Source organism: Molothrus ater, chromosome 20, assembly GCF_012460135.2.
Source record: "Molothrus ater isolate BHLD 08-10-18 breed brown headed cowbird chromosome 20, BPBGC_Mater_1.1, whole genome shotgun sequence".
Lineage (NCBI taxonomy): Eukaryota > Metazoa > Chordata > Aves > Passeriformes > Icteridae > Molothrus > Molothrus ater.
In genome coordinates, this window is record NC_050497.2 from 4,324,679 (window position 1) to 4,396,767 (window position 72,089).

Sequence of the window (72,089 nt, forward strand, 5' to 3'; positions counted from 1 at the left end):
GCACAGCCGGGGGGTCGGGCTCTGCTCCAGGGAACAGGGACAGGAGCAGAGGGAACGGCCTCAGGCTGGGCCAGGGCAGCTCAGGGTGGACATCAGGAAGAATTTCTCCACTTGCAAGGATTGTCAGGCATTGGAGGAGGCTGTTCAAGGAGGAGGTGGATCCCCATCCCTGGAGGTGTCCAAAGAATGCCAGTGGCACTCAGTGCTGGGTGACAAGGTAGAGATTGGGCATAGGTTGGACTCAGTGATGTTGGAAGTCTTTTCCAGCCTAAATGATCCTGTGATTCTGTGAAAATGCACTGCAGAGTGTCACCCCGATTTTTTAAGATTTTCTAAGCCTTCTGATGTTTACATTCTTGTAACAAACTTTCTCACTTTCTGTAAATAACTCACTGGTTTGCATTCTTTTATGGAGGAGGAGAAATCTGATGGACTGTTGGTTTGTCCAGTGTCATTGGAGAGGTGGCACTGTCACCCTCCAACCCACTGTCACTTTTGGAAATCTGTAAATGTTGGGGTCAGAAAATAAACTTCCCTTTTTTGCCTTGAGCACAGCAGTGTGTGTGTGTGTTGTGTTATTTTGTGTCCTATAGTGACAGCAGAGCTCTTGAGAGCATCTCCTAAGGATGCTGGGCTATTTACCTCTGTACCTCCAGGAGAGGTTCCTTCCAGCCATGGATCTCCTTGATCTCTGTTACCTTCACTCTGAGGATGTTTTCAGTGCCTCTTGCTGTCTCTGAAGACCAGACAACCCCCCCTTCTCCCTGTCCCCACCAGGAGAATCCCTGCCAGCTGAAACAGAGGTGCTGGGAAAAGCCCAAGCAGCTGCCTCTGTCTGTGCTTTCCTCCTTCTCCCTGCTTGGGGGAATACAGAGAGAAAAAGCCATTGTGGCTGGCACCAAGGCAGATGGCAGCACTAAAACGAAGAGCATTAATTACTACTATTATTTTTAGTAGAAACATATTGGAAGCAGTGTGATTCAGATCTGTCCAAGCCCCTGCAAGAGGCTGAGCACTCCAAGCAGAGCAGGAGGCAGCTGGCAAGAGCAGGGAGAAGGGGTTGGATGCTCCTCCAAAACTTTGAGACACCCAGCATTTATTTAAGGTGCATCCTCAAACGATTTCAAGAAGCAGGTGTGCACTGGATCTGAATTCAGAATTTAATTCCCAGAGTTAGGAATTCAAGCTGGGTGGGATGCCAGTGTTGCTTTCACTGGCACGGTTCTGCGGGCATCAGTGACGCACAGCTTTGGTGCTGGAAGTGGGAGACAAATCAGCCCATGGATTTAAATTTCTAGCATTTTATTTGCCTCATAAAACATGGAATGAGGTGCTGTGTGAACAAGAAGTGAGCAACAGTCCTGGCTTAAAGAATTTACAAGCAGAAAGACCAAACAATGGTTGGAAAGAAAGGGAATACTTTTAGAACTTGTGAGCTGGGGATGGCTCAGAGACACTTGTGCTGCCCCTGATCCCAGGAAACTTGGAAATAATTTGCAATTTTTGCTCCTAATATACATAGAAATATCATAAAGAGGCAACAGCAGAACTGTTAACTGCAAGAAAACCATCACTGCAATGGTTTAAGCACAAGGTTCACCTTACTGCTAAAGTGGTCCAGCAAGGTGTCTCAGGTAAGATCTAAAGGTGGGCTTAAAGAAAACACTTGTTCAGGTGTCTTTCTAAATAAAAAATTAGTGTGAATTTATTGTCAAAGTTCAGTGTGTTCTTCATGAGTCTGTTAAACTGAGACCCACCCTTGTTGTTGGAGTCAAATAAAGGACTGAAAGCAAATACTTGTCAAATATATTATTATGAGAATTCTGTGCTCCCTCATTAAATAATTCATTAATGACTCCTGGAGAAAAAAAAAAAAATATATCACCAGATGAGTTATTTAACAGAACCCTACAAATTCAGCATGTAACACATTCATCAGAATCTATTCAAGCAGCTTCAATGCTTGGATAAACCACTGTTTTTTAATCTAATTTCCCAGGCAGGAAGACTGCCAAAAAGTGCAAATGATGCTGTAAGAATGAAGGGAAGCTTTTTGTGGCCAAATACCTCAATGATGTTTACACAGACACCCAGAATCTCAGTCCCTAAAAGTCACATTTCTATGTGTCCTTTGGACACAGGATTATATTTTTAAATGCTTATTTCAGAGTAGGGGGGAGTTAAGGGTGTATTTGTCCACAGGACTGAACGTATCACAGTGGATTCATTACAGAGGGATGGATTGGAGGCAGCAATTCCTCTGTGCTGAGCTATTGAAAGTGAAATGGGATAATTGCCACAGTTACAACGAGACTGATCAAGCTGAGAGAAACAAGTTTCAAATTGTACCAATCAGCCCTAATCCGAAGGAGTTATTAACAGAGCTCTACCCTGGTGAGCCTGCATCTGCTAACTCGAGATAATGATTTGTATAACCCTTTATGAAAGTTCCAATTTATTCTAATTCAATAAGGGAAAGGCAGCGAGCACGGAGGGAGCTGGGGACAAGGATTCAGTGGGAGCCCCTTGGCCACTCTGCTCCTCCCAGGCAGGGCCAGCAGCTCCTGGTGCCATCCTCTGGAGGACAAAAACAGAAAAAAAAATCCAGCTTGGAGGATTTTTTTTGTTTAATATGTGACATAGAACTGCAAGGTGCTTACAAGGATCAGAGTGATGATTTAGCCTTCAAATCTCTTGAATAAGACCAGCAGTGAGAATATGGTACAGGAAGGACAAGGGGAAATGGCTTCAGGCTGAAAGGGGATGCATTTAAAATAAAAAATATAAATAAAAATAAAAATATAAAATAAAAATTAAAATTAAAAAATAAAATATCAATACAAATAAAAATCCAGCTTGAAGTTTTGGGTTTTTTTGGTTTTAATATGTGACATAGAGCTGCAAGGTGCTTACAAAGATCAGAGTGATGGTTTAGCCTTCAAACCCCTTGAATAAGACCAGCAGTGAGAACATGGTACAGGAAAGACAAGGGGAAATGGCTTCAGGCTGAAAGGGGATATATTTAAAATATAAATATAAAAAACAAAAATAAAAATAAAAATAAAAATAAAAATAAAAATAAAAATAAAAATCCAGCTTGGAGTTTTTGGTTTTTTTTTTTTTTAATATGTGACATAGAACTGCAAGGTGCTTACAAAGATCAGAGTGATGGCTTAGCCTTCAAACTTCTTGAATAAGACCAGCAGTGAGAATATGGTACAGGAAGGACAAGGGGCAATGGCTTTGGGCTGAAAGGGAATACATTTAGATGGGATATTAGGCAGAAATTCTTCTCTGTAAGGTGGTGAGGTGCTGGCCACAGAAGCTGTTTGTTATCATCCCTTTTTTTTCTATTCTTAGCCAGCCTTCTGATGAAATCCTTTCTTCTATTATTTTAGTATAGTTTTAATATAATATATATGATAAAATAATAAATCAGCCTTCTGAAACATGGAGTCAGATCCTCATCTCTTCCCTCATCCTCAGACCCTGTGAACACCATCACACACAGTCTCAGAGTTGAATTTGCCTATGAAATGTGTAAACCATGTTCCTCTTTCTCAGGACACCCTGAGTTTTGTACTGATCACAATGAATCAGTGCAGGGAAAACTGAAGAACTCCCACAATATTTTAAGCATTCATCTGCTGGGGAAAGATGGATGATTTCTTACCAGCTACTAGGAGGAAATGTCCAGCTCACTTAATTGCCAGCAATCCTTTAAAAGCACAGCTTGCATTTGCTCTGCTATAACCACCTGGCTGGCTGAGAGGATTCTGAGGTCAACAATATCACCACAAGTCTCATTTAATCTCCCCAAGACTTGCTGCAGCCTGGAACTGGTCCAGAGGAACCCACCAGGGCAGAAATCCATCTCCAGCCCTGTGATAAACCCACCGAGCCAAATACTCCCTGCTCCTCTAGAGGATGAAAGCCCACAGTGACCCAAAGCCAGCAATCCTGACCATGGTGCATCTGATTTACCTCTGTGCAGATGGTTTTTAATGAATTCACTCACACAGGGACGAAGGTACCCAGAGCCCTGAGGGTGATTTGCTGGAGCTCATGTGAAGCCTCCCTGAGTCAAAGCAGATGGGTCTTTGCTGGAAGCAGCTGCTCCTCTGCAACTATGGGGATTTTTGAAGGAGTTTTGAATGAGTTAGAGATGGGACCTCTAAGTTTTTTAGATTATGGGATTTATTTTTCTTATCTTCTACATAGGCAGGAAGGGCGAGCTCAGCTCACATCTTTGCCCCGTGGCTCAGAAGGTCTCAAGACCCTTAGTTACAAAACCTTTTAAGGTTTCATTGACCAATAAAACACTGCCAACAAGGATATCTATGCATTTGACCCAATCCTTTAATATTTCATGTTATGAACTCATCCTACATTGTAATCTTTCTTAGCCAATCATGTTATGGCACACAAATGCAGTACTGCATTCTAAACTCCTTATCTCTGTAACTACTTTTATTTTTCTATATCTTAAACTCTAAAACTCTAAACTTTCCTTTACTTAGCTTAACATGTCTCTGCTTTAAATTACAAATCCACATTCTCACTTCTAGCACCTCAGTTTGGAAGCCTTTTCCAAGGTCTCAGATCAAATCCTGGGTTTAATTTTAAGCTTTGGCTTCCAGGCCCAAAGTTGTGAGAATTCCCTGCATTTCAGATTCCAACCAGCAACCACCAGCCAGGCTCTGCAGGGGGATGGAGGGGGCTGAGCTGGTGGCATCAGGCTCCAAGGGACTGTCCCCAAACCATGTCCTGCTCCAGGTGAGGTTGTGTGTGCTCCCTTCCCCATGTCAGACATTCAATCTGTGGCAATAAAGGAGACATGAAACCAGTAACTATTAAATATTTATCAAGATTATCGGCTCGACCTTTAGTTTTACTGCTACCTGCACACCAGAGAGGAGCTGTGGGGGCTGGCTGCAAAGAGGGGCTGTGGAAGCAGCTGTGCCATGGCCCAGCTCTTGCTTTTACCTCTCATCTTCCTCCTCCTCCTCTCACCTTCCCTCCTTCCTCTGGCTGTGCTGGGAATGAGCCCAAGGGTCTGACAAAAGCCTGGAGTGGCTGCTGTGGTTGGCAGCAGCAAAACTGAGGGAGATTTCATCTTTACTGTCAAATTTAGCCAAAGCACATCACAAGCCATCCAACAAGGCACCACTTCCCAAGCTCATTGCATCTTAAGGAGGCAGCACAAGAGCTGAGCAGGACAGAGGAAACATCCACCCCATCCTGTGTGACCGTGTTCTCAGGGGTTCTTGGATGAGGGAAGAGACGAGGATCTGACTCCATGTTTCAGAAGGTTTAATTTATTATTTTATGAGATATATTACATTAAAACTATACTAAAAGAATAGAAGAAAGGATTTCATCAGAAGGCTGGCTAAGAATAGAATAGCAAAGAATGATAACAAAGGCTTGTGGCTTGGGCTCTCTGTCTGAGCCAGCTGGGCTGTGATTGGCCATTAATTAGAAACAATCACATGAGACCAATCCCAGATGCACCTGTTGCATTCCACAGCAGCAGATAACCATGGGTTACATTTTGTTCCTGAGGCCTCTCAGCTTCTCAGGAGGAAAGATCCTAAGGAAAGGATTTTTCATGAAAGATGTCTGTGACAGTCCTGCTGTGTATTCCCCTCCTTTTCTCCTGCTTTCCTCACTGTAGTAAGAGTCTCCTGCGTAAGCACCCTCCTTCTCCCATCCTCACCCCACAAAAGCTTCCAAAATGGGGATGGACTTCTTCACCTCCATATTCAAGATGAAAATAGAGAGGAGATGGTCAGGAGGAGGAAAAAAAGAGATTTCAATTGACCCTCGGTTTCTGTTTGACCGTCACAGCTAATTGAATTGCCTTCAGTCAGTGCCAGCATTTGATGGCTGCCGTAAGAATAGGGCTGGCAGAGTAGCAGGGGATGACAGCTGCTTTCTGCAGCTGGTTCCAAACCAAGGAGCAGGTCAATGAGCATGGATGAACTGGGGCTTGAAAGGAAAGAAGTACATGCGCACTCTCCTCCCCGCACAGGCTGAGCGATGGGAGGAGTTGCCATTTCTCTCCTTTTTCCCAATTCAGCACAAAATATCTGGACAAATGTCACTGCGTTGTGGAAGCTGTTGAATTTTTGAGCATTTTTTTTTTACCCCTCTTTCCTGTCTATAATTTTCCTAAACCCATTTTTTCTGCCCAGTGACTAGGATGGAATCAGTAATCGAAAAGCAGCACTGCTGAAATCAATTGAAAAAGTCATTAAGCAGCTGTGGTGTAAAAAAAAACCTCCCCTGCCCTGAACTCTGGAGCTGGTCCCATTCAACCAGTTCTCCTCCTCAGCCTGGTCCAGATGCCCAGCTGGGACAGCATGTCCTGCAGATCCACCAGCTGCAGCCAGGAACAGGGGAAGCAGTGGCCTGGTAAATTTAGATTTCTTGAATCTGCCACCAGGCTGACACATTGATAAACAGCCCTGGTTTTAGCAGAGGTTTGGAGCCCTCACTGCCTGCTGTTAATTGCTCTGTGGTGCTGAACCACGAATCATGCTGTGACTCAACCTGAGCCACCTCCCTGTGATGAGGTGTCACTATAAGACACAAAATAACACGACATGGACATGCTGCTGCTCTCAAGGTAAAAAGGGAAGTTTATTTTCTGACTCCAACATTTATAGCTTTCCAAAAGTGACAGTGGGTTGGAGGGTGACAGTGCCACCTTTCCAATGACACTGGACAAACCAACAGTCCATCAAATTTCTCCTCCTCCATAAAGGAATGCAAAACAATGAGTTATTTACAGAAAATGTGTGAGAAAGTTCATTACAAGAATGTAAAGTAAACACCAGAAGGCTTAGAAAATCTTAAAAAATCAGGGTGGTGAGCAGCCCTGGGGACATCAAAGTCCCTCCACCCCTCTTCAGCCACCTGATGGTTCCCAGCACAAATCCCACCTGGATTAATGGCTGGCCCAGCTGCTGTGTCAGTAGAAACAGCAGCTGAGGCCATCAGGCTGCCACCAACAGCCAGACCTCCCTCCAGAGGCCACCAGGCTGTGGAGGATTCAGTGCCACAGGGCAGAGGTGCCCTGAGGGTGGGGTGGGTGTGCTCAGGTGATGGAAAAGGAGAGCAGGGCGCTGTGGGTGTGCTCTGTATGCCGAGAACTCCTCGCTCAGGCATCTCAAAGTGCGCCTGTGCTGTGAGCTCAGGGAGGGAGTGAAGGAAATAAAGTAGACTTAGTGGTTGGATTTCTGAAAAGGAATAATAAAAATCTTGTCCTTGTCCAGCTCTGAACTCTGGCCCTGAATGCTGAAAAAGTTGGGCTATTTTTTAAATCTGGCCACAGATATTTTGATATGTTATGTGAGGACTATAAAACATCTCGCTATGACAGGCTGTTCCTCTCTAAGCTGATGCTCAAATACTTTATGGAAAACAAAGGCATAAAACACAGGGAACTGATATCTAAAGAAAGAGAATGACCTAACTTGTCAGTGAAAGTTATCATGGCTTTTTTCAACAATGAGTATTTTTTCTAGCTTTCATTAAAAATGGAACAAGAGCAAACCCACTCTTAAAGGAGACAGCTTCCTTTTTTGCCTTTTTTCTTTTTTTAAAATGGGGTATACCACACATTATTTCTGATGGAGCCAATCTAATTCTCAAATGGAAAAAATTAGCATGACAACAACTGACTTCTCTATAAATAGAGCAATTATCAGGAGAAAAATAAGGTCAAAATGTATTTACTACTAATTCAAAATCTTAGTGAGCCACTGAACAAGTGATTTGCTATAACATGGAAATGTCCTGGGGGGATGAGTTGAGAAGCAGAGCTGTACATGCGACTGCCTGCAATTTTATGAAGTGAAAGTATTTGAAAATGCTGTTTTTCAAGGCTGTGGGCACAGGGCCAGCTGTCTTTCTGCCATGTAAATCATATCTATCACTTTAAACTTTACAACCCAACGGTACCCCTTTCATCAGGGGTAATTAATTAATGAGAGGACAGAGATTGGGCAACAGAAGATACTGATATAAACTGAAGAATGTCTCAGCCTCCCATTTAAGCACTCATTACTTTTATTGTCACAAGAAGTGTAACAGGCTGCCTGGATTTTTGGACAGCACTAACACATCTCTCACTAACAAATTTCCATCTGGTCCAATGGGGTAAAGGACAAATCCAAGGAACCACATTTCACTCACACTCATCATGACCTGCTCTTGCATTTGTGGGTTCAAGCACTGTGGTTACTCATTCTGTTGGGATTTGTATGATTATTTGTATAACAATTTGGATGATGGAGATTGATCCCAATACAGGGCAGATTTCTATCATGACACTGGGGAGTGTTAAGCTGTACCTGGGTTTGTGCACACACCAGTTAAAGGTTAAGGAGATGAGCAAGAATAGTCTAAAGTCAGCCAGAACACTTGTTCTGCTTCTCTCTGAGAGTGAAAAGTGGTTTTCCAGACACTGAGTTTTTGGAGGTCCCCTGAAATTTTCTAGAGCGTATTTAGCAACAAATGATACCTGGGAAAGATTTAGGATGTGGATGGGATGGTGGGAATAGAATGTTCCTTCTGCTGAATAAGAGCAAGAATTGTCCTTTTAATCCCTGCTGCTAACAGTGGCTTCCTTGTGGTGAGAGAAAACCAACCCTGAGCATCTGGTGGGGCTCAGCAAAGGCACTCCCTTGTCCATAGTGTGTGTACCCATGGCTCCTGTGAATCCCTGGCACCACAGAGGGTCCCCAGACCTTCAGCATCCCTGCTGGGCTGTGAGCAGGGCCTGTCTCTGTGCTCAGGATGATCAGGGGGATGCAGTTCCACCACAGTGTTCACTTGGGGGAGGGCACTTTTCCCTCTCTCTGTCCTCCCTGTCACCGTGCCAGGTCACAGACTGTGCATAGCCCCAGTAATTAAGGCAGATAAATAAAATCACATTGCTCATAATTACTGTGGACAATTTTGTATAATTAGATGTTAAGTGTGGTAGCCACTCTCCTTTATGGCCCTAGATAAGTACCTGCACCTTGACTTAGAAGAAGCCTGGTAGGAAATATAACTGCTTTGTTGCTCTCTGTGTAATTAACTACCATTAAAGCCACTAATTAGATCATAAGTTTTAAATAAGATGCCCTAATAATCTTTGGTACACAGTGAACTGATTTGCCAGGGCAAAGCTTCCAAAAGTAAAAAAGAAAAATAAATCTTTTGGCAGCTCTTAGGGTTATTTTTCTATATCTCTGAACCTGCATGTTCCAGGTGCAGAAGGCAATTTTGGTGGCTCTTATGGTACTGGAAAACCCAGACTTGGGGAAGAAGGGCAAAGCAGTGAGTGGAAGCCCCAAAACACGCGGCAGGTGATCTACAAATGGGTGCAAGTGTGTGCACGTGCAGGGGACATTCTTCCTTCCAGAAAGGAATGAATTTTGTAGTGATGATCATGTTCTTCATGTGTCTGTTTTGTTTTTCCTGGTGACACTGCACTATGGAGGATGACAGTGAAGTAAAATGTCTCTTAATTCTGATGTGTTTTAGGCATTCTCTGAATTGCTCAGCCAGCAAACTTTCTGATCTGCCTGCCCTAGGAACAGAGACCAGTGTGCACAGCAAAGAGAGTATAATCCAGCAAACACCTGCATCTGAACCCTGATTATATAAAAGTTTTGCCTGGTTGAAGAACAAATATTCCATGTGGCTTAGAATTCAAAGCTCTCTGACTTTGCATTTCATGAGTTTCTGCTGTTTGAGCAAAGGTGAGGCAAAGCCAAGGCAATTCGTGGGGTGAGCACCTGCACAGAGATTTCCTGGTGTAAATTCCAGCCATACAGACCCACTAAATATTCCCCCTAAGCTTTTCATCCATTCTAATTGGGAGAGAAATATATGCCAGCCTGGCACTCCACTGTTAGCTCAAGGTTTAAGTTCAATCCCATCTTGGATTTTGAAGAATGACAACTGTGAAAGCCAGAGGAAGCTAAAGCAGGAGGCTGAGGAGGCAAGGGAGGGCAGAACAGAGCAGCAGGAATGAGGGAAGGCTCAAAAAGAGCAGCCATATCAAGCCTGCAGCCCATTTGCTGTTTCTCAGGGTCAGGTGAAGCTGGAAAATCCTCAGGGTGGGACTGAGCCAGGGCAGGGTCGGACTGCTCTGAAAAATGAAAACCCTGCGTGCAGTAGAGTTGGAGAGAAACTGAGATACAGGGACAACTCTAAATTGTTTCATAATTTTGTGCTTGTAGGACCAACCCTCTGCCTGGCCAGGGTGAGAAGAAAAGCTGTGCTTGACACCAGCAGTTTCCCCATGGCAGACACAGAGAGCTGCTCTGCCTTTGTCCCAGCCGCTCACAAGTTGGGCTTTTTCCAAAATCCTTAAATGAGCCAAAATATTGCAGACCTCAGACTATTGACCCTTTCCCCAGGCAAGTGCCCTCTCCTACCCCCCCTCAGTGAGTGTCAAATGAGAGGAGCTCCTCTGCTCTCAGAAAATCATGGAAATCACTTTCCCCTGCCATCACATCCAAGCAGAGCTCAAGTCCATTCTTCACAGGAGATTTCACTCCTGCCACAACCCAAAGTTTCTCTGAATAAGGGAAATATGAGGAAAATTTTTTGATCCTTTTGCAGATATAACTCTGCCAATGCATGAACCTTCAGGTTTTGAAAGAAGAAAACAACTGAAGATAAATCAATCTTCCTTTTCCTCCCAGGTTTGCCCATGGTGCTGGGCTGGCTTGGACCTAATCTGTTTATACTGAATTAAAAGAAGAATTTCAGCTTTCAGGAAGGTCTGAAGATCCAGGGCCATTTCTGAGAATCCTGAGTATTATTTGCCTTTGCTTCCTGCAGCTGCCAGACCCTTTTAGGGGTCTGAGCCATGGCTGTAATTTAAAGTTTCTTTCCTTTGGCTCCCAGGAACACTTTGAAAGGTCAAAGGAAATTTTAAGCACTGACTTAAAATTTTGACTCTGTTGCTACACCCAAAATTCAAAATATGTATAGAAATACAAAAATAGTCCCTAAACAACAATAGTTGGTCCCATGCCTCTGAGGACCCAACAGATTATGGCATTTCCATTATGGCATTTCCTCTGGGGTGGGGAAGCTGTGCCTTCCCTTGTCCCCTTGATTAGCTGTGTACAAATGTCTGAGATGATGCTGTTCTTTTACTCTTAAGGCAGCTCCTATAAAAGTCAAATAAAAATGAATCTTACCTACTCCAGAGTGGAACAATCTTCCTCACCACTTCTAATTTTGCTTAGAAATCTTTGCGTGTTGGAAAAAAAAAGAAAAAATGGACCCAAACTCATCTGGCTGTTCTGTTTTTCTTCTTGCTTGCCCTGCTCCTTTTCTCTCCTACCCTTCCTCCTACAATTTTATCTTGCCAAGATCTCTCCTTTACCTGCTGCCTGAGCACAGGGAGAGCAGAACCAAGCAGAAAGTTGTGTACATAGGTAGCAGAAGAAAAAAAAAAACAAACAAAAAAACCAACCCACACCCTAAATCAACCAACCAAACAAAAAAATCACAAAAAAATAAATCACACACAAAAAAAAAAAAATCAATCACTTTTGGTGCAACCCAAAGTCTCACAAATTATTTGCTACACCTTTAATTCCCTAAATGAATCAAGAGAATAAATAATCTTGTGTTTTTATCCTCTGGTGCTGCCCAGCCACTCAAGCCCAGCAGCTTCACGTCTCATTGAAAGCTGAAATAATGCAAGGGGTGATGTTGTGTTTGTGAATAACCAACAGGTGCCTGTGCCAAGCACACGGAGCAGCAGCAGCAGCAACTCCAGCCCCTCCTGCAGGACCCTGAATTGCTGCTAGGAAAGCTTTTGACACCCTCTCTCCAGGCTGTTGCCTCCTAGAATTTCAATATAAGATTAAATTTGAAAAGTGCAATTAGTTGGCTTTAAAAAAAAATCCCATTCTCTACAATTAACACCAATCAGTTGGGCCTTTTCTGAGCTGCTGCAGCTCCTCTTTATTTGGGGATAGGTTTTAGGACCTTTTGAATAGATACCTTTCCAATATCCCCATGTGCTAATAATAGGCATCACATTATTAGCAGAGTGTATGGATGGGATATTCAGTGAAAGGAGATTTTACAGGGATAGAAGTCAGGAAGAAGCCTCGGAAATAATATTAACTTTTGGAAAACTACCTAATAAAGCATTTTCTTAGAATAGATAGAGCAGAGCTTTTCTGGAAACTTGACTTGTGACACAGAAGCTGAAACTCTGTGTCTCTTTTGAATAAAGCTTGATATTTAACAAAAATGTGCCACTTTGCAGAATTCCTGTATGAAACCCACCATTTAAATTTGGTACTGAATGAGATGAAAATCAGAATTTAAAAAGTCGAGGTGTTGGGGTTTTTGTTTGGTGGAGTTTTTTGTCTGGTGCTTTTGTTTTGTTTTTTGGGGTTTTTTTTTTTTTGGTTTGGGGGTTTTGTTTGGTTTTGGTTTTGAAGGCTTTTTTGGGGGGGTATTGTTTTGGTTTGGGGCTTTTGGTTGGTTTTTTTTAGGTATTTGGTTTTCATTTTGACGTTCTGGGGGGATTGTTCTGTTTTGTGGGGGGTTTTGGTGGCTTTTTGATTTTGTTTTGTTTGGGTTAATTTTGTTTGCTTTTGTTTTGCGGATGTTTTGTTTGTTTGTTTTTGGTTTGTTATTTTAGGTATTTCTTTTGTTTGTTTGTTTTCTAGAAACCACAAACTGAATTGGAAGCAGATTCATCCCTGGCCTCAGAGCAGTTCTCCCTCTACCTGTCATCCTCAGCAGCCCAACCAGACCATGACTTTTTGTCCCTGACCTACTCACATCAGAGCTGGTTGCACCTTTTGGGGATTAAAACGATCCCTTTAAAATTTCCTTAAAAGACCCCCTCAGAGCTCAAATATGTGGCAGCAGCTCTCTGGCCACAGAGAGAAACAATTTTCCCAGGCATTGTCCTGGGGAAAAGTCTGTGAGATGGTCAGAGAAAAGAATAAGAAACAATTCTTATCTTAACCTGCTGCACCTGGTATTGTGAACACCTGGAATGTGTTATGCAGCTTTGTTTATCAAAGGGTGGTTTCTTAATTAAACAATGGTGATGGTGTTTGGATTGGAGGACTAATTAGGTCCAGGTATATCATAACTGTCTATAAAAGCAACAGGTTTCTTAATAATAATAGATATAATAATAAAGAAATTAATCAACCTTCTGTAAGTCATAAAATCAATACTAATAATTATTGATTAATAATTATTAATATCAATCATTATTAATCCAGGGGCCCAGAGTGACGACACAAATAGGTGTGGGACCAAGCTCCATTGCCTCCTGCTGTCACCAAGGCAATCACTCAGCGGGAATGAAGAGAGGTGATCCCTGCACCTCTGGTTTATAACTCTTGCAGGAGCAGGCAGAGCAATTACCCACAGCTCATCCCACTGAAAGGCTGGGCACTGAACCCTCTGCAAAGCACTGGAGTCTGAATATCCCCCAACAATTCCTCCTGTGCTGTTAAACATCCACTCTGCCCAGTGCCTGAGCAAGAGAAGGATGTGGATTGCATGGGCAAGATGGGGATGTGGATTTGTCAGAACCCAGGAAATTCCTCTGCCTGCCCTGCAGGACTGGAGCCCCTGCCCAGGGGGGCTCAGAGACCCTGGCACAGAGCCCAAGACCCCTGTGCCTTTGATTTAGCCCTTGGAAAAAACAATTACCAACCTTAGATGAAGAATTACAAGCCATGAAAGTTTAAGTAGAATGATAGTGAATTTATCACAGGGTGAAAAATAGATTTTTGGGGTTTTTTAGCATAGGAGTTCAGGGGGCAAGATGGAGGAATGTGGGCATGTCCAGCCTTTCTCCTTCTTCTTCTTGGCCTCCATCTTCTGCTGTGATGGTGGCACTTTGGGATTGGTTTAGAGTAGAAGCTCACTGTCCAACACAAGTGATAGGTATTGGAAAGTTATGGTAAACATTGTACACGTGGTTTTTAGTATAAAAAGATAACACTGCCCTGGGGGCAGGCAGAGTGCCTGGACTGTCTTGCTGAGCAGACCTCAGCTGGACAGGAGAAAGAATTTTATAGATAAGAAACAATGAACAACCTTGAGACCGAGAAATGAAGAGCCCTGACTCCTTCTTTGACTGCTGGGCTGGGAAAAGAGACTTTCTAACATATCTTGGGGTCACTGTGGGCAGCTAAAGCCCCGAGATGGATTGCACAGGCAGGATCAGGTTTAGGATTGCACGGGCAAAATCAGGATGGGGATTGCACAGGCAGGACGAGGATGGGGATTGCACAGGCAGGACGAGGATGGGGATTGCACGGGCAGGACAAGGATGAAGATTGCACGGGCAGGATGAGGATGTGGATTGCACGGGCAGGATCAGGATGAGGATTGCACGGGCAGGATCAGGATGGGGATTGCACGGGCAGGATGAGGATGGGGATTGCACAGGCAGGACAAGGATGGGGATTGTACAGGTAGGACAAAGATGGGGATTGCACGGGCAGGACAAGGATGAAGATTGCACGGGCAGGATGAGGATGTGGATTGCACGGTCAGGACAAGGATGGGGATTGCACGGGCAGGATGAGGATGTGGATTGCACGGGCAGGATCAGGATGGGGATTGCACGGGCAGGATCAGGATGGGGATTGCACGGGCAGGACAAGGATGAAGATTGCACGGGCAGGATGAGGATGTGGATTGCACGGTCAGGACAAGGATGAAGATTGCACGGGCAGCCTGCCCTGCTGCTAGCTGGGCTGTCAGCTCCACAGCGCTCTGCTCTGCTCGCTGGAGCAGCCCCTGTAATTACAGAGGAAGGGTAATTGAAATAAGGGGAAAGTAACACTTGAAAAGGAAGCAAATGATTCAGAACATGCAGAGCCATCCACCCACATCAGCAGGGTCGGGAGGTCTGTCAAGCTTGGAAGCAGAAATGCTTTTGTCTGGAAGGAAAGAAAAAGAAACCCTAATAGGATGCATTTATAATCTGGAACTTTTTTTTTTCCTTAAAGCAACCCCTCTCACTTTGTAAAATGAGAAGCAAGGGATGTATTTGAAAGAGAAAAAGCCTCAACCAGCAGTTACAGACAATGCTGGACAACAAGGAAGGGACCAGGAGAGGGGTCTGGTCAGAGCCCCTCCAAAGGATTTGTTTCTGCCCAGTCCTCCTGCCCTTCAAACAGACACTTAATCCCACTCTTTCTTCCTCCAACCAAATAAAACTCAAGAAAATCTTTCCTTCTGCCTCCACCATAACAAGCCAGAGCTTCCTCTGAAACCTATTCCTTCAGGATTTGCAGTCCAGGTGTTGCAGCTGCTGTGCCCCAGGTCTGCAGACTAAGCAGGAGCCTTAGAAGCTGTAAATTGACATTGCTCCACTGATCTCAACACAGCCAAACCCATTTGCACTTGCAGATGATCTGGACCACTGTTTTATAGACCCATTTTCCCCTCTACTGCTTTATAATCACACCCATGCCAGAAGTGTTGTAGACTCCTTGTCTCTCTTGGAAAGATTTCAGAGCACCAAGACCCCTCCGTTGATGTGATACTAAAAACAGGGAGAGGAACTGGAAAGGTCCAGGTTAACCAGATGAATTTGGCAAAGCTGGAGAGCAGCACAGACCTCCCAGGCCATAGCATGGCACGTGCTTTGAAAACACCGGAATATTCTCAAATTTATCTGAAATAATTCGAACATTATATTTACATTTGTTGGACCTTCAAATACTGCTCTGTTATCAGCTACAGATTGAAGCAGAAGAATCACCTATCAGTCTGATTTGCTGCATTTTGGCATTTTGAGTCCAGTCTTCCCATCCATCCCATCAGAGCACAGAGGGAAGCCTCAGAGAGTTCAAATGTTAAAACCTCTGAAATCAAAAACTCTAATGAGACAAATCCACAACACATAAACTGTGAATTGGAAATCTGCTTCTCCATGACTTTGACCAGCTTAGTTCAGACATTTCCTCCTGAACATGGGTTTCCCAGGCAAGCTGGGCTGGATGAGATCAGGGTCCATGCTTGGACAGGATTACCTCCCTCTCCATGAGACTCCACATTCGAGTTTCCTACCACAGAGAAATGCAGAACTTGGGAGAAAATTTCCTTCTTAGGTAACACTTGTAAAAAAGCACTGATGTAAGTTTGGGTCAACCAGCTCATTTAGTGCCTTGTGAAGTATTTTATGTACACCAGAAAACTTCTGGCTTTCCAATCACACCCTTTTCATAGTCTGATAGTTTTTGTTTTTAGAAAGAACAGATATTCTGGTAACATTTTTTTCTTTTTCTCACTTCAGCAATTTTAAATACATCTTGTCACAGGCCAAATATTTTTCCCATCATTCCACTTTAATAATTTGACAGATCTGTGGGGAATGTTGCCCTCAAGTTAGATTATTTGTCCCAGGAGTTAGAAATAAAACTAGAAAGTACCTTCAAATTGTTGATTTTTTCTGCCCAATTGTTTTCCCAGCTGGTGCCACTTCTGCTCATCAGCCCTTTAAATGCAGGAGGGGTGGGCAGCAGTACCTCTAGAGAAGCAGAGAGTAGTAGGGTTTTTTTCACCTGGTCTTTTTGCTTTAGTGGTTTTTAGCATTTATTTTCTTTAGGGTTCTATTTTCTATAAGCAATGAATTTTAAGACTTTTTTTGAAGTTCTTCCTGTATCTTTTAAGGAGAGTTAGATTGCCTATTATTCCGTTTATTTCTCTAATATGAAAATTTATTTTTTCTATCAGGTTTTAGCCTGGAACTAGGAAGTGTTTTATGTAGGCTTTGTTTTGTTGAGACCTGACAAATGCAGGATTTGCTGGAAGAGGGTGCTAGGGAGCAGGGAGCTGAGAAAAGCAGGTCATGGTTGCTCATATTTGGTTCATTTTAGGGGATGTATCAAGATGAGCAGTGAAGTTTATTAGTGCCTGAACAGATCACTCCTATTCATTGCAGACCAGGCACTTCCAGTCCCCATTCTGAGCCCATCATTAGCCAGGCTGCTGCTTTCCTGATATTTAGGACACTTTCAGTAGCTGTTCCAAATTCTGGGGGTATTAAATTGTGGTCTACAAGCCTTCCCCAAAGAGCAGCTCCTCCTCCTCAGGAGGGATCCCTTACTCTGTTTCCTGAGTGGAGAGGAGGTGAAGGGTCCAGGAATGTGCCTCAGGTCTGGGTTTATTTCCCTTCTGGGGCCCTTCAAGGGAGGTCAGGGAAGCTCTGAGATGGGTGGTGGCACCAAGAGCTGATGTCTAAGAAAACTCTCTCCAAGCTGCAAATGAAGAGAGGAGGTGGCTGTGGCACAATCCAGCCAAATTATATTGATAATATGTAGTAATTATGTAGCACTTCACACGAGCAGAGCACTTTACAAACATTAACTAATTTACAGCATTTACAGAAAACAGATGTGCCTTTTTTTTCTGGGAAAACAGAGGGAAACACTGGCTGTGCTGGCAGAGGGGAGCAGTGGCCAGGCTGAAGGCTCTGGTTTGTGGAGGAGATGGGTGGTGGTGCAGGGATCATGGGGCACCTTTGTGCCTGCCTGGACCTCCTGCTGGACCAGGAAAGGGAAAATATCTTCCTTTTCTGTAGTTACTGGGAATGAAGGGTGGTTTCATTCTGCTAGGTGATCTTTTAATGAGCAAGAAGAACACGGGCTGCAGCTGAAGGCAAGGGAACTGCTCAGCTGTGGTGACCCTCAGCCTGTGATAACCATGGAGCAAGGCAGCTGAAGGAGCACACCCTGTCCCCTGGGGAGCTGCACACAGGTAGGATTGCTTTGCTGAGCCCGAGGCTGTATTCTGACCTTTGAGTCTTGATTTTGATCCTCATTCTTGGTTTTGTTTAACACCCTGCGTGTACCTGCCCAGCTTTCTGTGCTTGGAGCACCAGCAGCTCCTCTGACATGGAGCCTTTTATTAAACCACTGTTAATGCAGCTATAAATGACACAGTGCCAGGTGTCCTGGAGGGACACAATAAGGATGTGACTTTGTGCCTTCACCTTGTGTAGCTTTTGGTCACCAAGATGAGAGGCATCTATAGGGAATCATCTTAGAAGGTGCTGGAGGAAAAGCCCTGCCAGCCATGGGTATGAGTGCACAAATAGCTGAAGTTCCTGTGACAATTTCCTTTTCCTGTTCTTGTGATCAGCCACTGTTTGCTTTGCCTCCTACTTTCTTTGCAGAGTAATTAAAAGAAAGATGTTTACATGGATAAGTGTTTTGCTATCAATGCCATCCATATTAACCTTATAAATTAGCCTTTTATGTGGTACTGTATCAAAGGGCTCTTGAAGTCTGATTGAATTATGCTTTATTTCCTTGCCCAGTCCCTTGTCATTGTCACCTCCTCAAAGAAATTAATCAAGTTTGTTAGGCATGACCTCCTGTTAGTAAATCCAGGACAACTCTCCAAAGTCTGTACTTGCCAAGGGTGCTCTGATGTCCCTGAGCAGGGAATGTGGACTTGTGCACAAATACAGAGACTTTTAAAGCTGTGTTTAAGGGGTGGAGAGAGGGGTAAATCTCGTGGGACTGGAGGGCAGGATCTGGCTAAAGGATGAGGGGTGTCTTGAGGCAGGAGGGGAATCCTTGTAGCACCATGGGTGTGGCTTAAACAGCATCAAAGATGGTCACAAAAAACTGTGGGATGCTCCAGCCTGGTGTTGAGCAGGGAGAGCAGAAGGAAAATGGGAGTTGTGATGCTCCAGGGCTGGGCTGTGCCATGGAGCACAGGAGGGACATGGCAGAGTCAGGGGATTTGGCAGTGCTGTGGTGGAAAAGCTGAACCCTGGAGCTGAGGGGAGGGAGCTGGAGGGGATGGGTGGTGGAGCAGGGTGGGACAGAGCTGGGTTTGGCAGTGCTGCAGTGGAGCAGGGCAGGCTGGAAGGCTCCAGGACAGAACAGAGCAGGGAGTGCTGGGTTCTGGTAGTGCTGCAGGGCAGGCTGGAAGGCTCCAGGGTGACACAGAGCGGGATGTGCTGGGTTTGGCAGTGGAGCAGGGCAGGCTGGAAGGCACCAGGGTAGGAGAGAGCAAGGAAAATGGCTTGGAGTGCTGGATATGGCAGTGCTGCAGTGGAGCAGGGAAGGCTGGATGGCTCCATAGTAGCACAAAGCTGGATGTGCTGGGTTCTGGCAGTGGAGCAGGGCAGGCTGGAAGGCTCCAGGGTAGGAGAGAGCAAGGAAAATGGCTTGGAGTGCTGGGTTCTGGCAGTGCTGCAGTGGAGCAGGGCAGGCTGGAAGGCTCCAGGGTGACACAGAGCTGGATGTGCTGGGTTCTGGCAGTGGAGCAGGGCAGGCTGGAAGCCTTCAGGGCAGCACAGAGCAGGGATAAGGGCTGGGAGTGCTGGGTTTGGCAGTGCTGCAGTGCAGAGGAGCTGTGCAGAGCCAGGGGAGGGAGCCTTGTGGAATGATGCAGTTGCAGAGCAAGGAAGAGGGAAAGCTGTGCTGCAGATCCTAGGGCTCAGGTAGGATTTGGGGAAAGAGCAAGGAGTGGATGGATGCTGAAAGGCTGGAGCACAACAGCTCTGGGCATTCTCTTGCCTCTACCAAGCACAGCAGCAGGGACACAATGTTTTTTTTAGGGAGCCTCAAAAATAATTTATTTCCTAAACTAGTCTTTGTATTTTATTTTTAAAAAATAATTGGGGTTTTTCCAAGCCTTTTTTTTCCTTCCCTGTGAAGGTGAAATTTGATTTGACATGTGACTCTTGTGTCATCAAATGACTCCAGGATCTGGGGATTTAGGAGCAAGATGAATGATGGGATCTGCAGGTGTGATCTTAGGAGGCACAGCCACAGTGACAGCAGGAGCAGAGCTGTGTTCCTTTGATTCTTGAATGACTGCTTCCTTTAATTTCAGTTTTCAATTTCATTTTGTGTTTTGCTCAAGAAACTACTCTTTTTTTTTTTTTTTTTGTTAAAACTGCTTTCACCCAGTCTTGCATAGGATTCTTCCATCTTGGTGTGGTGTGATACTGGCTTTACTGGACAAGGAAATGTTTCAGTGGTGCTACAGAAATACAGGAGTCCTCCTCAAGCAGATTTTTTTTCCAGTTACATATGTATTTATTTTGCTTGTTGTGTGTTCTGTTGGTGTTGATGCTTGGGTGGAATTTCAGCCGAACTTGAAGTCAACCTACTTGAAGTCATGAGAATGTGATTATTCTTTTGTTTACTTGATTTCTGTTTCCCTTCAAATATCTACAGGGTTTTTCTGCTTTATAGACTACGGGGTTACAAATTCCAGTTCAGGAGACAGGCTCTACTTAAGGGACAGGAACAGATTTTGAAGCACAAGTGTGTTGCTTCCTCCCATAGCACTTGTCACAAATTAAGACATTCACTGAACAAAAAATGCTGAGCCTTGGAAGTTACTTAGATTTTAAACTTAGAAGAGAGATGTGTTTCAAAAATATCACATGAGATCTGTGTGAGGATATCTGGTGGTGTGGTGGGCAGGAACTCTGCTGAGGGTGCAGAAAGACAAGAGCTGCTGATGGGGCTGGGACTGTGGGCATCAGTGCCAGGGTGGCACCTAAACACTGAAAGGGCTCTTACCTTTCCCATGTGCCCCAGTCAATGCCAACCCATCCCAGAAATCTCATCTTGCACCTGAAATGCTCCTCTCAATTTTGCCTGGAAGTTCCTAGACTCCCTCACTATGTTTCTGGATAGGAAATGGCATTTCTCCTAATTAATTCCAATGTTTTAAAGTTCTAGTTGCTGCTGGCTGAGACAGTTTCAGGAATCAACACAGGAAATCAGCACTATTCAAGCAACACCCTTAGAATCAAACCGAGTGCTGCCTGAGAGCAGGTCTGCACAACCAGCTGGGAAAAGTGCTGTTATCTGCTGTCACCTCCCAGAAATTACAGCTGGAGCTGTGATTACTGCCTGGCCCAACATCCCTGGTTGTCAGAGGGACCCCTCCCCTGGAGCCCCAGGGCTGTTCTGCAAGGAATTATCCTGGACTCTTCCAACAGGTTGGATTGGGAATGGCTGTCATCTCAGTCACCCCCTCCTGAAAGGGGAGCAGGGAATGCTCAGCTCTTTATCTGAAAAAAACAAAACAGGGAGGTTGATCCCTGTCACAGACATCTTTTATGGAAAATCCTTTCCTTAGGATTTTTCCTTCTGAGAAGCTGAGAGGCCTCAGGAACAAAATGTAACCAATGGTTATCTGCTGCTGGGGAATGCAACAGGTGCATCTGGGATTGGGCTCATGTGGTTGTTTCTAATTAATGGCCAATCACAGCCCAGCTGGCTCGGTCTCTCGGTCTGAGCCACAAGCCTTTGTTATCATTCCATTCTTTTTCTATTCTAGCCAGCCTTCTGATGAAATCCTTTCTTCTATTCTTTTAGTATAGTTTTGATGTAATATATATAATAAAATAATAAATCAACCTTCTGAAACATGGAGTCAGATCCTCATTTCTTCCCTCAACCAAAGACCCCTGTGAACACGGTCACAGATCCCTCAGTTGATTATTCACCAGTTTAACCATCACCCAGGTCTTTCCTGTATTCTGCTGCCTGCTTTCCTTATTCTCTCCTCACCAGGAGTAGCAGATGAGAAGATGGAGTGCTCAGTGAAAACTGAGAGGTTTTGTTGGTAGATCTGTTCATCTATCAAAGTCCAGGCTGCAGCCTTTTTTAAATTGACTCCACTACTTTTCTTCTTTCATAAATTACTCTAAAAAAATAGAGACAAAAGGCTGCCAACTGTGTTAGTTCCCGGAAAAATCCTTCTTCTGTTTAATATACAACTCTTGAGAGACATTTAAAAGTGAGATGCAGCCATGTGTGAATGCCTGCATATATAGAGCCATATCACACCAAAGAATTTCAGCTGCTCACATGCTGACTTTGCTGCAGATTCCTGTTTTTTTTTTTTTGTTTTTGTTTTTTTCCCCAAAGATGCTTGTTTCAGTTTGGGCAGGTCTTTGTGGTCAGCCCTTCAGAGACAAGGCTCTTCACTCACCCACACTGACTGCATCATCCAGGGGGATATTAGTACCCAAATCTACAACCTCTTCCCAGTTATTTCAGCTTGTTTGGGCACAGGAGGTTTGCAGACACGTTGTTGCCACATCTGCAGCCTTGTGGTTTGGGGACTTTGCTATCATGACCAAAATTCTGAATTTCTTTTTATATTTATCTATTGCCATTTCCTAGGAGCTTTTCCTAGGTCTTGGGAGCCCTGCAGAAGAAGGGGGGGTGTTTCTGCTGGTTCTACCCACGTGCACAGCTCTGCAAAGCCCCGTTGCAGTGGAAATTTCATTAAACACCCTTGGTCATGGCACTGGGAGTGGGATTGTTGCTGTGATTCGGGTCCTTTTCCAAGAGTGGTGGCAGGAATTCAGCTGGTAGCTCATAGGGAAAACCCAGAGGCAGCTGTTGGTCAGAGCAAGAGCAGTCTGGAGGTTCATTGATATAAAAATCTTACACCTTCTGAATGTTTAGGAACCACTCTGACCTCCAAAATATCGCCCAAACTGGTAATGCCATGCCACAGAATTGTGTTTTCTTGCTGTTTCCTCTTTGTCCTTCCCCACTATTAAGTCACTGCTGCTGTCAAACATCCACAGGGAGATGGGAGCACTGAATAGCTCATCTCTGCTGGAACAGGTGGTGATTCACATGTTCTTTAAAACTTGAAGTCACTATTTCTGTTTTGCCTTTCTCTGTCAGGGGACTTTTTATACCTGGCATGTTCCTATTAAGAATCTTCATTTGCTGTCATGGCATCACCTCTTAATCTTTTGCTTTAGCACGTTAAGTGTCTTTAACTGCTCTGAAAACAGATCTTAGTGAGTACTTTGACCTCTCTGTGCCTTCATTTGGCCTCTAACATGATGCAGAATGTCAGTGGCAGAGCACCAGGAACCCATGATGTGAGGCTGAGAACCCTAACGAGGTGAACAGGGAAAAAAGGCAAAGCCAAAGTACTTTAAATTCTTGATTTCTAATGTCTCACAGAGTATATAGGAAACTGATAATGGGAGGGAAGCAGAAACAAGAATTTCTGGTGCAAAAAAGACCTTAAAGTATTTGCAGTGACTGGCAGGACTGGTCCTAGGACATGGTTTGGTTGACACAGAGCTGTGCATGAGAGCAGTGCCTTCAGCTGAGATATATAAACTTAGAAATTGCTGAAAAGCAGAGGGATGGGAGCAGAGCCTGAACTTAAACTTTCCAGCTGGAGCAGTTGTTGCTAATGGTCACCAGCTTTGTCCCAGCACTTCAATCCTCCTTTCCCATGCAGCAGTGAGAGGATGTTGCCAAGTTTGCTTTTTTGCTTTTTTTTGTTTTGTCACCCTGGGGAGGCACAGCCCTGCTCAGCTCCCCCATGGCAGTGGAAAGGAGCAATGTTTGAGCTCACACTTAATTCTGTTCTGAGAGTACAGAGCAAATGGAATAAAATGGGCAAAAGGACATCAAATATCTAAGATGTCCAAAGGAGTGGGGAGTGGTCATTACAGAGCAAGAGATGAGAGAAAATTCATTCATCTTTTACCTTTAAGGACTAAATGAGAGAGTTGAGTGTTTGTTGCCTCAAATTTGCTTCCATTAAACCCTGCTGTTTGAGGGATCAAGACAGATTTAACCTGCAGCAGACACACTGGGGCTGGCTGGCATCTGACCTGACTGAAGAGTTGGTGCCTGGCTCTGAACTCTTGTGGACTCTCCTTGTGAGCTCTCCATAAACAGGCTGAGATTTTCCTCTTCCCAGAGGAGCTTTATCCTTCAGAGCTGCTCTGTGCCCCGGGGGCAGCAGCCCAGGCTCCTGGCTGCCACCCTTCTCTCTGTGCCCACCTCACAAGATTGGTCCCCTCCATCACACGGCACCACCTCACCCCTGCCCCACCACCCTGGGGAGTGATGCCTGCATGCCATGCATTTTGTCACAAATCTTGATTGTATTTTATGCTCCAGTGCATTCAGTTTACAAGGGCAAAACCCCTTTCTCTTGGCACTTTGCAGCAGGCAGCCTTCCCTTACCAAAATGGATTTTCCAACAGGAACAAACAGATGCAAAGCCTAAATTGTTCTCTGTTACCTGCAGTGCAAGAAGATTTTTTTTATTTTTCTTGCTTATTGCCCAGTCCAAGGTGACAGAACAACAGAACAGAAAATATTTATCAGGCAGTTTTTCAGAATATTTCCTTTCACTAAACACTGAAAAAATTGTAAAGGTGAGCATCAGAGTGGGGAACTCATCTGTGTTACCAATGAGGAAGACTCATCCTTTTTAGCTGTCAGGAAGTTTCCAAAGTTGCTTATGTCGGCTTTGGTTTCATTGTCAGACGACTTAGTTCCAGCTGAGCTCTTCCATTTAAGCTGTTAAACAAATGAAAAGTAAAATTGTCACTTTTAAATAGAGTCCGCACATAATCACATTTTGAAACGGTCCTCCGTGGTAGGAGCAGGAGTTGTGTGCATTATGATATTGAATTTTAAATAATATATTACACAAAATAGCTTCCAATTTGATTTGGGAGGGATATATTTTCATGAATTATTGAGTATTTGATTATTGTAGAAAGCCTTTGCTGTTATGCACTGAAACTGTCACTCTCCCAGGCCTATGATAGATGAGTTTGGTTATCAATATTTAAAGTTCCGGTCAGCCCGTGTGCCTGGCTGCTGATACTGGTGACACAGACTAATCAGTAGTAATGTATATGTGCCTCCTGTCTCTTGTTTGCCAGGCAGAGCTGGAGCAAATTGAGTGCAGAAGATTCCCAAGTGATTTGTGGATGGGTTTGTCATTCTGAGCAGAAGCCCCTCTGACACCAGTGCATGGAAATGAGGTGCAGAGAAGTTTGCTGGGCTCTCAGAGTGGAGGTGAGCAGAGCCCAGCAGGCAGCAGATTAGGAGCCTTTCTTTTCTGGGGTGATAAGAGCTGAGCAGCATTTACAGATAGGAGTATTTAATGTGAAAAAGAGAAACTGGCAAGTATCAAGGGAGTAGAATTTTACTGTCATCTACCAAAATATTCTGAGTTGCTGAATATGAGCCCAAACTTCCTGGAGGGTTGTTAACCCCAGGGACACCTTAGAGACTTATGCAAGTAGGACTGGGACTTTTTAAGGTCTTTGAAAAGCCCATGTCTTTCTGTGGAGAAGCAGCCTGCATGCACAGGACTTTTATTTTTATCGGTGTGTCCACTCAGAGTGTTTTATCAGGGGGATTGCTGGCACAAATTCTCCTGCTGCACCTTTAAAGCATTGTGCAAGCCAAATATTCCACAGGAATTAAGAGGTTCATCATCTGCTGCTTGAAAAGCAAAGCCTGGTACTGAGTGACCTCTGTCCCTTGCTCTAGATGGTGTGGAGATGACAGTGACTCCAAACAGGTTAATTAAATCCAAATTGCCTGGCTCCAGTGGGAATGCTGCAGGAGAAATCTGCAGGCAGAGGTTTGCAGTGTCGGGCTGTGGTTGCAGGCAGGAGAGAACCAAAATAAAAGAAGCACTGTTGCAGTTAATGTGCTGACTTGTACTTGTCTAATTAAGGCTGGATGTGCCAGTGGGTAACAACAAAGGAGATGACAAATATTGTGGTAACTGTCACTCTGTGCAGTCCCCGTAAGAATTGAAGAGCACTGTGGTTTGGCTACCTGCTTTGCAAAAGGGGTATTTAGCTTTAATTCAGTGATTCAGCTGAGTTCAGAGGCCAGAGGAAAACACAACAGTTTAATTTCTGTAGCTCTTATGTAAGAAAGGCTGACAGTTCTGCTTTCAAAAGGAAAGAAAGGAGAAGTTGCTGCTACACAAGTGTTTAAAAAGGTGAAAAGAACAATACAAGTTTGTTTCTTAGAGCAGGATGCAAGGCTCACATTATGAGCCAGAGGAAGCCAAAAGAGACCCCTGGCTTGTCCTTGTGTTACTCCTGTATTTAGTAGGTGTTATTAATCACAATGAGCAGCAAACTGCAGCACACAAACCCACCCATCACGAGCCCTTGGGGTTAAATACAGCTGATCAGGCTGGCCATCAGTGCCCCTTGGCAGCCACTGAAAGGCAGCAAAGATGTCACAAACCGCATCGAAATCACCAAGGCCACTTCAGTTCCCAGGAGCCTTTTTGAGTGACCTCTTTCATTCTCCAGTTCCATGCAGGGGCAGGAGGCAGGGAAGGTTTCAGAGCAGGCTGTGCTCTTTCATTTGTGGGTGAGCAGAGAGCTGGGGCAGCAAGGCAGAAGCAGGATGGTCGAGAGGAGAGGAATGGCTCAGGAGAGTAAAGATTCATTTTGTTATGACCCCATTTCCCCCCTCTTTCTTCTCATTTCCCTTTCAAGAGTGTCATCTTCTCTCCTGGAGAAGGGAATATCTTTGGGTAGAGCTGTAAAACCTTTATCATTTCTGCTGGCTCTCTCCAGAGATGTTTTCCCTCTCGCCACTGATTGCAGTGACATTCACAAAAGTTAAACATGTTTCAGGTTAGGAGATTTAATGAATCAGAAAAGCTTGGTGTGGTCAGAGAGAGGATTCTCAGGGCATGCTGTACCACAGGTGTTCCTCTATAACTGCACACCTCCCTAGTCCAGATCCTCCCCTGACCTCCCCCTCCTTCCTTGCTTCTGTTAGATGGATTTATTCTGTGTCTGGGCTCAGTTCTGGCTGCATTTGGTCCATTTGCATAAGGCTGCAGTAAGGGAAGGAGCTGACAGGGAGGTGTTCCTTTCGTTGCTCTTGGTCTCATAATTTAGCTCAGAGCTGTGCTTGGCCTTTGGGGATGGCAGGTTTCCAGCTGATGTGCTGTAATAACATGCACACAGGTTTCATATTTAAAAATTCACAGAGGCTGAATAATTACGGTGTCCTGCCCAGCAGTGGGGTTGGTGACATGTCCTGAAGAGCCTCGCTGACCTGAGATGTTTTAGAGACCAGGGAAGGGCAAAGATGCCGTGAGCTTTTGTTTCCTATTAACTTTGTGCACTCAGCAGAGGCCAGGTTGTGCCCCCAGGTGACTTGCAGGGGCACAATAAAATCTAGAATTTCTCAGTTTCCTTGCTCATATCCCTTATCTACAGGAAGGTTTTAAATAAGACCACCTGCATTTATAACCTGCTGTGGTTCCTGCCTGCCTTCATCAATAATGTATTTCTTACCATTCTCCTGACTTTAGGGAAATGTGAGATTTGCCTCTTGAATACTTGAGATTGGACTCATCTCTGGTTCCTGGACAAGTTCTGGAACAGTTTTTATCTTTACTTCATTACAAGGGTTGTCATTCATGCCTGAGAAATGACAAAGCCATCCCTTTCCCTTCAGCAATGCCTGGCCTCTGCTGTCAGAGTTTGCCCCTGAGCAAATCAGCAGCTTCTGGGAGGGGATACTTTTCTCCTATGTTGCTCTAAATATTTTTAAGAAAATTTTTCCTCCCCTGCTGCACTTCCCTGGATGTACTGGGACTACTGGGTTGAAACTTTCAAGTAAGGTTTCAAGAACATCTGAGGAGAATCTTAGTTCTGAAGTCACGTGCAAGGACAAGTTACAGCTCCCAGAGCAACTGGGGACACTCTTAGCCCTCCTGATTATCAACAGCCAGGTTAAAAGGGCATCCCTTGATGTACTTTGGGAAAAGAATTCCTCAAGTCCTGTCAGGAACATAAATCCAGTAAGAATTTGAATCCTTACAACTACTGTCCTGCAAAATGCTGATGCTGCTTTGTCTTGGAGTGTGGGAGGACTTGGGCAGTAACTGTGCAAATAATGTCGTCCAGCATCGTTCTAATCGCTCATGTGCACTCAGCTTAGTGCTGTAGCTATAAATATTTCAGCCCTGTTCCTCTCACCTGGGTTCATTAAGCACTTAAAGGCTCATAAGTGAGGAAGCAGGGAGGGAAGCAGACCCCAATCATGCTCTGCAGAGCGCCAGAACTTCTGTGCTGCACCAGAGCCTTCATCAAACCCTGCCAGGCAGTGGAGATGGCAGGGGCTGAGCAGGGTTTAGGACACCTTAACTCCACTTCTGTGCTTTAATAGATCTTGCTTTAGTGAACAATTTCTCGCTGCATTAGGAGGAGTTTCTGCTGTTCCTTTTGTCTTGACTCACCTGACATGTGCACAGCCTTCACCACAGTTTAAACCAGGGCTTTTGGGCTGCCTGGCTGGGTACCCAGCTCTGTGCCCACATGATAACTCCAGAGACCGAAACACAGAAATACCAGCTGTGTTTTAATGCTCAAGGGCCATTTTCTAGCAATTAAGGGAGAGAACTGAAGGCATGAGGCTTTTCCTAGAGGATATTAACCCCAGCTGCCCTTTACTGTTTGGGAAGCAGGCTGCTTCCCACACACAGCTGCAAAGGACACGTGTGGCAAAACAGTTAGAAGAAATATCTCCTAAAACATGGGGTTTTTCCCCTTCATTTGTGGATGTCTGGAGTGATGTTCCCTTATGTAGGTTGCAGCCTAGGTGTTGTCATGGACCCATTCTGGTGGAGGAATTTCCTCAGGTGGTCTGGAGGGTGAGGCTGTTGCTGGCCGAGTCATTCTGGTTATGTTGGTGGTGGTTGCAATGAAGGAAAAACCTCACTGTGGATAAATCCCAGCCATAAATCCTGTCTGTGCTGCAGGGATCACATGGGATCTTCTCCTGAGGAGCCTCCTCTGAGAGATCAGGAGCAGCCCTGATTTCTCTGTTGGAGATGGGACAGTCTACTGATGGCACAAAGTGAGGAGAGTTTTATTTGCTGGGAAAGTGCTGACTGGGCCATCAATCAGCCCTCATACAAGCCTGGAGTTATTAATAAAAAACCTGGTAATCTAACACCTGCTCTCAATCTTCTTTTCGGAGGGCATAAAAAGCCACAAGATCAGCCTCAGCAGTTTTGTGCATCTCCTGGACTTGTTAAATCTCTCTCACTTCCTTTAACTCACTTCCTGAAATCTTAAGCATCAATGCTTTATGCTCTGCCTTGTAAATGAAGCCTGTTATTATCATTGAGATAGTGTTTTTATGGCATAAATAATGAGCTGAAACAGGGGAAGAGGCGTTGTGTGGAATTACTGCCTGAACTGAGATGGAAATAATCAATATGTCCTCACTTACAAATCTCATCTGCATGTCGGCTCCATCTCCCTGCCTGTCTCGCTCCCAATTCATTGCACAGGAGGCCCCATAAAACATGCTGGTGTCATTGATCTGGTTTATTCATAGCTGGAGATAGAAATGCATCATTCAAAATTAATGGAAGGCCTTCTCCTTGCTGCCCCATCCTGATGGCAGTATCCTACACCCCAGCATGGCTGCAGGGTAGAGGTGAGGCTGTGGATTCAAGGTTCATCTCTGCTGTTTGGAACCTGGGTCACCATGTTGGGTCCTATCACATGTGATAGAGCAAAAGCAAAAAAGTCTTTTCTTTAAGTTACTTATCCATCCCTTCATTTTATTGAGAAGCTTGCAGTGGGACCTGGGTTTGCAGTTTGAGTAGTTTGGTCTGGAGACATTTGAGAATTAACAGAAGGCAGGACAATAATGGCCTAAATTGGGTATTTGAGGCACCTAGAGAGAAAATTGGACTCATGATATATTGAACATATTAAAAAACCCTGCAGGGCAGAGATGGGGTTGAGGATTCAGGGTTCATCTCTGCTGTTTGGAACCTGGGTCACCGTGTTGGGTCCTATCACATGTGGTAGAGCAAAAACAAAAAAGTCTTTTCTTTAAGTTACTTATCCATCACTTCATTTTATTGAGAAGCTTGCAGTGGGACCTGGGACCAGTTTGAGTAGTTTGGTCTGGAGATATTTGAGAATTAACACAGGGCGGGACAATAACGGCCTAAATTGTAGCACCCACAGAGAAAATTGGACTCATGATATATTGAACATATTAAAAAAACCTCATGGACATTGTGGTGGCAGAGGAAGTGTTTATCAAATAGCAGGTTTGGACATGAGCAAGTGGAGGAAAAACCAGCACTGAAAATATTCCATTGAGAGGGAGAAACTCTTGTGTCTCTCCACACTTGCAGCTCCCTCCCTCTGTAACAGAAGGTTCTGGTTCTATTTCTATAGGAACACCTAATTCTCTTGAAGAAATGTGTCTGATTTGAAGTTCAGCTGGATGAAAATAATTATTTGGGATTTGCCTCTAATGGATTTAGGGACAAGTGTAATTAAAAGGTGAGCACCTGAGCTGGTCTTCTATTGCTTCTGCAGTCAAAATGACTGATCCACCTGCAGCACTGCTTCTTGTCTCTATAGGTTCTTTGGCAAAGAAATTGCCAATTATTTGCTGAGGAGAAAATATTCCTTAGAAAGCAGTTTTCTTTTTTTGGGCATCTCATCTGTGACCTAGTTAAAGCCTGCCTATTGATCTTGGAGGTGGAGAGCAAAGAAAATCATCTATTGGATCTTTTGCCTCCGAGGGGAAGGAAATTTGGTTAGTAAGCACAGCTCTGGAAGAGTTTCCACTCTTGTTTGCTTTGTCATCCCTTTCTCTGTCCTCAGCTCTAGTCAGTACAACTGCTGAATCCCAGAGAGTCTTTTTACTCAGATAATCCAATATTTATCCAGAGGAAAACATGGTCTTGCAGTGTATGAGATCTTCAGTCACTATTTTGCCCTTTGCAGCCAGTTTTGAGATGCTGCAAAACCCGAATCTGTCCAGCCATAACAGTTTCACAGATGGAGTAAAGGGAAAAGGAGATCAAGGGAAAAGAGCTGAGGAAAAGCCAGTTATCTCTTAATGATAGAGGGGCTGGAAATGGTTCAAGTTGCTCTTCCCTCTGAGAGAGAACGAGACCTGAAAATAGTACAGGGAGCTGAAGACTCGAGTCAGATTTACAGGGCTGAGCTGGCTGCCAACAGGCTCTCACAAGCAAAGCCTGATTCCCCTGGCAAACAGCACCACCAGGACCTGGGCTCTTCCCACCCACACCAAAGCCCACCCTGACTGCCCCACAGAGCTGTTCCCAGGCTCAGGGTTCCTGGGTCACTGCAGAGAAGCAAGCCAGGCCCTCTGGCATATTGGAAAACAACTCTCAGACACAAAGAGAGTTCAATAATTGCTCAGCCAATTGTTATTTTCTTTAATTTACTGTGCCCAGTACATATAGAGAGTATTTTAAGAGTTTCTCTCTAAATATCTGCCTTATTGGGAGGCAAAACCTCAGCCTCTGTGGTAGATCTTAAGCTGGAATAAAGCAAGGCATACAGTTGAGCTGTTTTCATGGAGAGTGTGGCATGAGAAGCCAATAAAACATTTTGGTATCCAGACAAGCTCTTGTTTCTTGGATTTCAAAATATTTTCTCGTTTAATCTCATCTCCTTCAAGCTCCACTGACTTTGATTTCTACTGAACTTTAAAATTAAGTGGAAAACTAAGGGTAAGGACTGCGAATTTTCCCATCTCCATTGTGTGAGAGCTTGAATACAGCAAGGCAAGAGGGGAGGATACAGGGGAGAAGGGAGAGAATAACTGTGAATCACCAAGTTTGTTCTTTCCCTGTTTTTGTTAGTGCTTGTCACAGTAAATCAGTGCCCTTGCTAGGTCTGCTGGAAGGCAGCCCCCTTGGCTGGAGCCTTCCCCTGCTCCCTGCAGAGTGCTCAGGATCCATTAAGGAGCTGAAGGACATGTTTGGAGGCAAGTTTCATCCTTGAACATGTTTAATATTGTTGAGAGTCTTAGAGGATAGCCAGGTTGGGAGTCTTGCTGCTTTGTTGAGCTTTCTGAGCAATTTTCTCCCTTATTCCCTAATTTAGATTAAATTAACCTGTCATCCAGAAGGGGCCCACTGCCAGCTGGGACTTCATCACAGATCAGGTGTGTGTTGCATTTCTGAGGAGTTTTAGCAGAGGTGAGCTGTGCCTAGGCACCAGCTTTAGTCTACCTAAGTCTGGCTTTGCATTCCAGCCTGGCACACAGCCTGCCCTGTGCCCTAAACCTGGCAGGGTGTGCTCCAATCCAAGACTGCTCCATAAGAATGATGAGACCACTCATTTCAGATTTTTTGATGTTACAATTAAGAAAACATAAAATTTTCATTGTAACTGATCCTGTATTGAGGAGTTTTTTTTTTACCATTTCTTTGAAATATTGTGAATCACAGAACTCTGGAATGGTTTGGGTTGGAAGGGACCTTAATGATAATTTTGTTCCAAGCCCCTGCCATGGGCAGGGACACCTTCCACCATCCCAGGTTGCTCTGAGCCCCATCCAACCTGCCTTGAACACTGCCAGGGATGGGGCAGCCGCAGCTTTTCTTGACAAATTGTGCCAGGTCCTCACCACTCTCACAGGAAAGAATTTCTTCCCTGTATATTTGGAGAAATGAATGCTGGCAGAGCCACCGTTAGATACCAGAGTGAATAGGACAATTAATCCTGTGGATTTTAGCCTTTCTTTTATGAACCAGTCTGAGGAAATAACTTTGAAAACAAATCTTTTTGAATCATTTCCCTATTTCCCTGAGTTAATTTTTAGTATTAAGAGAACTGCCTTTTTATAAGTGTTTGAGCACTAGAAAACATCAGGTGGGCTTGTAGAGATATTTTAAGGATAATCCTTTGGGTTATACTTTGCTTTCATGAAGCTATCATAACCCCTGTAAATGTCAGTGGAAATTAGGTATTTATATTAATGGAGGCTCTCCCCTCCCTTCTTCGTTCTTAAAGGTGGGATTTTTGCATCAGTGATTCAAAAGCAAGATTGAATTTCATCAACATTTCCTCTGAAGGAGCTTGTGCTTGTCTGAGATCTGCTGGCAAGCAGCAATTGTTTAGAGGGGCTCCTTAGAATCTAATTTACAATGAAACAAACTCAAATAATATGCAAAAATAAAATTAAAAAGTGCATCAATTAACATACAAAAGTAGAACTACAACACATTCAGCTCTAACAACTCCTCAGAGGGTACAGCAGCCCATGGAAGGGAAACAGCACTGAGCATGCAAAGTGAGCAGGGGAAATCAATGGGAAAATAAACTCAGGGGTCCTCTAGACAGCCAAAACCAAAGATTTTAGAGTGAACTTTGAAGGCGAGGTGCAAAACCAGGCTAAAAGTCTTTGGAAAATTGGCTGTGCCTAAAAAAAAAACGCTTGGTATGGGTTGGCTGGATAGAATGTTGTGTGGAAGGCCTGGGATTGTCCCTGGGGATCAGCCTGGTGGTGTGAAGTCACAGCTGAGTGTAGACCCCACTGTGCTGTGCATCTTCAAAGCTGTCATCATTGCACTGAGCAAGCCAAGGACTGGAGTTTTTATAGATTTTCTAAAAACCAACATGATGAAGACAGGCATTACTATTGCCCCAGTGCCCAGACAGAATCACAGAGTGGTTCAGGCTGGAGGGGACCTCAGTGGGGCCATCTGCTCCAACCCTCCTGCTCCAGCAGGGCCCTCCCTGAGCTCCTGGGACCTGTATCCAGGTGGGTCTGCAATATCTCCAGTGGGGAGACTCCACACCCCCTCTGGGATCCATCCAAGAGTTGGTCACTGCACAGGGAAAAGTTCTGCCTCCTGTTCTGGTGGAGCTGAAGGACATGTTTGGAGAGAACTTTCATCCTTTAACATGTTTAATATTGTACAAGTTGGGAATCTTGCTGCTTTGTGGAGCTTTCTGAGCAGTATTCTCCCTTATTCCCTAATTTAGATTAAGTTAATTTGTCATCCAGAAGGGGCCCACTGCCAGCTGGGACTTGCTGGGCATCACTTCCTGCCTGTTCCTCTTGACCAATTCCTGGGCCCCATGGAGCTGAGCCTGGTCCCTGCTCTGAGCCCTCCCTGCAGACATGGATGAAATCCCCTCTCAGCCATCTCTTCTTGAGGATGAGCAAGCCCACCTCTCTCAGCCTCAGCTAGAAGCTGTCACTCACCTCAGCCTGTGCCTTAGCATGGGGCACAAAGCACAGGGACGTTGTGTTCTCCTGCAACCTTAGAAAAGCAAAAACATCTCAGGTTTGGGGTGTATCCCCTCAGAAAAGCTGCCAAAAGGTGGTGTTGGCCATGACTGTAAAGCACAGGGGATGACATTTATCTCTGGATGTTGGGTAAACGTGGGGTACTGTGGACATGGATGAAATCCCCTCTCAGGCATCTCTTTGGAGGCTGAACAAGCCCATCTCTCTCAGCCTCGCCTCTCCCCAGCCCTCAGCTAGAAGCTGTCACTCACCTCAGCCTGTGCCTTACCAAGGACATTGTGTTCTCCTGCAACCTTAGAAAAGCAACAACATCTCGGGTTTGGGGTGTATCCCCTCAGAAAAGCTGGCAATAGGTGCTGTTGGGGTGACACTGATCTCTGGATGTTGTAGAATGTGGGATGCCTGTGGAGGTGCTGCCATCCTCATGCGAACTCAGCTGTCTGCACCACCTTATTCCAAAAGGAGCTGAACCCACCTCTGGGTGGATCAGCCAATTAGCTAAAAATCCCCTGCTGGATTCAGGAGGATTACAAGCACGGGAGCACAGGAGGGTTGGCTTTGCAAAGTCTGGGGGGGAAGGCAAGGGGGGAAGGATTTCTCCAATGTGCAGCCAAGCCCCAAAGGAAGTGCATTGGTGCTTGTCTGAATGTTAAGTGCTTGATTAAGCACTTTGCTGAATCAAAGCTTTAGATCATTCCTGTAGGCAAGGATTGTGACTGTATTTTTATCTCTTGCACAATGCATTAATACATTCATGTGTTTTTCAAACTGCAGCAGATTTTTTTATTGGATGTTTTGGTATTAAGCGTAGCTTCTAGGGATCCTGAGAAGTCTTGGATGGCAGTAATAATGTCACTGTGCAGTGCATACAACTCATAAGGAAGTGATAATTAAGGTTTATGCCACATTTATATTTTCTGTGGACTTCACTGACCACTTTGGGCAATTAATGACCCAATACACCTTTTTTAAGGTTCTGGGAGCATTTACTCAATGTCAGATCTCCTCTTGGTCCATCTGTTTTATTCATTTCTCTTCCTTCTATTAGTATTTCAACCCAAATTCCTCATTGCTTTTCCTTTTTGCTGCATGGAAAGTACAGAAATGGGGTTCCTCCTTTACTCACAGGTGCCTGCAATTCAATGAGTGACTGAATGGTCTTTATAGGAAAGGTTTGCAGTAGGCTTTAGGATCTGTCTGCTTGAGAAGCACTGTGTATTATGTGCTGTTATTAATATTGCTCATCATGCTGAAATAGTTACCTTTTCCAGATGAATCACCACTGGCATAGCATTATTCAGGATATTGAAACTACCAGAAAATAGTGTTTTTCTAGGAGTAATATTCCCTCAGCACATTAGTTAGTAAATGTCACACACAAATTGCTCATGATTTCCCTTAGATCAAAGGAATATTTCATAACAGGTGCAATATGCTTTTTTGCCTTCAAAAGAGAATGTGAGAGTCAGCATGTGATACATCCTATGGAAAAGCTGTCTGGGATAAATCAGATTATTATGAGGGATGTGTAAAAGGAAGGACAGTTTCTATTTGAGATCAGGCATGTTGTCTATGGTATTGAAAGATGAAATATTCTGCTCTGCTGAAGGGCAGCTGAATGCAGTGACTGCAGACGTTCTTGCTGGCAAGTCAGGAAAATGACTTTCCATCCTCTTCACACCCAGTCACACAACAACACAGAACTGATGATGCTGTCTGTGTCATTCATTCCCTTTTCTTTCCCTCCACCTCATCAGCAGGCAGTGCTAAATTGCTCACCCCACTGCCTTGTGGGATGCAACTGAAATGGGACAATAAATAAGGATTTTTCATATTGGGACTGGAGGTGTGCAGTGCTGTGTAAAGGGTCTTTAAAGCTGAGGATTCATGGGATGATGCCAGCATCCATGTTTCCATGTGAAACCCTGGAATGCTTCTACACAAGGGCAGGAAAGGAAGAAGATGGTGTTTGGGTCAAGCTGTGGGAGGTTTGGGCTTGGAGCAAGGCTGGATGTTCCTATGAAGAAAGGGAAGGTTCAGCAGTGCATTTCACCAGCTGAAGAATAAGATGTTAAATTCTGCACGTGATACAACCTGGCCTGGGAGCCAGCAGCACATCCACCCTGAGCACACGCTTGCTCTGGATGAGATTTTTTGTGGTGGTGTTTGCAGCGGTCTTAAGATGAGGGAAGAGATGAGAATGTTGACTCCATGTTTCAGAAGGTTTGATTTATTATTTTATGAGATATATTACATTAAAACTATACTAAAAGAATAGAAGAAAGGATTTCATCAGAAGGCTGGCTAAGAATAGAAAAGGAAAGAATGATAACAAAGGTTTGTGGCTCAGGCCCTGTGTCCAAGCCAGCTGGGCTGTGATTGGCCATTAATTAGAAACAACCACATGAGCCCAATCCCAGATGCACCTGTTGCATTCCACAGCAGCAGATAACCATTGCTTACATGTTGTTCCTGAGGCCTCTCAGCTTCTCAGGAGGAAAAATCCTAAGGAAAGGATTTTTCAGAAAATGTAATGGCTACAATTCTTGGTGTTTCAGAGGTTTGGGGGTTATTGCTGCCAAAAAATTGTGAATCCAGAGTGAATGACAGTGGCTGCAGTCCAGAGGCAGTTTGTGGGCTGATGATGAGCAAAGGGCAGTGAAAAAGCAGCAAATCTGATCGTTCTCTGGGCTTCACGTGTGGGGAAACCTCAGTGCTCAAACTGAGACTGGCTCAAAGCTGCCTAGTGAAGGTGGGATGGAGCCAGCAGCTCCTGAGACCCAGATCAGTTCCTTCCTCCCCCGGCAAAAATCTTCTTCCCACCCCAGTCCTGGAGTTATTAACAGCTGTTTCCAAACTGAAAGAGGCTTTCTGAAATTGGAGCACAAAAATAATCTTTCTCCTTCTACTCAAGCTGAATGCAAACCCCTGTGGATGAAGGGTAACAGGGAATTAGGGAAAGCAGAATATGCCTTTCTATTTAATCCTAGCAAAAATACATCCTTCTTAAAACCATCCAACAAACAGAAAACCTGTGCTGCCATAGATCTTGTTGCTAAGAAGGAGTCTATCCCAGCAATCTGTCCGCCTGCCTTTCTTGCTGTGCTGGTACTTTTCTGAAAGTGTTGAGTCTGCATTTTTATTCCTCCTCACACTCTGTACCCAGAGTAAATGATGCCAGACTCTATCAGCTCTCTGGACATCTTTCCTATAGAATTTGCAATCTTGGCTGGGGGGAGAGGGGTGGGTAGTTATCTCCTTCAGTTTAAACACCACAAAACAAAACAATTCTCTCCAGGAAAGCCGCAGAGATCATCTGAATTTACATAGCTTAGGTGGGGAAAAAATAACTTTACTGTCATTGAGATTGCCTATTCTCCCTTCACAGTTAGGTTTGTTGTCAAGGGATCATTTACCAGCCAAAAATGCAGGTGGAGCAGAGAAACATCATCTGAAAGGCTGGCAGGGAGGAAATGAGCATCATTGCTTGTGTCTCAGTGCCTTCCCCACCCCCTTCTTATACCTTAGCTTTGATGGTGAGATCCTGACAATAGGGCTGTTCATAGGGACAGGCTTAGTATTTTAAAAAGTCTCAATCCTGAGCAGGACCTGGGAGGTGGGGCTGTTCTAAATTGTAACAAGGTACCAATTAGGCAGGTCATAGATAACAAAATTTGCCTTTTCTCTCCCCTGTTTTCTCCAGCTGTGATGAACAGCAAATAGGAGATCCTAAAAATAAAGTTTAAGTTGATTTCTCAGCAGACAGAAGTAGAAATGCTGTGCACCATGTGAAATATTCCTGAGTGTTTTGGTGTAAATAGTGATTTATGTTCCCCAGTACCATGGCACCACTGAAACTCCTGGAGTTGGTCAGCTGTGGATCCTTGAACCCCTGGCATGGCAGAAATGCCCCTGTGTTGCCTCATTCTAAATCAAAACATAAGACCCTGATATTTTCCTAAAAGGAGGAAAGGCACTGTCCTTTGTTTAATGGTACCTTCAGACAAAGCTGCTTTCCTTGAAGAGCAAATGTTCTTGAGCACATCATTGTTAGAGCACAGTGTGCTTTTATAGCAGGCACAGCCTGTTTGTCCTTTGCCTTTAGCTCTCACGTGGGTGGTATCAGTTAAGGAGGAAATTCATAAAGGTCAGTTCTCAGAATCCCAGGCTGGTTTGGGTTGGAAGAGACCTTGAAGATCACTTTATTCCAACCCTCTGCTGTGGCAGGGACACCTTCCACTCTGCCAGGCTGCTCAGAGCCCCTTCCACTCCGGCCAATAGCACAGGTAGTGGCTTTTTATTCACACAGCCCCAGATTTCTGAAACTATGAATAATTTCCAGCTAGTACAACTTGTGTCTTACCTCACTGTAATTGTTGGGGCTTTTATTTTAGCCAAGGGGAGGTTCTGTCTCATCTTCACATGCAAGACCTTCATGACACCCTCCTGGAAATTAGCCCATATTCCCATCCCCTTCATTCTGGGAAAAGTTCCCCATGCTGCCTTGGGTCTTTTATCAACTTATCTGTAAATCCAAATAAAATAGAAATATCCAAATCATATTTTTCTGCCTGCTAGTGGGCAGGTGGCACAATCTTAAGGCGATTAAAGGCTTTCCCTCCTCTTTAGAAATAGCAATTTCCTTCTATTTTTAGAGGTGGAGACTGTCTCTGTGTGCCTCTACCCGGAGAGTTGTCCTTTACCCAACGTACGCAAATAACAGCCAGCATTAACAGGGAAATAGAACCAAGCCTCTTAAGTCCTGCACAACTGGGACAGCTCCACAGCAGTGACCAAGCCCTGTGGTGATGTGTGGTCCCCTCCTGGCAGAAGGGGCGTGTGCTGGCCACAGAGAGCAACAGGCACAACTTTCCCAGGCATCGTTCTGGGAAAGGCTGTGAGGAGATCAGAGAGAAGAATTATTAAAAATTCTTATCTCCACTTGCTGCACCTGTTGTGAACATGTGGAATGTGCTATGGAGGTTTGTTTACCAAAGGGTGGTTTCTTAATTAGCCAATGGTGATGGTGTTTTAATTAAAGGACCAATTAGGTCAAAACTGCATTGGACTGTCTGTAAGGGCGATGGGTTTCTTAATAAGTATAGAATAATAAAGTGATAAATCAGCCTTCTGTAATCATGGAGCCAGTGCTAATGATTACCTGGCTGGGGATGCCTGCTGTGACAAAAGGGGTCTTGGGGGCATGCAGGGCACCTGGAGCACCCCTGGTGTGCCAGCTCTTCAGCTGGAGCCCCAGGCAATGGGCAGCCCTCGTAGTCATTCGGCTCACGCCACATCCCTGTCTGGGAGTCCCTCATTTAGCGATTTATGGGCCATGTCAGCGTAATTTAGTGTCTTAATACTGCTGGTCAAGGACCATCAGCATCTTCAAAACCCCCGTTGTCCTTGGTAGGGAATGGAAGCAGAACTGGCCTGGAGTCAGCTGAGGGACAGCTGAAGGCAGAGCTGATATACACCCTTGGAGATAAAATTATTTCCCCTGCTGGAAAAAAACGGCTTTAAAAGCAACATTAAAACCAGTAGTGAGAGAGAATGGGCTCTGCAAGATCCACTCCATGGGGCTGTGCTCTGCCCTGAAGGCAGCAGGGCTGGGGGTGTTGCAGGGCAGGCACAGGAGCAGGGGGCTGCTCTCCAGCCATCCCTGCTGGACAATCACTGCATGCCCAAGGACAAGGCATGAATGCTGAAGTGTTTCATACCTGCTCTTTGGGGTAAAACATTCATGGTTTTATACTTTCCATGAACCCTCCTTTCAAGGCAAAGAGGTGATGGCTGATTTCTCCATCGATTGCATTCAAGACTTTCACCATTTCTCCAAGTATAGCAGAGACATTCCCTGTAATTCAGAGGTTCACTCACCAGGAAGAATGATAGAGGTGACTTTCTACTGGTGAAAAGGGACAATAGAACAAAAAAAAAAAGCCTAAAAATCCATATTAAAAAAAGAATAGTAGCTTGAATGAGATATTTGTAAGCAAAAAGAAAGGATACAGTGGACTGAAGCTTGCCTGAGTGTATGGCTTCAGTGGAGTATTGCAGGGAAAATTATTTGATTCTCTTTTTGAAGGTTTTGTGGGAAGGATTCATCCATTATGTCTCACACAGAGTGTGCACACCCTGAAGTCTCTGCTGGTGCAGTCAGGTCCTGCAGCCCCTCCTGCCAGGTTCCCAAGGGTGTTTATTTTTTTAAAAGGGCTTTTTTCTGTTCAGATGCTGAGTGAGTTCTGCACAGGATGTAGCAGAGTGGAGATTCACATGTGATTGTTCTTTCTGACTTCTAATAAAGAAAACACAATTATTGTCATTATTTACAGCAGAATCATCCTGTGATGAAACCTTTCTCTGTCTGATCCCACTTCCAGCTCCTCTGCCCCTGCTGCTCTTCACAGAAGGCCCCAGAAGGAATCACTTTGCAGGTTTTTAGAGATGTTTTTCTCCTGTTGAAGCTTGCTGCTCTTCTCTTGTCTTTTTGCAGGGAGTCCAGGCCAAGGACATGTAGTGAAACTGTTTTGCAACCAAGCTTCCTAAGTAAGGGGACAGGGAGAAAATAAACAACGCTGGCTTTGAAATTCCTCATGCAGTGAGAAGTGAGAGCAAGGCTTTTTTTTTTTTTTTTTTTTTTTTAGTTTTTTTCCACTAAGAAATTTTCAAGGGAAGGAGTGAGGAGCATTTCATCTTGCTGATAGGAGAATATTAAAAACACAGGAGGATGCCGTGAGAATGTGAAACCTTCATTGCTCTGAACCCAAAGAGAGGCAAGAGATAAAGTGCCAGTGCCTTTGTCCTATTAGCTGCTCCTGTTTACTCCACTGTGCCAGTCTGCTGAGGTGTTTAATGACTTTTCACATCACCATGGGGGCACTGAGACAAGAGGAGCATTCATTTCCAGTCTTCTCTCTTTCTCCTCCTTTTTTTCCACTCCTTTGCCTCAGCCTCTGGTGTGACACATTCCTCCAGGGTGTCCCAGTTCCTGTGCCACCCTTCCATTTGCAGTTTGTTTGTTGCAGGCAGCACCTCTGGGGCAAGGAATAAGTGTGATGGTGTTCACAGGGGGTCTTGGATTGGGGAAGAGACGAGGATCTGACTCCATGTTTCAGAAGGCTGATTTATTATTTTATGATATATATTACATTAAAACTATACTAAAAGAATAGAAGAAAGGATTTCATCAGAAGGCTGGCTAAGAATAGAATAGGAAATAAAGAATGAGAACAAAGGTTTGTGTCTGGGACTCTGTCTGAGCCAGCTGGGCTGTGATTGGCCATTAATTACAAACATCCAACATGGGCTAATCAAAGATCCACCTGTTGCATTCCACAGCAGCAGATAACCATTGGTTACATTTTGTTCCTGAGGCCTCTCAGCTTCTCAGGAGGAAAGATCCTAAGGAAAGGATTTTTCATAAAAGATGTCTGCGACAAATAAGCAAGACAAAGAACTGGCTTTGGAAGCCAATTTGGAAGCAAAGGAAAAGGTGCAGGTAGGAGTAGCAAGCAGATGGAATTTCAGGGTGAGAGAAAGGAAAGCATCAGCTGGTGTTAGTGCAGCAGAGACATCCGGGCAGTGCATGCCCAGCTCCTGGGGGTTTCTCCAGCCCCTGCTCCTGGTGAGCTGCCTGGATTTGCTGGTGAGAGCCCCGGGCTGGCTGAGCTGCTCTGCAGTGTACAAACAGCTCTGCATTGCAAAGTTCAGCAGGATTTATAACGTGTGAGTCACCAGAGCTGGGGAGTGACCTCGCAGACCTCACCCTCTAAATCCAAGAGCTGCCACAGCCTGAGGTAAAAGGCCACGTCTCTGAGATGAAGGAGAGCCATGAAATACCCCTTGGTCCCTCTCTTTGGTGTGGAGGACAGTGCTGGCTGTCCCCTCAGAGCAGTGGGAGATGTGGGGGCTCCATGCCCTGCAGAACAAAGCAATTTCCCCCCCTCATCCTGCCTCAAACAAACAGTGCTGGAGGCACAGAAACACTGCTTGGCAGCCAAGCAGCAGCTGTCTGTATCCTTTAAGGTGTGCAGGTGCTCCTTATCTTTCTGCTTTTTGATTCTGTCAGTGCCCCTGACAGAATGGAGAGACTGAGGATGGGAGGTGAATAACCCCTCTGGTTTTGCCCTCTGGGAAAAAAAAAAGAGCTTTCTGTTGCCTTTCTCCACAACCAAAATATAAAGGTTTGAACCTTTGTTTTCATTCTAATGATGTGGGAAGATGGAGAACTGGTTTGTGGCTGAGCTTTGCCCTTTTACTGCCCAGGGCTGAGCCATCTCCAGTGTTGTTGTTCTGTTTCTCTAGAGTCCCATAACGATATTATCAGACTTCTAAAATCCATACCTCTTTGGTGTGTTCTTATGGCTGCAGCTCTTCACTGACTCCTCTTCTGCACTGTTGTTCTCTCTCAGCTCAGGGCTCCTCCAAGGCTCTCCCTTTCTGGGCTAACCCACCCCCTTTTATCCCAGTCATCTTCATTGGTCACAGCTGCAGCCCAATTAAGGACATGGCAGCTGCAGCCCATCAAGGGCAACCGGGACCTCTGGGGCAAAGCCTCTGTACAGAAATTCAAATACATTTCCTCTACTATACTCCAGAGCTTTGAACATCTCTGCATTCCTGATGGCATCAGACAGGTCACAGATTAGTGATCAGTCTACCAGGCTTAGGATTGTAGAAATCCCATGCTGAATTTGATGGACCAGAATTTCCCAATGGGAAAATCAATAAGGTCTGCAAGAATTAAGAATTAAGGGGGATTTCCTCAAGGATGCCCATCCCAGGGCACAGAATCTCACAGAGGTGAGGATATTGCCAGCCTGCATTAGAGCACTCTCACTGTAACCAAAGCTAACAAAACTAATGATTTGACTCCATTTCTTTTAATCAGAGCTCAGATCATGGCCAAGCTCAAAGACATTTTTGGTGTCTTCTACTCTGAATCTTGAGAAAATAAAATATGGTCCAAAAATTTTTTTGTTTTGTCAAAACCAAAATATTTTGCTGGAAGGAGTCTGTTTCAATGATAGTTCCAGCTGGGAATAGTTGAAACAAATCATTTAGATTTTGTTTTGATGCCACTCCACTGTTTTGATGAAATAAAAAATGTCAACTGCATTTATTATGACAGTTCACACTGTAATAAATATAAATGTCTATGGCCAGTGTTCTGTAATATATTATACTGCTTCAATGTAACCAAAATGGACCATTTCCCTATTAAAATGTAATGTTGCAACACAATTGAAATAAAATATTTTAAGCAACAAATCATCTCTAAAAATTTTATTCAATAAGAAATATAAAAATTTCAGCTTCTTTCCCTGAGTCAGATATAAAAAGACAGACAATTTTCTGTATAATTCGTTCTCCCACCCAAGTAATTTTGGTTTGGAGAAAGAGGTGAGAAATAACCTACTTGACAATTCTGAAATAATTTATTCAGCAGATTAGAAACTGATGGAACTTGTGCTTCTGTAATCTTAAGTGGTGGGGTAAGGCCACGAATGTTTGAGTGAATATGGGAGTGGATATATATATATATATATATATATATATATTATCATATATATATATATCACTTATAGAAACTGACATTTGCTGAAGCCTTTCTGTGCTAAATGTCCCATGGTTCCAGCGTTTAAAATCTCAGGAGATGAGGCAAAGGAAAGCTGGAGCTGCCCAGCCAAATGCAGGTGTGTTTGTGACCGGCTTTAGGACACCTAAAGGCTTAGCCAACATATTGCCATTGAGAAATTAATTTATTGCAGGTGCTAGGGCTGAGTTTGCTCGACCCTTCTAGGTGGCAGCAGTGTGTGGAGCACTGGTGTCTCATCAGCTTTGCAGCAGGTCAAAAGTTGTCCTCACATCATCCAAGTTCTTGTGGTGTATCTTGGCCTCAACATCTCTGCTGCATGTGTGGTTAGAGGCTGCTCTCTTAAATGGAATTGGGTTTGGGAGTTGATTTCAAAAGCTGCTTTTAAATATTCTGGATTTTTATTGCAGGATGGCAACAAAGGTGCAAGCCCTTTTAACTGAATAACCTCAGCATACTGTAGAATATAGAGGTTTCTAAAAAGTATAGAGGGGTTTGGGTTGGAAGGGGTCTTAAAAATCATCTTGTTCTGACCCCATTGCCATGGGCAGGGACACCTTCCACTATCCCAGGTTGCTTATGCTCTGTCCAAAGTGGCCTTGAACATTTCCACGGCTTCTTTAGGTGAGAGAGGAAAGAAAAAGGATATTAATCCTCCCATGGCTGTGTGAAAGCACAAGTTCTGTGTGAGTGTGCTGGCTGAGCCAGTGGTATTCAAACACAAGTGTATTTTGTCAAGTACATTGCTTCAAGGCTCTGAGTCAAAACAGGAGTTATTTATGCACACATAAAATTAATCCTCAAATGATTAGCTTGGGAATGCATGTCCTGCAAGTAATCGCTGGTAGTATTTTAATAATGAGAAGCTAAGTCAGGAGAAATTCTGCTCTTAGTTATTCTGCTAGAGAATGTGGCTGCTAGTAATGAAATAATTCAGTGAGTTATACATTTTGCTTTATTTATGGATGTACTCTTTACTTATACATATTTTTATTACTTAATATTTAAAATGCACTAAGGGCATGGAAGATGCAGCAGCAGAACCCTGGTGCTGCCTCAATGCTGTGCCAGGATTCTGTGGAGAAACAGCAGCAGGAGGGCTCAGATCCCCCAGGTTATTGCACCTGCTCTGTGGTCACCTCAGGGATGTCTGGCTGGGAATGATGGTGAAGTTTCAGATCCCACAGGAGCCAGGAAAGGAGCAGAACACAAAGCCCAAAACAAAGCTGCTTGTCTGGGCTGACAGTGACAGATCCCTGCTGCAACACTGCCAGCCCTGAGCACACAAAGTCATGGTGTAAAACATCAGAATCATGAAATGTACCAAAAAAAAAAATTATAACAGCATATGGAAGATTGCTTTTATTTGGCACAACACGCCTTGGTAAATGTAGGAGCTGCATTTTTAAACCTTTCCCCTTCCTCTTACTGAAGTGAGGGTTAGAATTGTGCTGTTATTTTTGCAAAAGAGACAGCCATAAAATCTTTTAATGCTTTGGTTTAAAAATACCAGGTTATTACCCAGCATTTGGCACATGGAGAACTTTTTGCTCACATTTGCACCTCAATATCCCCAAGTCTGTTTGTACAAGTAAAGGGTTGGCCCAAGTAGATTTTTTTTTTCCTTTTGAGATACAAGGAGGTATAATCTATCTTCAAGAATTGAGAGGAAAACAGATTATTTCTCTTTTTCCTTTTTTCATTACCCCAAGAGGTTTACAGTCTGATCTCTGTGTGAAAATAAATGGGTGAGGCCAATAGTCTGAAAGCACCAGTGAATGATGCAATGATGTGTCTTAAAGCAGTAATATTTCATGGCAAATCATCTTGCTTTAAAACAGAGACAAGATGCTTCTGTTTTTCTCCAAACTACATCTGTTTTCTTTTCTTTTTTTTACCCTTCTCTTCCAGAAACCTGGTTCAAATCCAACCCATGGCTTGAGCTCATTTTGGAAAGTGGTTTTAGCCTTGCTACTGTGACTTGGGTGGTTGCAGTTCCCTTGCTTGATGGAAAGTCATTTCTGGCAGAGAAGAGCAAAAACTTGGGGTTTTGGATCCCAAACATGCTCTTAGTGGTGGATTCAGCCTCCAGAGCTGATGTTTGAGGGCAGAGCTGAGCTCTCTGATGCACAGGACATCAGGCCTGGCTGCTGTGAGAGGAGCCAAGCAGTTGGATGGCATGGCATGAACACACTCCAATATTTTCCAACTAAGATCCTGAGAACATTTGGGATGGGCAGGGAAACCACAAATATCATAGCTGAGTTTCCTTCCTTTCCTTCTTCCTCCTTTTTTCAAACATGAAATACAAAAGAATTGTTTCAGCTTCTGAAAACGCCTCTGAGTTTGTTTTTTTTAATTTCTCTTTAATAAACCATTTGATTTTGAGATAATTGCTTTGAAAAATTATCAAACTCTAAAGAATTGGAAGCATAAAAATCAGCAATAACATTTTCTTCTGTATTTTTTTAAATAAATGAAGAAACTAAAAAATAAATCAATAAATATTTTTAGGAAAAGTTGCTTAGATAGTTTTTAGTAGGGAAATAAGAGGTCAAACTCTTCCAAATTCTGCTGATGGGCTCCTCAATGACTCGTGCAGGTGGATGCATTTTGATGTGTGGACTCAGAAAGGTGGCAGTGGGTGCCTTTACTGAGGTTTGCTTTCCTCCAGCTGCAATTCTGGGGTAAAACCAGAGACCAATCTCCCAGTCTGAGCCCAGCTGACTGAAGTGCACTGCAGGTTTAGTTTCCCTTCCCCATCAGGGTCAGGTGTTGGGCACTGCCCGTGGCACAAACCAACCCTGAGCTGCCCAGCACTGAGATCCTGTGCCTGTTCCCTGGCTCAGGGTGGGATTGGATTGCTCCAAACCTTTCTTATTATTATTGGTTTTGGATGGACAGAGGGAGGTGGGTTGGCAATGGGCACTGTGGAGCCATAAATCTGTGGCTGCAGTTGGGAAGGAGGGACAGGCAGGGGTGACACAGCCCCCTCACAGAGCTGTTGGCTGTGGGGAGATTTAGCCCTGCAGTGAAGTGCAATTCATGTGCATGTGGATGCAATAATGAGTAAATGTGACTGGCAAGCTCCTCACTGAGAAATACTGGTGTTTTTATTGTTCTTTTATTCGCCTTCTTGTGAGTTTGCTCCATTGATTGCTCTGTTCCAGGGGTCCTTCACCATCCTGCCCATGCCCAGAAAATTGCCATGGCACCTTCCAGTGCCTCTCTTGGCTGCTTGCTTATCATCATCCAGCTTGTGAAAGGGAATGAAGGAAACCAACCCAGCCCTGCTCTGCACGAGCACTGGGGGCTTTATTGTCTCCTACTTCACCTGACTCTGCTCATTAACCTGAATTTTTGCAGCGTGTTTGGCAGCCTGGGCAGAGGGCATTGATCTTTCTGCTGCCAGGCAGTGGAAAAGGGGGAGAAGCAGAGAGGCAAGGACTGGCCTGCAGTAGTGACTCAGCTGGAGCTGCTTGGCAGGGCTGCTTATGAGCTCAGGAGAGGTGATTGCAAGGCACGTTTCCCAATGAAATTTGCAGGAGGGCTTCCTTTCAGCCTGGGAGACCTGTGGCTGTTGCTGATTGTTGTCGGTTTTGGGTCAGAGCTTTTGCAAATCTGTCTCATCTCTAAATAGTCCAAAGGGTTTATTTTGCCTCCCTGCTCCAGCCAGAAGGGATCTGGGTATTTGTGTGTGTGGTTTTATCTCCAGCCCTGCGGTGGTTTTCAAAGCTGAGAGAATGGTAAACACAAGAGCTTAAAAGGTGTTGGGATTTTTAATGCCCCTCTGGTTAAAAGAGAAAGAAGCAAATGGGAACAAAAACAGAATAGAAGAAAATGCTCTATGTACAAGGGAAAGAGAAAATGTAAAGAAAATGGATGTTTAAAATGAAGTGTCCCAAAAGAGTACTCTGCAGACAGGAAAGTGTCTACACCACAAGCCTCTCTTCTTCCTTTCTTTTTGTCTTTACAGAGATGCTTCATTTGCAGCTGATGGGCTGATGGTCCATTATCCTTATTTACACTCTGGCAGAAACAAGTCAGGGTCACTCACAATGTTACCCCCATCAAAGGCCCTCAGAACATCCATAGCAGCACAAAAAGGATGTGGGGGTACAGCAGGCTGGCTTGAGAAGTGGCACTGCCACCATAGCACCCCCCAAAGTGTCTGGAAGGCCTCTTCAGTGGCTCCTTCCTGTGTCTCAGTGCTGCTGCCTCCAACAGCCACTGCAGCCCTTGAGATTTATGGATTTGAGCAAGCCTGAGGTGCCCATGCCCTCGAGTGGGGGTGGGAGAAGGGCCATCCTCCTCTGCCTCACAGATCCTCACTTTGTTCCCCCCACCCCATGGCTCTGTTTGGTTTTTTCTGCTCCAGGCAGGCTCAAAGGCAGTGATTTGGCCAGGATCTCATCCCATCCTTCCCTTCCTTTGGCTTTATCTGATGAGCCAAGGCTGGGGACAGGGCCTCCAGCAATGGTGTCATTTCTCTCTCGTTTAGTGTCTCCTACAAGCACTGCAGAGCTCCTTTGCCATCAAAAGACTTTTTACCACAGGGAAATGGAGGGGGATACAGTATGAAGGTGGTACAGAATGTAATCTTATCCCCAATGAGTTGCAGCCTGACCAATTACTAAAATTAGGAGCAGGCCTGAGCTTAACAGGCCACAGCTGTAGCCAATAAGAGCAGTGGTATAAAAGAGTGGATTGGGGGGCTCTGGAGTCAGATGATGACCACTGCAAGGACCAGGAGAGTCAGTGCTTGGAGGAGCTGCCTGTGAGAAACAGTGAGAGGTATGAGTCTCTGGTGATAGGGAATCCTTGCACTATAATGATACTAGAACTCTGGATATATAAGACAACAGGGAAATCCCTCTGAGACCACTTTGGATGGGGTTAAGTCTCTCTGCACTGCCAAGTGACCAGATGGCACTGGAGAATCAGGCCACCAAATATTAGTCCAAAAGCCCATCTCCTCCTCCCCTTCAATTCCTTATTTGGCTGCTGGCACAGGGAAGGTTCCATGTTCCCAGAGTTGGAGGTTTGTCAGCATCCACCCCAAACAAGCTGCTCACACTGCAGATGTGATGTGTCTCCAGCCACAGAGTCCCCATTACTGAGGGATTTGTATTCAAGCAGGGTTATACATTTTTTTTCCCCCCTTTTCTTTAGCACACCTTGTATTTAATTTGGCAGAAAGCTCTGTTGAAGCTGCTTTACCTTTCCTCCATTATTATTCAATTGTATTTCCCCTGATGAAAAGCCTGGCAGTCTGCTGCTCAGTGACAGATGTGCTAGCTTTGGTTGAATCACCACCACTAGGCTTATTATGGGTTTTACTAATGTTTGCTGTTTTACACAGTAACAGGTAGGGTGATTCACTCACTCAAGGCAAACACACAGACACACATATGCACACACAATTTAGAGACGCCCACGCACACACAGAGGGGTGAATCAGCCCAAAATGATCCTTCCTTTTTGCATCTTTTTGACAAAATGTTCCTGAATCCCCTGCCTGGTTGCTGCTTCCTCGCTGAGCAGCCACCCACCAGGAGTTATCACTGCCCAGAGGGGCTGGGCTGCAGGGGCTCTGAATTTTAGTTACCAGCACAAAAATTATCCTGACTAATCACAGGCAGCAGTGACTGGTGCTTAGGTCACCTGTGTGGAAGATTAATGGAATGCTTCCTCAGTTAATACAGGCTGCAGGAATTCATATTATTCGATCCAGAAGTCCTGAGGCTGGTTTTAGCAAAGGGCTTATCCAGCAGTCCCAGTGCCTGGCGTGGGCAGCAGGGATTTGTGGCTGCTGAGGTTAATTGTGTGGGGTTAGAGAGGTGTGAGCCTGAGCCTGTTTGAACAGAGCAGATCCCTGTCCCCTTGCAGTGTAAACCCCAAAGTCTCTGCAAATCTAAATGTGTTAGCAGCCCAGAAATGCCCCTGTGCTGGGCTGAGCCCAGCGTGGGCAGCAGGGCAGGGGGGATTGTGCCCCTGTGCTCAGGTGAGACCCCACCTGCAGAACTGGCCCAGCACAGGGAGGAGCTGGAGCTGCTGCAGAGATCCAGAGGAGGCACCAGGGGGATCAGAGGATGGAGCAGCTCTGGGATTGCTCAGCCTGGAGAGGAGAAGGCTGAGGGGTGACAAAATTGCAGTCTTCCATTACCAAAGGGAGCCAACAGGAAAGGTGGAGAGAGACAGTTCACAAGAGCCTGGGGTGCCAGGACAAGGGGAATGGCTTCCACTGCCAGAGGGCAGGGATGGATGGGATATGGGGAAGAAATCCTTCCCTGGAGGGTGGGCAGGCCCTGGCACAGGGTGCCCAGAGCAGCTGGGGCTGCCCCTGCATCCCTGGCAGTGCCCCAGGCCAGGCTGGACAGGGCTGGGAGCAGTCTGGGACAGTGGGAGGTGTCCCTGCCATGGCAGGGGTGGGATGGGATGAGCTTTGAGGTCCCTTCCAACCCAAACCATTCTGTGATATGCTAAGGCCTCTGGGGAAATTGATGCTGCCTGAATATAAAACCCCAGCATCACTCCAAGCTTTTCAATCCAGCCATGTGATGAGTGTGCAGGTTATAGCCCAGCTCAGTGCTCCAGAGAACTGCCTTTTTTATAGTGATTTTCTCTGCCTTTTTTATAGTGATTCTCTCAACTTGCAATGCCAGGGAGCCTGAAGTGTTTTCAGATTTAATTCTATACGTCCATACACCGAAATCTCCAGAGTTGTCCTGAATTATGTAAATCTCCAGAGGCTGCAAAACTGGGCCAGGAGTCTCCCAGGAATAGTTTTTCTTCAAGCCCTGCACCCTCCAAACTGCTTTGTGTCTCAGCTTTCAGGGTGGAATTAGCCATGTACAGTGCAGCAATGGAAAAAAATGTTTAAACTAGGAAAACTTTGGATTCATATTTAGTGAGATATTAGGGTACAATATGAGGCAGTTTATATACAAACTGCCTGGTCTCTTTAATTAAAACTCACAGGGACTAGTTGTAAAATAATGAATGTCCCACTCTGCAGTACTGAAACTTTCTCTAATGAATTCTTTGCCTTGTGTGCCTCTGTTCCCACCTGACATCCTGTATTCATTCACAAGGTGTTCCTCTTAATGAAAACAAGGTCACTTTTTCAGCATTTGAAGGCCAAGAAAGGAAAAGGTGGTGGAGCTGCAGCCTTACAGAGTGTGTTATGTTTTTTCCCTCCTTCCATAATTGCAAAAAGCTTCCATTGATGTCGACAGGACTTAGGCTTGAATAGGAAGAGGAGAATAGTTGCCAGATTGCACACCAGGACAAATTGGAGTTTAGTCCAGATATTCAGCTCCTTACATCGATTTTCCACTTTTGTCTGTCAGTGCCTTATGGGACAATAATCCCAGTTTGTATGAAGGAAGCATTTGTTCTTCTCTGCTTACAGGCTGGTGTCTAATGCTTATTAGGTGCTAATACTGATGTCACATTCACAGACTAAATTTGAGCCCTGCACCTTGCAGGGCTGCTCTCTGTACAGAAACTTGATAGCAGAAGGTGTGGGCCCTGACAAGTAGAACAGCAAAAGGAGAGGAAGGAAAGTTTTATAAACTCCTCTCACGGGCAGGGAGCTGGGGAAGGAAGGCAAAGTACTTTTTCATGCTTTTCATGTGGCAGTCATAGAGGCTAAATCCCTGTCCCCCTGTGCCTGAGGGTACAGCCAGCACTGACTGGAGAAAGAGGGGTATAATTAACCCAGCAGTTTGCGGTCACCTCCTTCCTCAGGGTCATTTCTTCCACCATTTCTTGGTGCAGAGCCATGCTTTGAAGCAACAACGTGCAAACTCTTCACCCTGTGGGGTTTCCTGATCTCCTGCCTGTCTCTGGCCCCTGTGAAGCTCCTGAGCATCCCCCAGGCTCTGCTGGGTGTGTGTTCCCTTTCCCAGCTCCCCAAAGTGTAAAAGGTCATTCTCACCTTCCCCCCACAAGGTACAGCCCCCAGAGTGGTTCTCCAGTCAAACAGGAAAGGATCGCACCTGAAAGGAGCCCACAGGAAAGGTGGAGAGGGATGATCTACAAGGGGGAACTGTCACAGGCATATTTTATGAAAAATCCTTTTGCCAGGATCTTTTCTCCTGAGAAGCTGGGAAGCTTCAGCTTCTCCATGTTTTGCTGCTTTGGAATGTGATTTGGAGAATGGTTTAGCCAGCATGTGGAATTGTTTTTACTTGATGACCAGTGACAGCCACCTGTGTCAAGGCTGTGAGCAGTCGCAAGATTTTATTATTCATTCCTTTCTCCTGTTCTTTTAGCATAGTTTTAGTATATATTATTAGTATTATATATATAATTTATATTTATTTATATATTTATTATTTATTTATATCTATTTATTATTAGTATTATATATATCATTATTTAGTATATATTATTAGTATTATATATAAAATTTATATTATATTTTATTATTTATTTATATTTATTATTAGTACTATATATATTATTATTTAGAAATATTATTAGTATATAATTTTCTTACAATATAATACATATCATAAAATAATAAATCAGCCTTTGAAACATGGAGTCAAGATTCTCAGCTCTTCCCTCGTCAGGGGCCCCTGCAAACACCACCACAGGGAACGGCTTCAAACTGAAAGAGAGTGGGTTTGGAGTGGATATTAGGAAAAATATCTTCCCTGTGAGGGTGGAGAGGCTCTCACAGAGAAGCTTGGAAGTGTCCAAGGCCAGGCTGGACAGGGCTCTGGGATGGTGGGAGGTGTCCCTGGCCATGGCAGGGGGGGATGAGATGGGTTTTAGAGTCATTCCAACCCAACCAGTGCATGGTGCCGTGGCGAGAGCCCCATGGTTCTTTGTTCCAGATCCCATCTACCAAACTGTGTGTGAGGCTGTGGCAGAGAGCTCCCACTCTGCAGCCCCATCTCGTGTCTGCCCCACCGAGCACCAAGGAGTTCAAGCAGAAGGAGTTTCCTGTATGTGAGGATCAAGGCAAGTTTTTTCCTACTTCCTTGGAAACCTGTGCTTGGAACAGATTATTTTTTAGCATAAATCCACAGAGCTCCCTGATCTGTCTCTAAGAAAAGTAAATATCCCAGCACATGTGGTAGCTGCAGGAAGAGCTGGCCTGCACTGCTTTCCCCAGAAACACCCTGGAAAATTACTTTGAGCAGCACATGATATTGAAGATTGGAGGGGGAAGAGGGAAATCACAGTCTGCTCACTGATAGCTGGCAAAAAAAAAAAAAACTGGGAAAAATTAATAAAAAAATATCATTACAAATTATTTCTTGACCTCTATGGAATGAATACAAACACTGGCACCTCTGGGAAGCCCCAGCATGTAGCCCCTGCCCACTGTAACAAATCTGGGAGCTAATCTGTCCAGGAGGTGAGTGTCACTGCCAGGGGGACACATCAGACTGCAGCTCTTAGTGACATCCACCTTCTGGGGACACGCAGCCAATTTACCTAATTCCAAAGAAATTTCAGTAATAAAAGTAAAGGTGGCGAGCAGAGCAGAGGCTGGGGAAGGATTAAAGGCATTTGCATTAATAAATAGAGATGTTATCATGGAGAATTAATGTTCTTTGATCTGGATCTTGGCAGCATTAGGAGATGCCAGGTACAGCGCCTCATTATCTCTCAGAGGTTATGGGGTCAGCCTGGGACAAGGGGAAGTGATTTGTGCAGTGTCTCTGTCAGAGGGATGAGAATATGTATGAAATAATAAGACTTGCAGAGACCATTAGTGAGAACCTCCCTGGGTCCCAAGGTCTCACATTGCACTGGATTCCCTCTGTGCATCATTCAAGCACTTTCCTCCTCAGCTGTGTCCCCCCTGTCTCTCTTTTACCATTTTTGTATCTCAAATTAGGAATGTTCCTTCCCCTTCCAGACTCTGATGGGCAAATATCATTTTAAATGGGTGGTTAATCCAGAAGAAAAAAAGCAGAATTCCTTAATTTGAAAATTCTCCTCCTCCTTCTCACTCCTGGTTTGGGAGGTGACATTTGAATGGAAAGGACAAGTGAAGAGGTGGGTGTTGAATGGTTCAGGTGCTAATTAAACCATCAAGGACAAATGAATGGGTGTGTGGCCTCTCCTGTGTGTGTGGGATTTGAGAATCCTGCAGGTGGACATGGCAGGGAGAGCCCAACCTGCCACACCTTGGCTTTTACTAACAGAGTAATCTAAGGTTCCTCCCTGAAAATAGCTTTTGGGCAGGATGAGCAAAATCTACTGATTTCAATTCCTATCTTGCAGGAAAAAAAAAATAAAATATGACTTTTAAGAGCTTGTTTCTCAAAGAAAATGAAACTTACTTGAAAGCATTGTTTGGCCATGTTCTTCTCCTGATTATTGTTTGAAAGAGTCCCATTTAAAATAAAAAAGGACGGGAAGATGGAATCCTAAAAGCTATTGATTTCTTTATTCATTTTCTACAAAGAAACAAGTGAGAAGAAGAGAGATATCTCTAAATAAACAAATTTACTGAAGAGAAGCTGAGACTGAGCTCAGATCCAGAGATGCCATAGGAAGGAGAGGAAAAATTCTCTTTACAAGGGAGTTCTTGTGTGCCACAGGTTTCCCTGGAGTGCTCAGAGCTAAGGGTGCTGATCAGAGAAACACTGCAATAATCTGCATTTCTGGGCTCCAGGGACCCCGGTGAGCCCAGGCCACCCCAACCCTCCCTCCTCTGCCTTACAGCAAGAACCACGATGGATTTCAAGCACCACCATCAGGAATTAAGCATTTCATTCTCATTTATATTCTAGGGGAACTGGGCTCTGGACTGCTCCAGCTGCTTTGGAGCCTTCTCATCTTCCCTACTCTGTCCTCCACAGCGTGAGACTTGTCAATAACTTTCCCTAAGCAGGTTCAGGTAACAGGTAAAGTCAAAATTAAATTGGTGTGTGAGAGAAACAGACCCAAGAATCTGGAACAAATGCAGATGAAATCTTCTCTTTGCACCTTATCATATTTTGTTCTATTTTTCCTTTCCACCTCTTCCCTGCATTTCAGGAGAAATGCAGTGCTTTTGACCAAAACCACCTGAACTTTTCATTTTTAAAAATACCCTTCTCTGTGCTTCCATCCCTTTCAGTGGCATTTGCCTGTCAAAATGTGTAATTGAAAAGTTGCTGTCCAGCCTCATAAAAGTTACCATTTCTGTTAGCAACTATATTTGGGGCTGTCTTGAACCTTATTTATGGACTCCTTGATTTTCCAAACGGAATGCTGTCAAATTGAGCGGTATTTTTAAGTCAGTGAAGAAAAAATCATAAAGGAAAATAAAGAATGGAGGCTATTATAAAGTTAAAAAGGCAGAAGCCAAGCATGGGACTGCATAGGAGGCAGGGGAAAATGCAGCAGAAGATTTTGTTATAATATAATGAATGCCCAACTCACTTTGGCCAAGCCATTTTTTGTGTGGAGGTTGGGATTGCCTTGGTTTGTGCACCAGTCTGGTTCAGAGATAGAGACACAGAGCCAGAGTAAGGGGAATGACTCTCTTTGTACCTGTGTTCAGCATAGCTTTGAGCAGGAATGCACCAAGATCAATAAAAATGTGTGTAACGAGCAGCCCCTCTCACAGGAGGAGAACAACTGTGTTACCCCAAAAAAAGATAAATTGGGTGACTTTTAATCCTCCTGAGGCTGAAGGGGAGGCAGTTTCCCCAGCTGGTCCATGCTCCAGTGCGTGCTGGGTGATGGAGCACAGCCTCCCAGGTGGGGAAACACCACCCTGGCCATTGCTGCTTCTCTGCAGAGCCCAGAGGAGGCAAACAGGCCCCCAGAGAGCTGCAGGGCTGCTTTCAGACATCCTTTCAACACCTGGCATCTTCAGCAGCTCAGAACTTCTTTTAACACCCAGGATTTTCTGTCTGCCATGTTTATGCATGATGAGCTCGTGCCAAGGACCCAATTATGATTTTCTTATCTCTCTCCCCTCTTTCTTCTCCACTTCTTCCCCCACCCATTATCAGGGACACCTGGAAACAATAAAGAGCTGTTTGGTTCCTCCTGCTCCCCCTTATTTTCTGGTGTATTTGATGTTGTGAAAGCAGGGCTGTTAGAGATCCATTAAGCAGTGTTTGTAGCAGAAGGGAAGAGTTCTCTCTGGTTTGAGGAAGATAAGGCACATAAATCGAACTCCCCCTACATCTAAACATTTCTCTAAATAGCTGAGAAGGACTACAAACATGGAGCAGCTTTTCCTGTGAGCTGCATGTCCCATCTTGTCACCACTGGAAGCCAGGAGAGCTGAAGAATTGGGATCAGAAGCTTCAGACAAGACTGATGAACCATTTTCCAGGCTGGAATCAGGTATTTACAATGAGATAATTAATTTGTTTGCCAAGGTTTTGTTTATTCAAGGGGCATCCAGCATGGTCACCCAGCCAGTGAGGTCACTCTGCAGTAATGATCCATTTGGGAATTGCCTCCTCTGGGGTTAGGAAAGGCCTGTGAGTGCCAATACCTCAGTCATGGGGCTGCAAAAACCACACAGAAACCTGCCTTTGTTCAGTGAGATTCTGCAGTGCAGAATCTCTAAGCAATCCTCTACTTTGTGTTTTCATTTGTTCTGCAGCAAGTAGGAAACCAGTCAGATCCTATGCACCCCTGTGGGATGTCCATGCCATTTTCCCACTTCCACATATTCAAGATTTTTTTCCCAAGAGATACTCCAGAATGTTTGTTAATAATGCAGTTCACAGCTCATAGGGGAAGGAACACAGAGAGTCTTTTTTTTTAGAGCTCTTTCACCCTGGATCCCTTGGCTTAAATGATGCTCTTTCCTTTCAGCAAGCTTAATACGGATTGGAAAGACTCCCAGACAAAAAATGTGTATATTAAAGCTCCCCTGGAATGATAAGGAAGGAGAATATTTGTTCTCACTCTTGTCCCAACGTCTCAAAAACCCAGGTCAAGAAGATGATCTCCTGCTTCTGGAGGAATGAAGAAATGTGGGCAATAGTCCTTGGCAGACAAAACCTTCAGGATCTGAGCTCAGAGCTGAGGGCCCAGGTGGATAAATGAGTCCCCTGTCAAAGGATAAAGAGTCCCTGGATATAATCTGTCCTGGAAGGGTTTTGTGGGCAGTTAACAGGTCAAAGGCTTCCACTGAGAACTCCAGAAATCTTTCTCTTTGGCCTTCTGGTGACATTGTTTAAGGAACACGTCGCTGTTGGGTGGCCAATCAGGTTTAACCCTGATTAATTAGGGACAACACACCTAATCACTATGGAGAAAAGCTGGAGGGGAAGGGGCCAGAACAGAATGAAGCCACATTAACAGGAGTCCTGTGGGTTTTCTGCAGCTCCCACTCTGTGGCACTGAGGATGATGGTTTTGGACATCCTTCTACAAATTATTTTGTGTTTCTCTCCAAATACAGGCCCCAGTGGATTTTTGTGGCCCTCAGCTGATCCCTCTGAGTGAAAAGCAGAGGCCACAACATCAGAGACTCCACGCTGCCAACTTCTCTGTTTTATTAATAGGTAGGAAAAGATTCTGGAAGGGAGGAGGGAATTTGAATGATTCTAAAGAAATATTTCAGCAAAAGAAGGAAGGGCTTGAAAGGCCGAACCAGTCCATTAATCCCTTGCCAGAGACAGTTTAATACCCATTAGGAGGCAGACACAGGGTGTGTTTCCCTCCATGGACACACAGATTTGGCTCTGGAGTTGGAGGCACTAACAGCATTTCAGGGACTGGCACAGAACTGAGGAGTCCGTTCCCCTTTGGAGTGTAATTTCTTAATATATTAAAAACAAAAGACACATAATGTTAAAGATGACTTTAAAAATGTTACTAATAACTCCCTGGGGTCAAGAGATCTTGAAGCACTCAGTTATTTCTGACTTTGAGCCAGAACTAGCAGGGTTTTTCACTTTAATATCTCTGGTGTTCGTGGCTGCAATGTGCTGCCTCTATTTTAACAAGAGATTTTGACAATTTTGCCCTCTGAGTCTTACAGAAATCTGCTGTCCCCAGGGAGTGTGGCCTTGCAGGCAGTTTATACTTAATTTGTTTTTCTCTTTAAACAGAAACACTTTCTCAGAGACATTTGCTAGGCAACCACAGCGTAACTGTTCTTTTCTCCAGAACATTTCATCTAGGCCTGCTAGAAAAGCTTTGAAATCCTGTGAAGAGTCACATTATGCTGCTGTTTTGTAATTTACATGGTGTAGGTATGTGAAAAATCAAAATTAAATGTTACATAACAATTTGCAAAGGGAGCCAAGGGAAGTTCCAGACATCACGTTCCTGGGATGTTTTCCCTAGTTTTGAGATCATTGAATTGGTCTTGTGCTTTTATTTTTGAGAGTTACATGGATTATGTTTTTGTAAGGTTTCTACCCAAATTGGGGATGCAATCTGTGTGTTTCTTTTCCACTGCCCTCCAGCTTCTGATATCAGCTCCAAATTCTCACCCTATTTGCTTCCAAATCCATATCAGATGGAGATGATCCATTTTCATTTCACAAGAATTTTGCCTTCTGTTTTAGCATCCATCTCACTAAACATCACCTCCACTTGTCCAGCACTGCTGAGCTCAAGCCTGGGTGGAACAGCACAATTTTAAGCCAGATCTGTCGTTTTGATGCAGCTTGTTCCATTTAATGATCACAAATTATATTCTGTAAAATTAAAGATTAGTCACATCCACAAAAAAAAAAAAATTCCAACAGGTTATGGATCGGAGAGAAAAATTGTGATTAAAAAATATAGGGGATTGATACTTCTTGGTTAATTTATATGTTAAGGAAAGATAATTTTTAGACAACTCCATGGACTTTTTCCTTTTAAAACCTGGTTCTGGACTTCCTGTATCCTGAAAACATGGATGCATGCCCTTAGTGGGTGCTAAAGGTGTGGAAATGATAGAAGTTACACCAGGCTCCAGGATCAAAGATGTGGTGTCTGTTGTTGTTCAGGGGCTGGTCCAGCTGTGAAGGTTCCTATGGTCAGCAAGACCAGGGAGGGTCTTTTGTCTGTAACTGCTGCCTCCAATAGGGATTGAGCAGAGCAAATTCACATCATCATCCTCCCTGCTTCACCTCTGCATTTTCCAGAGTGCCCTTGCCAAAGGTCAGGGTTACACCATCCACCAGGGTCCTGTGAATCCCAGCAGCTGCTCTTCCCATGTGAAGGTTATTAATGGGCATAATCCATCAAGCAGGAGACTTGAGGAAATGAGACTGCAGAAATGCACCTTTATGGCTTGTGGAAGCTCAGTTGGCTGTTGACAGGGCTGGGGAGACTTAATATGAGGGGTAGGAAGGAAAAAAAAAAGCCCTTTATGAGGAATTAATTTCCTGTCTCCATTATGAAGCGCTGGGATGTTCATTTAGCATGCAGGAGGTGGGTGTTAAGATTAGAGCTGGGAAGGAAATGGATATCCAAATGTGCTAAATCTTCCTCAGTGCCACAGCAAGAAGCTCTGAGAACATGCTGATGATCCTTCTTCATTTGAGCCAACCCTAACAATATCTTCCTGGAAGCAGGAGGCCACTGCTTCCCATTAAATCTGTTCTTCCTATGCTTCAAGCTCTCAAAAGAGATGTAAAATATGTCAAGACCCAGAAGAAGAGACATGCAAATGTTACTGATGAGAAAACTTTCATGAGGTCTTTACAAATTTGTCCTCGGAACTTTGGGATTCACTCTGTGAGATTAAACCTCTCTTTATAACTTCTCTCTTCATTATATTATATTTAAATATGATACATTTAGTCTTAAATAAGAAAATGGAGGGGCTGAATGTATGCTAGAGGACTTCACACCTGCAACCCTCAGAGACTTAAATAGAGCTCTGCTGATCTGGTCAGCAGACCCAAACTCACCTGATCTAGCAACCTTGGTTCCTTTGAGAAATCTCACTCTAAATCTGATTTCAAATATAAAAAGTGCCCTTGTTTTCCTCAGGCAAAAAGGAAACAAGTTTAGGTCATCTCATGGAAAGCCATAGGATGTTTAGAGCTTTCATTTCTTTCTGAGTGCTGGAAGAAAAGCTTATCCAGGTGATATGTGAAAGCAGAAAAAGACAGCAGAGTTGCCCATGAAAAGTTGATCTTTATGAAGGTTTCCAGTGCCCAGCTTTTCCCAGCACTTCAGCCACACTTTCTTTTCTGAATACAACAGTACTCAGGGCTCACCTCTGTGTGAAGAAATATCACCTTCAGTGGGTGTGGAGAGAGCATTTTCAGGGACTTTGAGAGCACTCTCAGTTCTCAGTGTGTGGTGTTGTGAGGTCCCCAGGATGAGGTGAGAGATGAGAATTTGACTCCATGTTCTCAGAAGGCTGATATATCATTTTATGATATTAAATTATATTGAAATAAATTATATATTAAACTATACTAAAGAAAGATAAAGGATACATCAGAAGGCTAAACAAGAATGGTAATGAAAGCTCATGACTGACTCCTCAGAGTCCAACACAGCTGGCTGTGATTGGCCATTAATTAAAAACAATTCACATGTTTGGATAAACAATCTCCAGACCACATTCCAGAGCAGCCAAACATGGAGAAGCTGAGGCTTCTCATCTTGCTAGGAGAAGAAATCCTGGTGAAGGGATTTTTCAGAAAATATCACAGTGACACTCAGTGGGCTGGATGTTTGCTCTTTGTGAAACACTCCCCCCCTCCATAGTCTGTCATAGTTTCTGCTTTGACTTTTTAATGAAGAATTGGACATCCAACAACTCAGGTATCATCACACTCCTCCTTGGTCTGTCTTGTCTGTTGATGGCATTCACCCAGTGGGAGATTTCTGATATTTAGGGTGAACGCTCTTTAGAGAAGGCCACGTTTATTCCAGACTGCCCTTCTCCAGTACCTGGCACAGTCCCAGCTCTGAGCCTCCACCCTGCTAGAGATGATAACCAAGGACACCCCCCTTTGCAGCTGCTGTAACATCTTGTCACCGTCAAAGCCCCGTCCTTCACATCTCATGCAGCACACCTGCTCTGCCTTGTTCCCCTCTTGCACTGACAGACCTTGTTTGGTGTGATAATGGAACTTAAGGTCGTATTTTGCCTTCAGCCATCAGCATGTGCAAACGCTGCATGACTAATGAGGCAGTCCCTGATGACTCCCTGTGCTGTTTGCCTACAAGATGCTTTGTTGTGTTTGCAGTCCCTCCTGACTGCTGCTGAAGAGCTGTTCTTTTTCCCTGGGCTTCTGACTTGAGCTGGAAATCCAATGGCAGTGCAGGTTTCTGCCCATAAGGGATTTCCTTTCCCTCTTCTTCCAGAAATGTGCTGAAAGGAAAATCTGCTTTTTGGTTTGTCTGTCTTGCTTTCAATTTGTTTTCAGTCCCTTTTCTCAGGGACTCTTCTGCTGGCTTGGGGAAGTTTTGCTCTCTCAAGGATGTCAGGTGGTGGCTTGGCCAATGCACAATGGGGATGAGTGGGACAAATGTGGAGAAATTGGGGCAGCAGCAGGGCTGGTGCATGGCTGCAGTGCTGGGAGATGAAATAAGCTTCTCCTCCCTTCCTCCCTGTTTCATGGGCAGAAATGACTCAGCTTGACACCACAGAAAGCTCTTGGACAAGAGAGGTTTAAAAATGATGGATTCTAGGATGCGAGTCAGCAGTGACTCAGCTTGTCAGTGTTCATCACTGGAACTCTGACCCCTCCTCTTCTCCTCTGGGGATTTCTAGCCCTGGATCATTGATAGGGATTAAAGGGGAAAATGAACAATATTTTCAAACACTGAAGACTTTTGGAGAGTGCACTCCCGGTGTGTATTTGAGCACAGACACTTTCAGAAAGGACCTGCTTTTCATGAGGCACTGAGTGTCATCTAGTCTGAAAAGTCAGGTCTCATTAAGGGTGCCCATATTGGGCATCCCTGAAATATGAAAGCTAAGTGGAAAAAAAGGTGCTGAGGTCCTCGCTCAGGGTGCCCAGAGGAGTTCTGGCTGCTGCATCCCTGGAAGTGTCCAAGGCCAGGTTGGACAGGGCAGCCTGGGATGAAGGAAGGTGTCACCATGGCAGAGGGTGGCATGGGGTGAGCTTTATGGTCCTTTCCAACACAAGTCAGTTTATTATTCTATGATTCTATAAAACACTAACTCCTGACTCCATTTGGGAAAACACTCTTAAGGATCTGCAAGGGACTTTTCAGGATTCTTAGAGAAGTCTCTGCTGGGTCAGACTGATGTGTCTGGTACACATTGACCCAAATAGGCAAGCAAAATTTCCCTTTCTCCTTTCAAATGTAGTTTCCAAAACTTTCTCATTCCACCCTACATTTCCACAATTTGTTCCCTCCCTGACATCTAAATCCACACTCCTGCTTTGCTCCGAACTAGAGAAAAAAGCCACAGATACTATTTTGTTTTGATCGGATGCCTGACCCTCTCTCCTCATCTCTTTTTTTTTTACCCATTGAAGGGGATCCATCAAGATAATTTCCTGTTATTAGGCCTGAAGTGTTTTGAATTTGGAATGGCTTCTCACTTAGAAAGAACTGTGAGTTGTAACGTGCTCGCAGTTGCGTGTGGTGCCTGACAGCCCAAGCTCCATCGCAGGGAGCTAATCCCAGTGGCTGAACTCCATTAAAGCCTAGATGGTATCTGTTAATACAGCCCTGCAGTTTGGGTCATTGTGCTGATGTAAGGAGCACAGCTGCCTGGAGACAGATTATGATGTGAAAGGACATCTTTATTCTATTTTAAACTGAAAAAAAATGGATGGGAGACACACTAGTCATGATTGATTAAAGATACGAAAAGGACTTTATGAGTTTTTTTGAGTGCTCTGTGTTTCTCATTCTGTTTTTCATTCCTCTGTGTTTGGTAAATAATAAATACATAAACCCAAACCTTGAGGATAATAGCAAAGAGAGAGACTCCTCGTGTTCAGGGGGTTTTGCCATAATGGGCTGAGAACTGTGAGTCTCAGGAATCAATTCCCAGCTCTGGCACTGATCTGTTATGTAGTCCTGGGACACCTTTTCCCCTTATATCTTCTCCTACTCTTATTTCAACCAATCTGTTTAAAATTATAAATACAACATGGCAGTGTCTTTGCTCTCCTGGGTGTGTGTGCAGATCCAACCACACTGGCAATCCAGTTCCTGCTGCCTTCTCTGGGTGTCATCCGAGCCATGTCTCATTCCCCATCTACTGAGTTTCAGTGCCATTTTACCAAATAAATATTGGTCCCTCATTTCCCAGCACTGGTTATTCCAGGGACACTGTCTGAAGCCTTCAACCTCCTTATCTCCCTTCTCACTGCATTATCAGTAATATCCAGGGTTGGAGGATGGAATAACACTTTTGTTCTTCATCTGTCTGGATGTGGAGTCGTTCCTGTGTGTTATCTAGGAGAGACATAAACTGGCCTGGTTCTGCCTCTGGATCAATCTCACCACTCCTGCCACAGCTGTTCATGTCTGAGGTTGTACTCTGACAGCTCCATGTACTCCTTGGCAAGCTTGGGAAGGAAAGAGTCTTATTAAAAAAAAATAAAAATCACATAAAGCATAGCATGTGTTTCATGCTCCCTTAGCATCTTATCCTGCTCCAGAGCATTGTGATTCCCCTGGCTGCTTTTGAATTTCATGTCACAATTTTAAATGTGGTTTGGTACATTCTCTACATGCTCTGTCAGTAGAGTTCTGCCAATAACCTCAGCACATGAGCGCTGGGAAAGCAGCTCCTGGCTCTGCTTCCCTGTGTGATGGAGTGTGGGGATGTCACAAATGGGGATATTTGTCACATTATTTGTCACATGGGAAGAAGCTCTTCCTCCTGCTGGAGCCACACAGGAGCCTCTTTCAGCAAGACAGGGTTTTATTAACTGGTCAGTCATCTGGAATTGTGTCCTGAGCAAGAAGCATCCACAGGACACGGCTACAAAGGGATGCCTCAAAGTGTTAGTTTGAATTAACTTCTAAAGCAAACGAGTTAAAATTTCTTGTAACGGTCTTAAACATTCTTGCATGAGTTACATAGACTTGTCTTAAACTCGAATAAGGTTTGACAAATCCACTTTGAACCTTCATTCAAAGAAATGTTCAGGAGTGTCTTCCATGGAGGCACAAAAGCCCTGGCTGTCCTTACACTAAGCCAAATCAACAACTGCATTTTGCTGGGAAACAAGAACATGAAGGACTGTGGAAAGGAACCTTTGAAAACCCTGAATTATTGGTGGGTTGGAGTTGTCCACTAAGAGACAATGTCAAGACACAGACACAACAAGAATCTTTGGGGAAAGATGAGAAGCAAGGGGCAAAAATCTGCTTATTATTACTGAAAGCTGAGGGTGACACAAATCTTGTATGAGAGTAATAATGACTTCAGCTCCTCTTGAATCAAGGGTGGTCTTTCTGCTTGTTGTCTCACAGCAGCCTCATTTATCCTGTTTTTCCTTGCTCTTGAAATTTATTCATCGTTTATAGATGTGCCCAGCGTACCAACATGTTGCCTTTAAATTGATCATATGAGTTTAAAGGAGCTAAATTCTTCTTTTCCCTGGTACTTAAGTTTATGTTTGATTTGAGGGCAATGCAAAGGTGAGATTTCAGACCAGACTTTCTGATGTGCATTGATTCTTTAAGCCGAAAAACAGCAATCAGAAATTTCAGTTTTGCCAAGAAAGGCAGCAGACACTCTTCCAAACAGGGAGTGAATGGATTTTTAAACTGTGAGGTTTCAGTTTAGCCACAGCCATTCTTCAGGGCAACATCACAGCTGCAGATGCAGTTTAGATACTTTGAGGTGTTTGCAAAGATTAATTAGCTGCCTAAATGGGAACTGAGCTCTGATGAAAATCTGGCCCTTGTGGGCACTGAGCCTCGGGCTTGGTGTGCTTTTGAAAAATCTCACCCCAGAGGACTCAGTGGATGCACTTTCCTGACCTGAGCTCATGCACAGAGAAGAACCTCAGAGTTATTTCAGTGCTTCCAGGAGTTCAGCTGCATTCTTTAAAGTGAACAACCAAACACTTCCCAAGTTTGCTGGGAAGTGGTGAAAATCCCCAGAGGCTTCCCTTTTTGGAGAGGGTTCATCCGAGGTAACACCTCTGGGTAGGCAGCAGACGGTGTGGGTGGAGATGTGGATTTTAATAACTACAGAGCAGGATCTGAGCTACACCTAACACCTCCCTTTTAGTGCCACCCTCCCTCCCCTGCCCACCTTGTCCCTCCACAGCCACCCAGCCCTCTCCTCTCCTCAGGCACTGGTGGGATCCAGGTCCCCTCCCTGCCCATCTCCCACCTTGCTGCTGTTCCCTTCCCTTTGCTGGAGCTGCTTTTCTGCTGCTGCTGACTGAATGTGTTTTGCAAACTTGCAATTTCACGCTGCATTTGTTGCCACGGCAACATAAGGGGGAGTTCAAAGTAGGGAAAAAGAGTCAAAAAAACTCCCCAAAAAACTCTTGGATCAGCCCCTCATTGTGTGCCTTGCCCATATGAATTTGGCCATGCAGCTACATCAGCAGTGGGGTCTGCCAGGAATCTTTGTACCCCTGGGGACCTCAGAGAGTGGAAATCCAAATCTCTTGTGCTCCCCTCTTCCTCCCTTAGAGCTGCCTTCTCCCATCTCTCTTTTCCTGGGTAGCCAAGAGTCTGGAGCCTCCAGCAGCATCCCTGGACGTTGCTGCTCTCAGTGGCAGCTTTTCCAGTGAGTCCTGCTGTCTCTGCAGGGAATGGTCAGGAATTTGGGAAACTGGCACAAGGCTCCAAGAGCACGATGGCAACGCTCAGTGGCAGCACAGTTTCACCTTTATCTTTCATCCCAGCAGCAGATCTGTCAGCACAGATGATGGAGCGCTGGTTTCAGCTGGCTCCCATCCCTCCACCCCCTCCTCTTCCTCTTCCTCCAGCCCTTAAATGAAAACTTTATGGCTAAGAGCTGCTGACACTTCTTCATAGAGAAGATACATGGGGTGGCTGGTGGCTAATGAGTGTCAGCACTCCAAAGGATAATCTCTGCTTCTCTCTGATACAATTTAACATCGTATTTCCCTAATTTGAGGCTGATTTAGTCGCTGGGGTATTTGGATGCCTCTTCTATGGTGCCGATAGTTAATTAAACAGATGTTGCAGAGGGAATCATTAATTTTAGTGCTGCAGATGGGAGCAGAATGACTTTGTGAAGTTAATGTTTCAGCAAAACAATAGGCTTCTGTCATCAGTTGCTATAAACCGAGTAAATTAAGAGAACAAGTAGAGTAAAGGAGATAGCTTTGAAGGAATATCAATTATTCATTTTAGAATTTTACTTTCCCCCCCCATAAATCATCACAGGAAGAGAGGAGGGACAAAATCTGAAAAAAAGCCGGGAAGTGGGAAAGAGAGGAATCCCCAAGTCAGCAGCCTGAGAGTTTAACCCTGCTCCCATGGGAGAACTGCAGGAGCACAGAGAGCCAAGGGCTGGGGCTGCAGCACTGGGACAGCACCTGGTCCTGAGCCCTCCTTCTGAAGAAGGTCATGGCAGTAAGGACAGATGTCCATCCCCATGGTTAAAAAGCAGGTGGGCACAAACACCTTCCTTTTTTGAAGGCTGTGACACTTTTTGCACTCCAGGCTGGGTGTCCCATACCTGTGGATGAGGTTTGCTGGAACAGCTGGCAGGATTTTTGGGGTGTGGTGAGAGTTTCTAATGGCAAGCTGACATGTTTTTATACCTTTCAAAAACCTAAGGGCCAGGGTAAAAAACCCCTAAAACTCCTAAAAAACTTGCAGGGCTGCATCTGTGTATCAGGTGTGGCTGCTGTGACCTAGAAGTGGTAAAAGTTTAAAAACTCAAGGTTTTACAAGTTTCCTACTGCCATTAAATGTCAGTAATTTCTGCTGAACAGGAGTTCCTATTTTTGAACTAAAAGGAGCAGAGGTAAAATCCAGCCACCTTTGCTCCATAAAAAGGCAGTGGCAGAAGAGGATCAGGGAAACAAATGAGGTCCATCCATCGTGCTGGACTGAAAGCACTACTGACTGCTTGAGTGCCTCATAATATGAAAATTATGTTTCTTTTTTCAGACAAATGAGTCATTTGACCACTCAAACTTCTCCATGAACACATCTCTGGCCATTTATATTATCTTTCTCTTTCTCATATGTGCATGTTTCCTTCCTTATTACCAGCTACTCCATTCTCCAAAAATAATAATCACTGGTTATTCTCATTTATTTGGTAAGGCCAAACAATTTCAGTGCCCAGAAGGTAATTATGAACTTGGCAGTTCTGATTAATAAATCTTTCAAGAAGCATGCTGCATTTTGTCCATAAACAGCATCTTCCAATCACTCTTTCAACGAATAATTTTTTCCTGATGTCTCATCTAAACTTCCCTGGCGCAGCTCAAGACTGTGTCCTCTCATTCTGTCAGTTGTTGCCTGGGAGAAGAGCCTGACCCCCACCTGACTACAAACACCTTCCAGGGAGCTGGAGAGACTGGTGAGGGATTGTAAAGTTTCCCCAGGCACAAGGGCACCCCCAAGGCAGGGTGGTTCAGCAGCATTTCCCCCTGCTCTTGTCCTTGTGGCTGGTGTCACAGCGCCACTCCTGCGACTCCTGAGTCCCACAGCGACTCCTGTGCCACAGGGCTCCCCAAGGAGCACCCTGGTGTAGGAGTGTCAGGGGGTGGAATGGTGGGGATGGAGGGAGATGAGAGATCTCTGGAGCCAGGGCTGGAACTTGGGGTTCATTGCAAAGGGCCTGGGGGCAGGGCCCTGCTGGGAGCTGCCAGGCACAGCTCAGAGCAGGCCTGAGAGAAGAGAGGGGCAGAGAGGATGACAGGGTGAGAGAGTAAAAGGGGTAAGAGAGCAAAAGCATAAGAGAGTTAAAAGGGTAAGAGAGCGAGGTTCCCATTACAATACAATAAATCTTCTTCTGTGTTGAATATTCTGATTCTCACTAACCAATCTAGTACAAGATACAAATCCTACAGCATTTCCATACAGCCTATAGGAATCATTACATTACCATCCTGTGTTACATTTTAAACCCTACAAACTCCTCTTTGGGCCCCTTCTGCCAAGCTGGCAGGGTCTGCTCTGACCCTTGGGCCTGTCTGCAAGCAGAGGCTGTTGTTCCATCAAAAGGGGATCACCTTCAGCTGGCCACACCATTGTTTCCAGTTGTTCAGTAACTGAGGAATCTCAAAGCTTGCTTTCATTTCAATCTCACTTATAGTTTCCATATTCTCAAGATCTTTTGCCAGACAATCATGTTTATAAGGCTTTCCTGTTTCATCTTCCCCAACACCCTGGCCTCTCCCCCTGGCCACCCCCAAGGCAGGGTGGTTCAGCAGCATTTCCCCCTGCTCTTGTCCTTGTGGGAGGTGTCACAGTGCCACTTCATGGAGAGCTTCCCCAGAGCCACCAAGAGCATTTGGCACACAGAACTCTCCAAGGAGCACCCCAGCCTCTCCCCTTCAGGGAGCCTCAACATCCTGCCACAGTTCTTTTCTCCACACCTGCCAGTGGTGCCTGCCCCTGTGAGAGGTAATTGATTCCCTTCCCCTTCCCGGCCCTAATTAAAAGCACACCATATTAAAGCTGAATGCATTGGAAACAATTATCTCCCTCTTTTGTCTCCTCGTTGGAGCCGGCGGCGCGAGGCAGCCAGGTGTCACGTTCCACAAATCTCCATCAAGTGATTTCTCTGGAAGGAAATGAAGTTTGAAGAACTCCTCTGCTGCTCCTGATGCTTTGGCTCTGACCTTCTCCTGCTCCCAGCTTATCTCCATGGAGATGCTCATTTTGCAGATTGGCTCCATCTTCTGCCAGCAGCCGCTCGTGGAGGCAGGGCCTGGGCAGGGGAGCCAGACTGTTCCAGGGATTCAATCCCATCCTTTTCCACACTCCAGCACTTTCAAATGGACTGTGGTATTGATCATCCTGCAGGAAAGGTGTGGCCTGGCCACTCTGACCTTATCCAAACCCTAAATTGGAGAATTTTAGCTGAGGTAGAAGCTCCCACTCTACCACAGCAGTGACCTTCCTCCAGGCAGGAGGCAGGGCCTGGGCAGGGGAGCCAGGCTGCTCCAAGGATTCAATCCCATCCTTTTCCACACTCCAGCACTTTCAAATGGACTGTGGTATTGATCATCCTGCAGGAAAGGTGTGGCCTGGCCACTCTGACCTTATCCAAACCCCAAACTGCAGAATTTTGGCTGGAGGTAGAAGCTCCCACTCTACCACAGCCTCAAGGACAGGTCTGCACTTTGTTTGGGTAAAGCCTGACCATGTCCAGGCTCTTGCCAGAGCTGGGAGAAAGAGGAGGGTGTCTGTTCCATCCTAAACCCAGGGGGATAACTGTCTGCAGGAGAAATGTGCTGAGGGAGCACAGCATCCCTCTGGGATCTGGGACACAGGGCTGCCTCCACTGCTGGAGCTGGGCACGATGGAGATAAAAAATAATGCTTGGGAAAGGGGGAAAAGTAAAAAAAAAAAATAAAAATGTAACAATAGGTTACATCTGCAGAAGTGTCTAGAAAATGGCAAGTCCAAAACAAAAATCCTGCTCCAAATCTCTTGGAGGTTTTATCTGACCTGATACCCACAAATATCCCCTGTGAGGGCTGATCCACACCCTCCACATGGAAAGGGAGCATTAGCAGGACTAAGCTCAGTGCTCTCAGGAAAAGCACTTGTTAGGAAATTTCAACAAACCATTTTTCATTGGAAAATGCTGATTCTTTGAAACAGGCTTTTTCAGGGAATAAAAGGGCAATTTTTCCTCATTTTAGCAACTCTAAATATTGCGGCAGTTTTAAGTGAGAAGAGAAACTGAGAAAAAAACCTGCTTGAAAGTTGGTTTTTTATCCCCTTGTTTCAGGTTGTAACTTTATTATGATGAAAACCAGAAGAAAATCAAAACAAATGTTGTTAAAGAAAAAGGAAACTTTTAAGACTGCTGTAAAAATGAAATCCATTGATCTGACTAGAGGTATTTTTCCCCAGTGTTTGTTCCTACCATTTTTATTTTAACTTCAGCTACTTGAGAGAGGAAAGGGATGGAGAGAGATCCCAGGAGAAGGGGAGAAGGCTCAGCTGAGCCTATGGGCCAGGCTTTGTGTCTGCAGCAGCAGCAGCTGTGGTGAATGACAAATTTCAGCTTCTCAGGGCTTTGGGTACCACAGGCAGGATTCATTTAGGGGCCAAACCCCTTCCCTGGTGTGCCTGGGATCAGCTGCAGGGAGGGAATGGGGTGAACAGGGCTCAGGGCTCGCTCCCCAGCTCAGTGTGGGGTGTCATGAAACGAGGGAGGAGGGAGAAGGTGCTGCCTGAGACTCTGCCTAAGTTTCCCCTGAATTTCAATGCCAATTCAAGTGCCAGAGCACTTGGCAGCCAGATGGCACCTGCTGAAGCTCTTCCACCTTCACCCGGGCTCCAAGGGGTGCAGTGAAGCTGTTTGCAGGCAAATGTCTCTTCCTTCTGTCCTCAGGGATTTCACAGCCCTGCAGTTCTGCTCTGGAGTGAGCTGAGAGCTCCAGGGCTCTTGCATCTCCTTTTCTCTTGGCAAGGGCAAGTCTGAGCATCGACACGAGGCCCCCTCCTCTCTGCAGAAACCTCTCTCTTTTTTCTCAACACCACTTCTCCTTCCTCCTGCCTTGCTTATGCTGCCACATCAGCCATCCCTCAGGGAGTTACAACCCTGTCTCATCTCTCCATCACTCCTGTGCAGTCCTTGGTGGAAGCAACAAGGACTTTCCTTGTTTATTTGTTCTACAAAGTTTATTTGGAGATGGATTTGTTGTTGCTGTTTTTTTTTTTTTGTTTTTTTTTTTTTTTTTACAAAGACTTATTGAAGAAAGTAAGTTGGAGTTGGAAATATACACAGCAAGGGGGAAACTTCATTTCCCACGAACTCAGCCTTTGCTGGAGCTAAGACAATGAGTAGCAAGATGAAAAAGCAGAGTGTGTTTGAATCTTTAGGATGCAGCTTCTCTGAGAAGAGGCTGTGAGGTGGAGTGGGGCTCAGCCTCAGCCCTTTTCTTGCTGCTCACATCTGTCAGTCCAGCTCCAAGACAGCTTCTCACTGATCACTGGGGATCACTGAGAAGGGCTCTTGTTCAGTACAAGCCAAAATCAAACGTGTTGCTGTTGTGCCAGGAACTGTAAGCCTTGCCTGTTGCAAATCAGCTCTAGTTCTTATGATTTATGTTTTTTCTGGCAATTTCTGATCCCACATAAAGCTGAGAATGTGGCTGCAGTCTTCAATCCCTTCTGAAGACGAAGTTATCTCCTTTTTAATTAGCTTTTCATGTCAGGACAACATGGGCTGGCAACAAAAACCATAGGAGAGATCCTCCTCAGTGAAAATGCGCTGGTGATGGAGTGAGTTGAAAGAGAGGAGAGGGATGGGGACTGAGGGGAAGGAGGGAATAAGAAGCAGAAAAATCCCAGTGAGGAGTCAGAAAAACACAGAGTTCCAGCTCTGACACTGAGGAAATGCTGGCTGGAGACCCAGCAGAGAGGACAAGCCAGCCCTTGCTAAAGGTCTCTTTGCAGGGTGATAATTTGGAAGATCAGAGCCTGGCAATGGAGCCTGGGTGGGAGCAAGAACATGTCTTCCTTCCCCTCCAAAGAGCAGAGGGAGCCACAAACCAACCATATGGAGCTGCAGCAGAGTTTGCCAGCACCTTCTGGCTCCTGAGGGTCAGAACCAGTGCAAAGGACAGAGTGAGGCACTGAGCTCTTTTCTTTTTGAATTCACACGAAGTGAACTGAACTATGTGTTTTGGAGCGTGGATCTAAAATACCAATGCTAAAACAGGAGACCTGTGAGCAGGACCAAAGAATGGGAATTCCTGGGCAAGTTTAGGGAATCCAAAGGCCTCTTTGGCAATCACACTTGGGAGTGAGGGCCAGAGCTTTGTTCAAGGCTCCCTCTTTTTGTTTAAAAAGCTTTTGGGACCTCTGCCCTGGTGGAAGTGTTCCCTGGGGAAAAGGGAGACCTTCAATCCCATTGCCCAGACTGGGTGTGGAGATGGGTCCCAGCAGCAAATTCTCCCTTCCAGGCAGGATCCTGGGCACTGTGCAGAAACTGGACAGTTTTCTCCATCCTTCCTGCTGAAGCCAGATCTGATGTGCAAAGGATGTGGGAGAGAGGGACTCCAGTGAGCCCTCCCAGGGACTGAATTACTGTAAATCATGCAGGAAAAGCAGTGATGGATTCTGGACTGTGCCCTGTTTTTTTAGGTAATTATTGTGTTAAACAGCAGTGATGGAGAGGAAAGGACCCTCAGGTCCCTGGAACACCCAGATCCCTGTGCACATGTACCTGCTGCAGAGCTGCTGGGGGTGTGGGGAGGAATTTACATTTATTTCACAAGCTTTGTGCTGAAACAAAGAGCTATGTGTAATCCATTTATCACAAACTACTCCAATTCCTATCTTAAACAAGAGAGGAGTCAATTAACAAATGAAAACAGAGTGCAAAACACTCTCTCCATTTAGATCACAAGATGGTCTGTAGTGGCACAGCATGAACATTGTTTTCCAGAATGTGAATTTGGAGATCACAGGGGAAAGGAACTCATTCTGGGATTCAAGCTTTGGAAATGGACTGTTATCTTTCTGATGATCTCCCTGCTTTTGTAACTCCCTCACCAACATTTTCTGGCTTCATGGATTTGTCTGCCCAACAGA